The sequence below is a fragment of the Benincasa hispida genome, chromosome 8 (assembly GCF_009727055.1).
Source record: "Benincasa hispida cultivar B227 chromosome 8, ASM972705v1, whole genome shotgun sequence".
Lineage (NCBI taxonomy): Eukaryota > Viridiplantae > Streptophyta > Magnoliopsida > Cucurbitales > Cucurbitaceae > Benincasa > Benincasa hispida.
Window position 1 is genome coordinate 55,185,484 of NC_052356.1, and position 72,089 is coordinate 55,257,572.

Genomic DNA, 72,089 nt, shown 5'->3' on the forward strand with positions numbered 1-72,089 from the left:
TTACTATTATTTACATATTGTATTTTCTTACACTAGAATTATTATTAGTGAACCAATTTCAATTAAAATTAGTTTTAAGGGACTAAATATAAAATCCCAAAAATATTTATACTTCATAGTAAAAAATTCCAAAAGAGCTTTGTACTTTTGAAGCTTTTTTCTATAAAGTATAAATATTTTTAAATATTTTTTTTATATTTAAAAATATCTCTAAAATTTATTGAAAATATAAAGATTAAAATTAGACATTTCAAAGAAAAAAAAATATCAAAATAGTTTTTTTTTTTAACCTCAAATAAATGCGAAGTGCTATATATTAAACACTAAAATTAGTTTTTCTTTTAAGTGATGCATATATTGACCTCTTAAATTAGATGTTAAATATGATTATTCACAACTTCACACCAAACAAAAACTATACCATTTTGATAATTAATCCAAAATTTACTAATTCCCTAAAAGGATGGTCAACAAATGGAACACTTTTTTCCATTGCAGTTTCTTTCTAAAGATGGTTTCTTCTCCATACTTTTCTATTTTTCCTCTCTTTCCTTTTTTCCCCCCTCTTTTTCTCTTTTTGGAGAAAAAATTTCCTATCTTTCCTTTGATAATTGTTTCTTTCTCCACAATCTGAATAGTTAATTAGGATATGAATTTTGGATGTATGTATTTGAATTTTATGGTAGCGTATATCAAAGATATAATGTTTGCCTGTAATAGTTCTTTTTTATTTGAGTTCCAGCAGTATTAGAAATTCAAATTTATGATCTCTTGGTTGAGAGTGATTACATTATGTCAGTTAAACTATACTCATATTAATTATCTATAATAAATTAAAATCCTATTTTTATTAGCCTGTTGACCTGTCAAACATTTTGATTAAAACCCTAAGTTTAGTGAAGTTTTAGGATTTACTTTATTCTTCAATAAATTACTTGATAAAGATTTGACATAAGTATAACTACATCTCTATTTATTTAAATAACTATAAATGTCTACATCAACAAATGCTTAGGCTCATTTGTAGTATCAATTTCTAAATATATTTTAGATTTTATCTAAATATATTTAGAAATGGATACTAAAAGTGAGCCTAAAAAAAATAGATTTTATATGAGAAAAAGATAAATAAATAAATGATGAGGGAATGATTTCGTTTCAATAATAAAGTTCATAAATTAGAATAAAATATTTAAAAGATAAAGATAAAAAGTAACATAGAACAAAATTCAAAAGCCAAAAATATGATTTGAACATTCATAAATAATAATAATGATAATAAGGAAAAAAATACATTTTTAATCCTTTGATTTTGAGTTTGGTTTTCATTTGGTCCCTAGATTTCAAAATGTTATACTTTTAGTTTTAATTTTTGTTTAAATTTCATTAGTCCATAGGTTTCAAAATGTTACAACTTTATTATTGAGATTTAAGTTTTGTTTCAATTCGATCTCTAGATTTTAGGATTTTACACTTTTAATCTTGATTTTTTACTAAATGCTCACTTTTTCATTTTTAGTGTTTATGCCTAATAATTAATTTTCTTAAATAATTATAATTAATTAAATTTTACTATTTTTCATCACTATCAGTATAAATTTTAAAAGTTCAATTCATAATTATTTTTAATTAATTAATAGATATTAATATCAAATATTGAAGTGAGTATTTAGCGAGAAATTGAAGTTAAAAGCAAATCTTAAGACCTATGGACCAAACTAAAACAAAATTCAAATTTCAAGAATAAAATTATAACATTTTGAAACTTAAGAACTAAATTAAAACCAAACTCACAACTTAAAAACTACGGACCCATTTGGTAACCATTTCATTTTATTCTTTAATTTTTTAAAATTAAGTCTATTTCTTCTACATTTCTTACAATAATTTGCATATTTTCTAAAATACTTGAATTTTTAGCCAAATTCCAAGAACAAAAACTGGTTTTTAAAAACTACTCCTTTTAGTTTTCATGTTTTAACTTGATTTTCTAAACCATTAATAAAAACTAGATAAAAAATGAAGAAATTTAGAAGTGAAAGTAGTGCTATAGGCTGAATTTTTAAAAACATAAACAAAAAACAAAATAATTACCAAATGGGATCTAAAGGTGCAACATTTTTAACCTTAAGAACCAAATGAAAAACTTGACCCAAAACCTAAGGACTAAAAAGATATTTCTTCTTAATAATAATAATCAATTTGTTAACTTCGTAACAACAAAATTGTTACTTAATTGCTAGCTTTAAATTATTTGTGAAGCACAGGAAAGTCAAAACGAGCATAACTCAATTGACATACAGATGTTTAGCGACCTTGAGATACATGATTCAAATCTCCCCATTCATGCTAAAAGAAAACGCCCCCAAGAATACGAAAAATCATTGCATTTGTGCCACTAATAATGCTACAACCATAATGGTGGTTATTTTTAAACGTGAACATGTAAATGGAACTTTTACTTACACAGAAAGGCCTATCAGCAACATTAGATTCTATCAAATAGAAACAAACGGATTTCACTCTACTCATATATTTGCATTGAATGTCTCCACGCATTACATGTATAGTATGAATTGGCACATAATTACAAATTGTTGATCAGAGGATACAGACAATACCCGGAATATGAAGAATCAAAATGAGGAGGGCTTCCTATGCTCCGTCTAAAGACTCCGACATGCCGATTTCGCATTCGTCCTCTAAGGTTTTATGTCGATAACCCTTCTGATTCCCCTCCATGAATCTCAACATATCACTTTACAACTGACGAAACTGGAACTGGAAGCAAGCACCCACTCTAAACTGTGGGATGACTTGTGGCTTCAACTTGAAAAGGTGTTGCATCTCCCCATTCTTTCTATTAGGGGTGTCAGCCTACCTACTTATCTGTGGCATAGTGAACCAAACTTAACATTGTTGAAGTACTAGATTCAATTCCTGAGCACTTCTCGCTAGTGAACCACCTCTCCTGCAAGGAGAAAAAAATGAGACATTGGAGCCATAGTGTCCCATCCGGAGCTTGGGATTCAAGTTGAGATGTCAATTTGCAGGGTCTAAAAGAAAATGATTATACCTTACAAATGATGGAATGATTTTTTGAATCTTCTGCAGTTGGGTAAAGCATTGCTTGCAGCATTGTACCCTGTGTTCGAGTTCCAAAGCAAGCAGATTAGACCATATTTAGTTTATTTACATATATTCTAAAGGAAGTAAAAGCAAGATGAAAAGTCACCTCTGCTCTGCATGAAGGTCAACGCCAACTACTGGAGGTGCTGATACTGCTGAGCTTATAACATGACCAAAAACTGCTACAAGCTTCAATAGAATCTCCATTGACAAACTGGCATGCCTGGCATACCGCATAAAACATAAGCCACTATAAGAACTTACATCTTAGTAAAATGTCATAAACAGAAAGATAATTTTCAACTGTTGAAATTAGCAATATTTTCAACGTGCATCATGTCATTGATATTCTGGAATTTTCATTAAGACAAATGCGGAAGAAGTTAGAAGAAGACAAAGAGGCTCTGGTTACACCTGAGACAATTACCTTTCTATCTTGCTATCCAATAAACCCACAAGTACAGGGAGTAGGCACGAGAATAAATCCAGAGTCAAGACATCCATCTTCTCAATGAGAACGCTGATCACATCTGCTTGCACCTGTATCATGACCAGATTCTTGGAAAACCCCATTTGGGAACGGAGAAGACTAGTTGCTTATGAAATTAAAGGCACTTAACACGAATAAACTAATTCAAATGGTACATACCGAATGATCTGGAAGTTTTGTCATGGCATTAATGGCACCTTTCATGTCATTCCGCTCCCAAAAGTGTCGCACCACCTGCAGGACACTATTAATATTAACGCAACTTCCAAAAAAAGTTAATGGTCCAAAACAAAACCAAAAAATTATTTCAATTGGAGTTATTCCAATCATCAAGAGTAGACTGATAAAAGTCACAGAACAAAGTTGTTTTCTAACGAAGCACATTTATATGTGGCAATTTTTTGGGTGGAACGCGATATTTCTTTTCTTTTCTTTTCTCTTTTCCAAGGGGAAAACCCCGACATCTGAAGCAGAGTTTCATTCTGGCTCATTTACAAAGCTACTGCCGTAAAAAGGGGCATAGTTGTAGTTCACAGTTTAACTCACGTTAGTTCATTGTATTATCTGCATGCTAAAAGAAGATTACCTGCAATTTTGTCAAGCGGGATCGGAGGGTACTTAAGAATACATCATGAGATTGCATTATGTCTTCAATGACATCCCTGTCATTTGCAGAGGTAGAATCTCTTCCAGAAATTTGAGGCTCTCCTTTCTGTCAATAGGCAAAAAAACAAAGAATGACTAGGTTTGAACAAACCTAACAATGTAATTATGTGTCTTCATATGACTTCCATTTGCCAACATTCTGACATTGGCCATTCTCTGCCTACTGCTTAGAAATAATTTTCCAGCAAAAGCACAAAAATTTCTCAATTGGATTGCATTTTAAACTTCAAATGTAACCTAACATTCTAATAAGAGTGATGAGATTCATTAAGTTGTGGCTATTTAAAGTTTCACGGTAACCATACCTGTAAATTGTCACTTCGATCTGTTTCAGGGACAAGAGAAGGTCTAATAGTTGATTTTGCTTCATAGTTATTTCTTGTTTTTACTTCATAGTTATTTCTTGGTTTTGCTTCACAGTTAGAAGCCATCCTCTTAGTTTCAGGGGTACGAGGACTAACCATTACTCGTACTTCATAGTTGTTAGTTTGTTCTCTTGCCTTTTCAGTTTCAGAGACGTGGGAAGGAATAGCCACTGCCTGTACTTCATATTTATTAGTTCGTTCACGTGTCTTCTCAGTTTCAGAGACATGAGAAGGTATAGTAACCGCCTGCATTCTATAGTCATTAGTTTGTTTACGTGTCTTCTCAGTTTCAAGGATCTGAGGTGTGGCCACCTGTATTTCAAAGCTATTAGTTTGTTCTTTTGTCTTCTCTGGTTCAAGGACGTAAGATGGTGAAATTGTTGTCGGTACATCATTAGTTTTTTCTCTCTTTTCAAACCTCTCTGGTTCAAGGACATACGATGGTGAAATTGTTGTCGGTACATCATTAGTTTTTTCTCTCTTTTCAAACCTCTCTGGTTCAAGGACATACGATGGTGAAATTGTTGTCTGTACATCATTAGTTTTTTCTCTCTTTTCAAACCTCTCTGGTTCAAGGACATAAGATGGTGAAACTGTTGTCTGTACATCATGAGTTTTCTCTCTCCTTTCAAACCTCTCAACGAGAGTCCGCGTCCTTCCAGGAACAACTGCAACTGCAAAAATAGGATACAAGACCATAAAATTCCCACACATTTACTTTACTCCTGTCAGTGGAAAATAGCTAAATGGACAAGGAGGACAAACCTCCATTTACAAATTTAACAGAGTTTGCCCCTTTGGTATTCTCAACTGATTTGTTGCCTGCAGATTTGTGGACATTACTATTAACATAATAGAAACTATATAAACGATTTTAATATAACATGTATATAATAACAATAGTGCATCGACAAAAGGTGAGGACAACATCTTACAGCAATCTTGTTCTGAAGTTGTCTCAGCGGACGTAGGGGGAATTTTTTCGAACTTCTCGATACTAATGATATCAGAATTTGTTCTATGAGAATCTATATGTATTTCTTCAGATACAGCACTTGTTTTCAAGTTTGGTTCTGGAGCATTATTCAAATCATTGGTGATATGACAGATGTTTGCAGAATCTACAACTGGTAGTCTCTCAAGATCAGTTTTTCTACTTGAATCAACTGACACTGACAATTTTTCAAAGTCCATTTTACTATTGGATGGCTTTCTTATATGAGCTGGCCTGAGCAACATTCCACGCCTTGTCTTGGAAAATGTGATAGATTCCCTTACAGAGCTGGGTGAGTCCTTAACCTCAGGACTATCACAAGGTACAACTGGGGGTTTGTCTTTCGATACTTCATTAGATTTCATTTCTACTCTCGATGCAGGACTTTGCTTTTTGCTTGCATCATAGCTAATCTCCTTTGAATCCAATGAAAACAGAATTTTTGGGGAGCTTAAAGATTCTGCCTTCTGTGGTGCAACAGGCTTTCCACCAGTTGCTTTACAAAAACAAAAAAGAGAAGAGAAAATAGATTTAAAACAATGTTTGAAGGCAGGCAAGCGTGCATAAAATGAGCTATATGTAACGTGAAATCATTAATTTATGCTCATTAGTGTTTTAAATACCAGAGGGCCCTTTGGAATTATCCGACTGATCAATCAGAAATCCACATCAGTTGTATAAAATTTAAGAACACATAGGCTAATTCAGTTCCTGGGTATCAACAAATGATAGAAACCTAAAGCAGTTGGGTGTCAATTCATTGACTGTTGAGGAAAATCATGCCGAGAGTCGCATATATCAAAAATTGAGACATATCTATTGAACAAAATGAGCCACGGATCTCTACTATCTAAGGGTTGCATAACACCTCTAAGTATTGGTCTTTTAATACGGTTTTCCTGTTTATTTGTATTAAACTGGGAAACCAACATCATTAAACACATTGGGTCAGTTTCCACTTTCCAGTATGTTTTAAGATGAAATTTCTTATGTTGGGCAATTATTCTAAATAAACAAAAAGGAGGGGGAGCAGAGATGCAGCCTGAGAACTTCTGAAGTGTGAATAATAAGTTTAGTATAGTTATAACATGTCTGCAGTGCATGAAGAGAGAACCAGCTTCATCGCTTGGGTGACATTGTTAGGAATCCATCCGTAGGAGATAAAATGGAATTGTTACCTGGGTATTTTTTTTTCTTAGAAAACTTATTATTCCCATGATTTTCTCTGTTTTCTAGCTTAGAAACCTATCGCAAACTCATGGTTGCAGTTAGAAATTTATTGTAAACAACGTTTGCATGCCTAACACTTAAAATAGGGTAGCAGTTGGGAACCTATCGTAAAAAAGTTAATACAACCCCTCTTTACAGAGCAGAAGTGGAGGACTTACTGTCTATGTATATATTCTTTATCTCCTTTGTTTCGTAATCAGGAGACAGAGATTGTAGGTTTGAAGTCATCAAACCACCTCCAGTGCTTTTTGAAGCTAGACTGTTCTTGAAGGCAGAATTGGAATCTTTTGGCTCCTTTTGCCCAGATACTGAACTAGCTCCATAAGGCTCAATAAGCTGGAAGTACAAAATGAGAGCATTTTTTTTAATTTACTTGAAAAATAACGTGCATCATGGCAACACGAAACAGAACGTAAGTGTATATATACACACACACAGATATATATATAAACAAATTTCTGAAAAGATACAACGTATACCGCTACATCAGCTACCCAAACTCCAACAGAATTTCGATAAGATGAGCAACTCAAAAGTTTCCCCTCATGAATGCAAAGATCACCAAGTGTTGACCATCCCATGTCAACAGAATCATGACAAATGACAGGCTCCCATGAATATACCTACAATATCAAAGAAAAGAGATATGACATGAATGTGCCAACAGATTGGAGGTAATAACCCTTTATTCTACATAGTTATGAAATAGTGACACTCCTTACCTTCAAACTTTCATCCAGACCAGAAAACAGGGTCCTCCCATCTGGATGGAAGGTGATTGCACGTACTCCAGCAGCCTGTATAAAAGATATGATGATGAAATAAACACAAATCCCCCCAACATAAAGGAAGCACAAGAAACTGAACATCTATTACAATGCTAAGGCAACATGTCTTTTCTAACAGAATGGATATACCTCAGGTCTTGTAGATCCAATCAGTTCAAAGGTTTCCAAATCCCAGAATTTTACAGTTTTGTCCGCCGACCCTGGAAATATTTATCATACAGTACGCTTTTTACTCAGAGATAGAGAGAGAGAGATAAACTGCGGGTAATATTAGAATGTATAAAAGAAATATGCCAGTATCCTATTTTATCAATACAAACAGTGCACCAAGAGGCAGATCATTGTGACTCTGCAATATTAGTTTTTGTTTTGGGATGACAGTTCTGTTATTGATGGCTCTCTTTCCTCACAGCTAGGCTAATTGAAGTTTGGTCTTTATCATATTTGATGTGCATCTTCCTCAAGAATCTTAGTGCTACTTTTGTTTTTGGGTCCAGACTACTTTATTTTTTTCTATCATTTATTGGATTGACTTGTACATTTTTTTCTCTCCTTTCCTTGATTACCTTTGGATGTTATCTTTCTGTTTTGGGTTCTGCTTTTGTATGTATTTGGGTGATCTTCCTATTGAGTATAACCCTTCTATGCTCTTTGGGTATTTCATTCATCGATGAAATATTTCTTATCCGGAAAAACAGTGCACCAAGAGGCATTGTTGTTTGAGATTTGCATATTTCCCTATATTTGATGCTTTCATGTGGGGGAAGGGAAAGACAAGCAGGAGAGATGCAATTTAACTACTTTGAGACGCAGGATGAGAAACTAATTGCTATCTTTGTATCCAAGAAACTTGCCATTTAAGCATCAATTGTTTAGTCTTTCTTTCACTCACCTGTCGCGAGGAGAAACTCAAGTGGATGAAAATCAATGGATCGAATAGGTCCTTCATGGAACTTGAAATCATGCATCAGCTTTCCAGCAGTTAAATCCCATACCTATTCAATAGAAACTTTAAAATATGGCTTTTATATAATGACGATAGAAAGTTACACCATCTACAGAGTGACTCAGTATTACCTTCACAGCACTATCAAATCCACCAGAGACTACCCAGCGACCATCTGGTGTGAACTTGATAGTACTAATGCCTTGAGTGTGCCCCTTGTATGTGTGAATGCAACCTTTCTTTCTGATATCCCAGATTTTTAGATTAGTGTCTCTAGAACCTGATGCAAAGAACTCGCCAAATGGATGAAACTCAACTGCCGTGCAGTTTGATCTGTGACCAGAAAGAGTGCGAACCACTACACTTCAAGAACATAGCAAAAGATCAGAGGTTATTGACAAAGGAATGCAATTTTACGCTTTCATATACAATTGAAGGTAGAAATCTGAAGGTATTATAAATGAACAATGAAAAGCCATCATGAACACCATGTTTTCTAAGTAGGTACTCATGTACACGACCATGTGCCAAAACCACATTACTTCTCTTACGGTTATTTGTCAAGCATAGTTTATATGATTGATAATTTAACTAGTAATAAATAGCAAATAAGTAGACATATCAGTCAAAGTAAGAAATTAGTTGAGTGAACTTACTTTTAGCCTCTTCAAGATCCCACAACTTTATTGCACCAGATGAGGCTCCAGCAAGCACCAAAATTTCGGCTGAATCAAAAGCTACTGATTCAACTGGATTAGTATGACCACAAAGACTCTGCACAAGACCAAAAAAAACTCCATATTTATCACTAAAGTAATTACAACCACGAACCACATGTGCCCAAAAATAGTCCAGAAAGAATATCAGCCAACAGATCTCAAAGGTTCCTATTATTTTTCTCCAATGCCATTCCGTAAATTCACAATTTAAGTGCTAATGTGCAAGCAAATTTTCATCAACAATAAGGTGAAGAATAAAAAAAAATTAAAAAGAAAAAAAAAAGTTGTCTGAAGATTGGCAATTAGAATGGCACCCATCAAATATACAATTCTTTTATTCAACCATCAAAATTCAAAAGATAGGAAATTTACGAATTTATGACATGTAATGATGTAAATTTAAGTATCTGATTGAGTACAAAAAGATGGAAGAGGAGGCATTCAACCAACCATCAAAGAATTAGGTTTTCCAATAGCCCAAAGGTTGACTTTATAATCATCTCCACCAGTTATAAACAGTCGGCAAGCTTTCTTCCCAATACTTAGACAGTTGACATTCCCTGAGTGTGCCGCAAATTCCTCTAGTTTCAAATAGGTCAAGGAAATACTTGCCATAGTTTTAGTTTCTCTCATGACATTGCATATTGTAACCAGTAGAAGCTGAATTGAACTCCTTAGAAGAAAAAGCTATATTCTTAAACTTTATATCACATACAACATAAGCGCCCAACCATCTCCCAGAAATTAAAGAAAATAAAAGAAAAATTTAAAATTAATACATCATCCTGAAGCAAAGGCATCAACTACCTTAACACATACCAAATTAATGAAAACAGCATGAATTTTTCGCACACCCAAAACATGAGAATCGTAAATTATAAGTGTAGCCCTCCTCCCTCCTCCCTCCTCCCTCCTCATCCAAAATGACCATCCAAATCCCTAATGCTATCAATTCTGTCCTAAAATCAGTTTATGCTTAGATTCAAGCAGCTTTTGAGCTCACAAGAAATCTAAGCCCAAATTTTCCGCGGAAAGGAAGAAGAAAGACTAAAATGGTTGAAAAATACCAAAGTAAAGATAATCTTAGCTGAACGTCCAAGCAAAGGAAAATAGAAATACATCATAGTACTACAGATTAGAAAGGATACGTAGTTTATATCCACGCTTCGCCATTGTCCACAAGAACTAAGAACCCAACTCGGAAGTAGAAATAAGATCGGAAAAACGAAATCCGGGCGGTGAGCGACTGAATTCAATTCACTTGGAACCGGAGATTGACTTGAAGATTGAAGAAGCCACAAAGTCCCCAACTGAAAATCACAGGAAGAAAGAAAAAAACCACCGTGAAAGATCAAACTTGAACTGCAATTCAGCTCAGATTTGCGATTACAGTGAAGAGAAAAAAGTTATGGGCTGAAATGGTAAAATGAAAATAAAAGGAAGAGAAAGAATGGTTGTTTGCTTTTAGAGATGGGAACCATATAATTCATCTAGACCGTGACTGAACCATTGCCGTATTGTTTTCTTTCTTTTTTCAATTTGACGATAATACCCTTCTTATGTTCTCTAACGGAAGCCATCCCTTCCTTCTCCTTTTGGGTTTTCTGGTCATAAACTATGCGGCGTGTCAACCAAAAATCACGCCCCTATATTTTCTCGTGGCTCATACATTTATTTATTTCCTCATAATTTAATTTTCTGGTTATTGTTTTTAAAAAATTTAATGTCCATTATTTGAATATACCGAAAACCTGTTTCTGTGGTTTCAAAAAAAAATAATAATAAATAAATAAGAAAGACTTATGTCAAAATCATATGGTTGGCTATTCATTTCAGTTTGAAACAGCCAAAGAGATTCCTTCCCTTATATTCTTTTTCTTTCTATTTTTATATTTTCAGGTCTGATCTCAATTTGATTATGATGTATAATTGAATCCATAGATTAATTAAAATCCCCTTTCTTGCCAATTAAAGGAGCTTAGCTTTTCTTGAATTATTTATTAAAGAAACAAATATACCCCTTCACGGATTTTTCTTTTCTTTTTCTACAACAATAAACTAAACAACAACAACAAAACGAAAAATCACGATAGATATTGAGAATAGAGGAGAGAAGACATCTACTCATCTAAAAGTCTTTTTCGCAAGAGAATGTGCTAAAAAATTGTGTTACTGACGGACGTGAATAAAAAAGACATCTCCAAGATCACGAACCCTAAGCAAAGTGTCCTCGACCAAATACGACACCTCTAATATGTCCCAACTCGTTCTATTCAGGAGATTAACTACCTCCAAAAAATCAAATTCCACAAAGATTTTTCCAAGATTAGATGATGAATGCCCCTCATTAATAGCCATGACTTACAAAATATTTAATCTCAGGGCATTGTGGGATAAACTGCATATCAACAATGTGAGTTCGACTAAGGTGATCACGGAGCATCCAACCCAACCCACTCATTTGATGATTAGGGCTTCATGCAACATTAGTGTTTATCTTTGAAGCATGATGGGGAGGAGGTTGTTAGAGATAACGACCAAACAACTATATCCACAATGGTATGATATTGTCCACTTTAGGCATAAACCCTAATGACTTTGCTTTTGGTTTCACCCAAAAAGACATCATATCAATTAAGATAGTTGTTTTCCTTTATAAACTCATGATATCCCCTTATTTGACCAATGTGAGATTTTGGTCGCATTTCCAATAAAAGTATCCATCCAGAAAGAGTAGTGAGCAGACTAGACCCACTCGGAACTTTAGAACCACCCAAAAGCATGGGAGCAGTTAATTCCAGAAGTCTAACAATATTAACACAAATCAGCTCGCCATTAGAAAATAGTATTGTTTCTAACCTCCCATCCATGGAATTATTCCTAGAAATTCAATGAGTTTTATAATTTGAAATATATAAATAAGGGCTTAATTCATATACAGGTATATCTATAAAAGGCTTGCAGGTTATGGTTGAAACGTTAAAATCAATGTAATGTAAGTTGTCTATTAAGAGGCTAATTAAATTGCCTAATTATCTGTTTACAATATGTGTGCTGCATGTTTAGGTTTCAACGCGGAGAAAGAAAGCACTAACGTGGACATTTTCCTCCATTTTCCAAAAACATTTGTTTTTTTTTTAAAAAAAAAATCTGGATATGTTAAATCTCAAAAATAGTTTTTAAAAACAAGTGTTACCAACCAAGTTATTCATTTGACAAATAAAAAAAACAGAACTTGTTTTAAGTAATTAGCTTTTAAAAATAATTAAAATCCGCGCATTTTCGAAATAATGGCGACAACGATGTAACAACTTTCAATATTGTATTTGAAATTCAATTTAGCAAGTAATAATTAAACATATTGATAAAAAAAAATATATGAAAATAATCGTATAGCTTAAGATATAGTTTTAGAATCTTAAGGGGGCATTTTTTCAAAAAGTTTTAATTTACTTAACATTTAATATTTGGTCTCCATTAGAGAGATTTTCAAAAATAAAAAAAATAAGGAAAACTATTTAAATAAATTAACAAAATTTTAATCTTCTTTATAGAGACAGATAGAGGTTGATAGGAGTGTATCTATTAGTAATAAAAATTTATAGAAGTCTACATTAATAGATATTAATAGAAGTATAGGTGTTTTTTCTTTCTTTTTTTTTTTGTTATTTCTATAAATATTTTGACATTTTTTCTATCCATAAAAATTTTCCTTTAAGTTACTAATTATTATAACTCATCTTAGCTATAGTGAAACTATTTGAAAATCCTTAATTGTCTTCCGTACTTACTGTTTTGTAATCGTCTTTTCTCTTCATTTGCAATCTTTATTAAAATAGTGTGTATCTCAAATATAAAGTATTATAAACTAGAGTAAAACAGTTAGCATATCAAACATAGATTATTATAACTCACATATTATAATAACCACCTATTATATAAATCGATTTAGTGCCCCAAATAAGTAAAAAGTCTTAATTTGGAAATAAATAATTACTGAGGAATGTATGTTTTGGTTGAATTTGGAATAGGTGAACCCTACAGCTAGAGGAACGTACAAACATTTATATTGTACTGTTTTATTTGAGAGGGGAAAAAAAATAAGTATGGTCTTTTTTTTTCTTTTTTTTTGGGTAGTCCTTGAGGTGAAGCATGGATGTAAGTAAATTTGGATTGTATTCAATTTGGGACTTGGAATGTTTGTCTTTTTACTGTTTATTAATGCTTACCCTAGAACATAATATTTACTTCATCATTTCATTCATACATAATGCTATGTTAAAAGACGATAGAACTTCTACCTATTTTTATAATTACAAAATATTTCAAATTTTGATATAAACTCTCGTGATTTTACCTTTCGAATCATTTAAAAAACTCTATACATACTCATGATCATTTCTTTCTCTAATCAATGTAAAATTTTATTTGCACTCCTAATAATGTTCATTCTATACCGTAGTAATTTTGGTGTAATAATCGAAAGAACAATAATCTATTCTTATACTGTAATAATGAATTGTTTCGAAGTTGTGTTTCGTAAGTTGTTGCAGTGTCTAAAGATTCAGCCACGGAGAAGAAACAAAGGAGTTGAAACAAAAAATCCTCAACAACCATAAAAAAATTAAAGAAGTTAGGTGTGAAAAATTGGTTGCTCTATACCATAAAAAATGTATATGGGCTTCTATAAATAAAAGAGTATAGTATATTATTTACTAAAACTCATTAAAAGCTTACGTCATATCCTCATGTATAAATGAGGAAATAAAGGGGAAATAACATAATACAAGTGAAGTAGTTGTAACTAACTATTTACATTTAATCAATCACAATTAGCATATGAATGTATTAGTAATCATGTTTATGGTTTTTAATTCTCTTACACCTAATTGTACTCACCAGAGAAAAAAATATTCACATTTAACGGTCGGTTAACAATTATTGTTTTGTCTAATATAATTTTTTATATTTAAGAAACAAAAGGACATTCATGAATGTTGTTGTCAACTGATAGTATAAATAATAGGATTGATCTTTTATATATATACACACATTACAACATCAAACTCTTGCAAATTAAATTAAGGTTACGTTTACCTTTTTCTAAATATAATCCATCAATGATAATCTAAAAAATGGACCGATTTGATTATATTTGTTATTGTTTTGCTCTGTAATCATAATTAAATATATGCCCCACTATAAAATACATAATCAATAAACATAATTGTATTATAGAGAAGAGGGTCATCAATCCAATTATGTTTGATTATTGCATGAGACCCATACTATGACGATTGCATCAATATGTGGTAAATGTGAAGTTTATTACAATTGATACATGAATGTAAATTCATTACGACTGCGACAATTTTGATTACGGATGAATAAATGTGACCTAATTATCAATCAAGCGAAGTAGATAAATTTGTGTCCTACGGTAAAAAAAATATGGATAATTTAAAGATAACACAAGCATCAAAGAGAAACTTTTCAAGAAAAAAAAAAAAAAAAGCAACAATTAAAAAAGGATTGAAATATTAGGTAGGAATTTGGATTTTTGAATTGAATTGTGTCGATGCAATAACTTTGGGCCTGGTGCACTGGACCAGCCTTCATATGGGCTCAACTGGATGCATCCAAGTTTTATGGATATTTGTAATAGATAGAATAACTTGGCAAAAAAAATCTAAAAACATTTATTATTTTCTTGTTGTATGTCTCCTTCTTCATTTTTTTTTAATTTTTCTTTCACTTTATCCAATTTTAAAAAAATAATTACGAGACTGAGTTTCAAATCCAAGACTTAAAAGTGCCTAATTTATAAATGACTTAATACCAACAAGTCAATCATCAAGTTTGATTATTATAACGAAACATTAAATATAACAAGCAAAAGAAAATGAATTTGGAAGAAACTACTTTTTTTAGTTCTCAAGTTTTGCACATTTTTAAAAACATTTATTAAAAGTTTGAAATAAAAAACGATAATAGTTATTAAAAAGTTCATTTCTCAAAAAATAAGAAATGAGAACGTTAACAAACATATCAATATTTTTTTTATAGGACTTTAAGTAGTATCATTGATAACATGTTATTGGTGATGCTATGATATCATGCTATTAATGAAAACTTATATGCACAATCAAACAATCTCGAGGAGTCATCTAATCTCAAATACTACATTGTATAATACATAAATACTATTAGTGATATCATTTCTATCACTGACTTAGCTATCAATGATATCCTTTATGACTATCAATGTAAAATGATACTATTTTATACCTATATGCATCAATAACGACACACAAACACACTACACGTATCAATAAATTAATCAAAAGACCCCAATTATTTACAAACAAGTATAACATGATATCAAGTTCAAACAATAAAAAACATCAAAACATTGCCATTAATAGAAACATATCAACAATAGCCATTATTTGGTTATCATTGATAGAAACATATTAGTGATAGCAACTAATATTTCTCAAATTGAAAGCTATAACTAATAGTAGCATCACTAATAACAATTATCAATGATAGCAACTAATAGCACATTTCTCTAATTGAAAGCTATCGCTGATAGTAGCTATCAGTTGTTATCACTAATAGTAATTATTAGTATATTCATCGATAGCAGCATTACTAATAGCAACTGATAGCACATTTCTTAAATTGAAAGTTATTACTAATTGCAGCTACCAGCGATAGCAACTAATAACACACTTCTCAAATTGAAAGCTATGGCCGACAGCAGCTATCAATGATAGCAACTGATAACACACTTCTCAAATCGAAAAGCTACCACTAATAGCAACTATTAGTGATAGTTACTAATAGCAGCTATCGGTGATAGCCAGTGATAGCATGTTTCTCAAATTGAAAGCTATCAGTGATAACTTTCAATTTGAGAAAACCGGAAAGTAGTGCGCAAAATGGTGGATGGTTTTTTGGACAATTATTTTATCCTTATACTATACTACATATTCTATTATTTTGAGTTTGAATTTCATTTATGCAACTAGCCCAAATATATGATAGATTCATCACGAAGGAAAATTATTTCAACCCACAAGAGAAATAGAAACATTTAACATTTTATTTGAAAAGATTGCAAAAAAGTTTCAAAATCAGAAAACTAGTTATTTTTTGGATTATTAATTACTAGTTATCAAATGACAAAACAACCTCGTTGACACAACAACTCAATTAATCATCAATTAAAGATTTAAAATCATAACAAAAAGATTACTTTGTATCAAAAAGCTTGAATCTATGTTTTTTCTTGAAATTACCAAATCAATTAGAAATCATTTGGTTTCTATAAAAGAGGTGTTCAAATCTTTCTAAAATGTAAAGTTGCAAACATAAATACCCTACCGTTAAACCTTCAAAAAGGTTAACCAAGAAACCTAATTAGATCGGATATAAATGATTAACGCACTACCCTATACATGTTGTAAACCAAAACAACCTACCATTCACAACAAATCATCCTTCACGTTCTTAATAAAATTAGCCAAAAAAAAAAAAAAAACGTAAAAGGAAAATTGACTTCAAAGGGGATGGTGTTATAGAGAAATCGAGCATATAAGAGAGGGTAGGTTTATTCTTAATATATATAGAGAGGAAGTTGTGTATAGTATTGTAAAATCATTAAAAAGCAACAAGGTAATTGTTTAAATGACAAAACTGTTGGAAATATTTTTAAATATAGTGAAATGTCACTATCACTAATAGACAGTGTTAGACACTAATAGACATCATATTAAGTTTTATGTTCTAAACCTAGTGGTTTGTAAACAATAAATTTATTTTGTTAATCAATATAAATACTATTAAAATTTTAATTCAATAAAGTTGTTATTGAATGTATGGATTGCTCATTTTGTTTTAGAAATAACCTATATCCAATAAACAAAGATTCATGTATGGCTATTACATAAGTACTTGGACTTTATGTGGAGACATAAGTGTGGATCAAATTCGGGTAAATGACCAAAATGGTCTATAGTATACGGATAAGACTGGATACCTTATTTTGGAGACACAATCGAATGCGGCCCACTTACAATTATTGTAAGTGCTACAAACGATGTGATCCTAATTCGTTCATGTGGAGACATGCGAGTGAGAGCGTCCTATGCAAAGAGTTTGTATAAGACTGGACCAAGAAATAAGTCACTCTTATTTTATAACGTTGTTTACTGTTTAAGACTGACTATTTCAAAGTGATGACTTAGGTAACTTGACCTTAATCCTAAGCTAACTATCAATCCCTATTTATTCGGGATTATCCTTAGATTTGTATGGGTGAAGGTTGGCTCAAAAGCACCAGCTCAATAAGCTTTCAATTTTAGGGGTAAGACGGGCAGATAGCTGGGGACATAGGGTGCAAGATAGAATTCGCTCCAACCCATTTTAGGAATAGTAGAGAGGTTGTTCCCTAAGTGTTGACTCCAGGTCTTGAACAAGGGCCCCACCCTCTCATTGGCCCATGAGGGACCCGATTTGGTGACTGGATCACAAGCCAATTGTTCAATAGAGGATCAGTGGGACTTAAGGATTAAGATGTAATCTTGGTGGTAAAAAAACTTTCGACCCAAGCGTTATTACGAACAACCTATGAATGGTTGACTTGCTAATTATGGTTATATGGAGTGAACATAAATATATCTACAATGAGGAGAGTGCAACTACTGGGCTTTAATGGGGTGACCTGGTAGTTAACGAATGTTGGTTAATTAGGTTAAAGAGTTTAGTTGGTTAATCTCGAATTATTGAAGCCCATTATCTATAGATCCATTAGGTTCCCCTACTAGCTCACAAATGGACTAAACCTCAGAATAGTGTGATGAGAGAATTTGAAACATTCAAATTCGAATTAAGGGAATAAGTAATTATATACGATATAATTACACGTTTAATTATCAAATTAAATGAAATTGGAGAATAAGATAATATTTAAATTTGATTTAAATATTAAGTACCTGAATAGAGATTCATAATTATGAAATTGGTGTTTTTCAATTTAATTAATTAATTAATTAAATTGTTTAACTAATTAATTCAAATTAGTTTTATCTAAAATCAATTATTAGAATTAATTTCGTTTAAAATTAATTTAGTTAAAATACTCATTATTGAATTAGTATTTATAAAATTTAATTTTCAAACCAATTTCAATTTTAAATGTAAAATTCAAATAAAATTGAAAAAAGAGAGGGAGTGGGTTTTTCCAACCTTTCCATTATTTTAAAGTGTTTTGGTGTCATTTTGGTATGCAATTTGATTGCATGACTCAGTTAATTAAAAACCAACAAACTTCAGCTGAGAAAAAGAGAAGTTGCATGGCTGAATTTCAAAATTTTGGATGAAGAAGAGTTCTTCAAACTTGACTACCAAAACAAGACTTTCTCTTCAATCCCCTCTCTAGATTCAAGTTCATTTTAGATCCCACAATCCAATCTAAGGTCCAAAGAAGAGTAAGAAAGATCAATTGATGGTCTACAAGGTTTTGGTGTGAAGATTCAAGCTTGAACTGAAGATTAAAAAGTTATTCAAAGGTATAACTTCAAAACCCTACTTTTAGTTTATGAACATGATTGCTTAGTTGCTAAAATTGACTAAGTTAGAGTACTTAATGATTCTGTTTGTTTCCGTTAATTACATTCTAACTCCAACACATCAATCAGTGTCGGTGATAGACACTAATAGATGAAGGATTGGAATTCCTATAATGAAAGTGTAAGAACGTCGAGTGTCTCGAATTTTGTTTTAGGAACTTAAGAAAAGATAGGAGACGGAAACCATGAATAAACATATCTAAATCTATTCTAAAGAATATTACAGAGAAAACAAAAAGGGAAACGATATACTAACCCTTGAAGAATCTTTCTTCACGTTTCCTCTCCGATGAGACTACGAACGAATCTCCTCCACATAATCACGAACACAACAACTTTTTTCAGATGTAGCAACTTCCTTTGGACACCACCAGAATGAAAACCTTGTTATTCTCAAGGTGAGTATCAAAGAGAGTGTGTGGGCTTCCTTGACTAACTTTGATGAAAGAGAAGATGAGAGGTCTTGTGTGAAAATGGCAGATGAATGAGATGAAGATTTTTTAGATAATTTGTTTGCCCAAAATTTTGTTCCAACATTGAAGTCATCCTCAACCTTCTGCCAATTACATTTCTTTAGAGAAAATGAGGGAATAATTCCTTCCATAACTTGAAAATAACTCCCTAGGAGTCAATTTTCAAAATTCAAATAATGATATTAACTAATTTAATATTATCAAATTGAATAATCTATTATCGCTTATATAATATATAACTTACAGTTTATATTATGTCACATATAATATAACCTACAGTTTACATTCTCTCATATAACATATAGTTTTAATATGAATCATATTCATATTAATTTTAACGTACAGTTTATATATAAATCACATTCATCATATAATTAATATTTGAATCATATTCAAATATTTATTTCTCTCACTAAATTTTATATTATAATGTATCACACACATTATATTAATTGTATCTCATACAATTAGTTTGAACAATTCAAACTAATCTAGAATTAATTTGATTCTCATTAATCCTTATTAAGCTAACAAGGGGACCTACAATGATATTTTGCTATATTTGTACATAAATTGACTCATTTTCCTATATATGAAAACATCCATATTTTCATTTATATCACATTATTAATTATTATTTAAAATATATAAAATAGTATTGAGATAATAAATATATAACTAAATTGAAAACACATTGATATAATATTATATTTATTTTAATCAAGAAGATCTAAATAAGAAAACAAAAATGAATACGAAAATAAAAGTAGATAAAATATAAGAAAGATATTGCCAAGAAAAAGATAAGAAAATCCAAGGAAATCATATAAAATGAAATTCAAAAAATAGGATTGTTATGGATCACTTTTGGACCAAGAATCACAAGTCTAGGAGGGTAGACTATTAAAGATAAAATCGAAATAATGACAATCACGTGAGAGCTTGAGGAGTATAAGAAACGGGCAAATGGACTAAGAGAAGAAGAGACTAAAGAAAGGAAAGGCATTAGGACGGGCAAATGGTAGGATTGGTATGGCAACCTAAACGGGGTGAATAGTGTTTATTTAACCTAATTAAAACTTTTCCCTAAAGTGTATACCCAATTAAATAAATTAACAAACTTTTTACTAACAAGTAATTTAAAAATAAATTCATCCCAAAATAGCCAAGTAAATAAAACTAACACTTTTAAGCACCCAATTTAATTTTAATAACAAGACTGATATTGGATATGAAATTCAAAAATAACCAATCAAAATAATCTAATATGAGCAATTAATTTCAAGAACAAAAATTGCAATTAATTTCAAGTAATAATATAAAATAAAAAATTAATTACAAAATTAAATAGGGGAAGGATAGAGAAATTGACACCGATAATTTTATAGTGGTTCAGCGCAACCGTCTACATCCACTTTTCAAGCTCCTCTTGGGTATGTCATTACAAACTTGACACTTTCCGTGACTTAGAGTCAAACCGTATAATGTTCTTTTTCCGGGTGCAAAAACAAACTCGATCCTTTCCACGATTGAGGATCAAACCATTACAACGACTCTTTTTCCAGAATCAAGAGCAACCCTTACAATAGTTTGAAAAAATAAATAACACACTCGACAAACTCTCAGAGTGGATTTACAAATTTAGCACTTAATGAATCAATCCTCACAATATAAAATATCTCTCTTAAGAAGAAGATGAAAAGAAGAAAATTGAAACTTGGATAGACGGCAGCAATGGTGGCTTAATGAGTTATGGAGCATTGAAAATAATAAAATTGTTGTCATGATTTGGAACAGAAGGTAGGTTTAAATGGAGAGGAAAAATTATTGAAAACTACATGTAATTTGGGTCATTGGTTCTTGGAAAAGAAAAATCAATGGTGGAGATTTTAAACTCAACTAGCCGTTAGANATTTAAAATCATTTTTTTAAAACCCAACAAAAAACAATGTTTACCATGTGTCCAAAACTAACCCCTAGACACCAATATAAAATAGTATTAAATTCATTTTCTTTAAAATTTACACCAAAAATCAAAAGCCCACAATGTGTCATTATTTCTATGTTTCAAATAACACATTTCAATTAATCCACTTTGATTAAAAAAAAATCTGCCATGTCACCAACTCAACATTAAATTTGTTTCAGCGATGAATTCTTTGTTTGAACTCCGATTCGAGTGATTCAAATTGCATTGAAATCGTTGTTCTAAGCTCTACATAATGAACACATCAAAACACTCAAATTGTTAATAAATAAATGCATGTTTGTTATCATCAAAATATTAGTTAATTAATTTGATATTAAAGTCCAAAAAGTAAAAAAAATTACTCTTTTTTATTATGACAAACAACTCAAGAAAAATGAATTTCAAAGAGATGTGTATATAAAATATGAACAAAAATCACAATCAACACACATAATTTCAATTAACTTGAAAACAATGAATATTTCAATAACAAGATACTTTCATTTTTCTTACTATCTCTCCCTCTTTTGGAATCAATAAAAAAAAGAGAATTAAGAAAAATAAACAAAGACATCAAAGCTTCCTCTAAAATCACAAGCACATACTTTGTATTTCTTCTCATATCGACCTGCCTTCTAAAAAAAATAAAACAAACAATATCTTAAATTCAAGAGGCTTAGAAAAGAATTAACCAAACTATTCTATTTAAGACCAAATTTCACAAAATTCTCCCCCTTTTGAAATCAATTGAACACTCCTATTAATAAGGGATAAAAGTGTGAAACCTGGATTTTAATTTTCCCTACTTGAACAAGAAAGTAAGGAAACTGACTAAGTATAAGAAAGACCCTATGTTAAAGAAGACTCTAAGTGTTTAAATAGATTTGTTTAGTGGCTTTGAGATAAGCCTTAATTAGTGAAATTTTGGTTAAGTATGAAACCAAACAAAACCATGTGTTTGGACTAAGTTTATAGAGGTTATAAGAGGAAAAGAATGGAAGCCAAGGACAACAATGCATTGAGCTTGTGAGGGTTGGACGCATGTTGGCCAAAGTATTGGCAAGAAGCGCTGCCCAAAGGGTGCTCATACGTGGGGGTGTTGAGATGCTGCGTGAGCGGGAGCAAGGGCGAGAGCAAGGAGCGTAAGGCGTTGGGACTGGGCATGCGTGCTGACTAGTATGCGCAAGGCGTTGAGCGTTGCGGGCGATCGCGTAGTTGCATGCGAAGCTACATGATAGACGATGGCACTACATGAATGACGGAAACACTAAACGATAACGCTAAGCGATGAGATCGAACGCACTAGACGATAAGTGTGGACGCCTAGGCGATGCAGGCACTGGGCGACAGATGCAAAAGCTACACGGCAAGCACTACACGATAGATGAAGCGCCAGAAGATGGGATGTTGCGCGATAAACGCAAGCGCTAAACGCTACGCGATAGAAGGACGCGCTAGCCGATGGGCGTAATGCATTGGGCGATAGGCGCAGACGCTATGCGATGAGCTATGCATGATGAGTGATAGCGGGAGATTACTAGACGATGAGCTGGTCGATGAGTAAGGGAACTACACGACAAACTAGACGATGAGCCAAGCCATGGTGGATGCATGGTGAAGTGCCTACGCATTACAAAGGCTTGTGGTACATAAGGCTTGCACGGTCGGATGGCGTTAGTCCGAAACAAGAGACTAAAGACCTTGACAAACAACAAGGATATGCTAATGTTAATCATGAAGTATGCGTTAGTAAGAGGCTAGGCGATGGAAAGACAAACCATGAGACGTTAAGCTGAGACTTCGTTTAACCCAAGGGTTGGTATGCATTGGTAATACGCTATGCACCAAGGACACCGAGGGCATATGAGCGCATAGGATGAGATTGGGGCAAGCGCTATGCGTGGAAAGATTTCAAGGGTAGAATGCATATGCCAAGAGTAAGCCAGACGAAGAAAGATCTACGGCCAAGAGAGAACTTGCGATATCTTGGGAGTTAGTACGATATAGATGGTGCGTTGATGAAAAACCTATGGGCTGATAAGATTAAAGTCGTACGGCCAAACAAGCATGCGACCAAGTTAAAGGGGTGATGCGTTGATGAGGTAGAATGTAGAGGACAAGTCGAAAGTACCAACTTTTTTGGACATGTGGCGAGCTAGGGAAATCGGAGATCTCATGCAAATGAAGTGGACGGCTGAGGATGCATGCAAGAAGGGACTTGTGTGTTGGCTAAGGGAAAAGGAGACACTTCATGGCAAGGGGCTGTGTTGGCAACAGGAGGAGAAGACGACTGGCCATCCAGCCAAGCAGGAGGTGTCGGGCTGGAGGAGATTTTGGATGCCTATAAATAGGGGGTTTGGGACAAGTAACTCTAACAACTTACTCGGGCCATTTGAGTGAAATCAGTGCAAGAATATTCGAAGAGGAGTGTAGTAAGGAATACCGAGCTGCTATTACGTTTGGGACGCTAGAGAAGAGGAAAACCTACATTGGAGGTAAAGTGGTCCAATGGCCGGCATAGGCTATCGACAGCAGCCTTGTCACGCGTTCCCACCAACCCAGCGCGTGCACTTTGTGGGACGCATCACCAGGCAGACGCATGCCGCATCACCCACTTGGTCAGCTGGACACACGCCCAGGCGCCCATGGTTGTCTGTGCAGGAACGACCGCCTAGTGTGTCCCTTTGCCCATCTGCACGCACCAATGCATCCCTCTGCCGCCCAACGCCTCCCAAAGTGCCGAAATATCCTCTAAAAAGCTATTTTGAAATAGCTCAGTCTATCTGTGGATTATTTTTAAGTGGGTAAGTTTGCTATTATGATTTTTAAGGTTATTTATGAATAAATTGAGATTATTGAAGAAATAATGGATTAATTTAAAATTCTTGGAAAAAGGAGAAATCCAAGGAGCTAGATAAGGAGCAGCCTGAAGGAAATCCTACAGGAGAAACAGTGAGTGGTTATCTCGTTGTTTGTACGATTGATTTCTATATACATATATATGAATGATATCTGTATATAGATGTATATAGGTTAAGTTTAAAATATTGGCATGATTAGGAGAGATAGTTGGTCTGGATTTGTTATTGTGATATTAGTATAATGCATGGGTGGTTGTATTGGGAACTGGATTGGTACCAGGATATTGTTAGCATGCTTTGTGGTCGCTTGGCTGGGATTGCCAAGGTGTCTGGCTGGGATTGTCAACGTACCCAAACATGTCTAGTAGGAAATGTCGACATCTGCACATTCGGCGGGTTATCGGGTACTGAGATTGCTTCCACATCGATCATTCCGGGTTATTCACAAAGAATACCAGGAGGTTAGGATTACACGATCTTGTCAAGAATATCCAGTTGATAGGCTGGGGAGGTTACATTTATTATTATGTGATCTGTATCCATTTCTAGAATTGTATTTCTCAATAAAGCGTTTCTGAAGTTAAACTTGATTTCTTACAAAGGCACCACTCACTGGGCTTATAGCTCACGTTTTCTATGTTTTGTTTTATTTCCCCTCCCCAGGTTGCGGACGTGGATCGGTTGGGAGAACCACCAGAGGTCTAAATTAATTCTATCTCATAGGGCGAGACTTGGATCATAGTAATTGGAAGTCAATAGTTAGAAACATATAAAACAACATGTCTAATTATTTACTTTTATTATTAAATTATAGAAATTTAGCTGTCAAGCTGACAGAAGTTGGATAGCTGATGCCATAAAAAGGTAGTGTTGGCTGTCTTCACATCCTCTTCCAGTTTGGGGGATAAGATTTGGGAGGGTGTGTGACAAAAAAACATTTAGCATATAATTCAACTTGAGGGTAGAAATATCAAACAAATTTTTAAATAAAAAATTTTATTCCAAAGACAATTACTCTCCCTAAAAGGATAGGTAATATGCATAAGATGATCACACTACAATAAAGGGATGAAATCGATATCATCAAACATGAAATTCATATATAAAAGTGTAAATCAAACATTTCCTTCCAATAAGAAATATGTCAATAAAAACTAATGAGATAGAACAATCCAAGTAAATTCAAGCAATTAAGATATCAAAATATCAAATGTTATAAAATAGATATTAATTGTTGAAAAACATATAATAATACCAAGTATTAGCAAATAATTATAAGCATGGTATAGCATAACAATTATATTTATATCATTTTTAAACAAAAACTTTAAATGATTTTCATAATACAAAACAATTCCATAAACACCCCCTATGGAAAAGAATTTAACAACTCTTGACAACAACATGCTCAAAGATCAATTATGCTCAACATAAGACATATAACATGCTCACAATGATTATAATTCGACAATGTCAAAGAATGTGCATAATTTCATGCTTAAGAGGCATTTAATAAAACTCTAATCAATTTCAATAAACAAAATAAACAAAATATCCTAATCATAAAAACAATGACAATCTCTTGCACGACTTAATATCCTTTTATTTAAATATTTTTCAAAAATAACACAAGGATAGATCAAGCAACTAATTGACTTAAATGCCAAAATATAAGTAATAAAGACAAATATCAAATAGATGGATATACAATAATTTCTCATGACATTAAATTAATAATCAAACTATTTTACAAGATCTCAAATTTTAACAATTCAAAACCATTCAAGAAATATAATTTGCATAAAGATACCAAAAACATAATTATCTCAAAAAAAAAATAAATGTTACTAAATAAGCTATTTTCCTTTGTCAAATTCAAGCAAGCTTTTTAGTTACTCCAATCTAAATTAATTTCCAATTTGAAGCTCAAACGACCAATTGCTTCTTAAAATCATACCTACAAAGAAAGTTCAACCAAAAGATTTTGGTGCCCATTTCTTGGGTACTTTATTGTTAACGAGCAAAGATTTTGAAACTCATTTTAAGTTAGTTCCAATATTATTAGAATAACAAGTATAATATTTATGACCAAGTTTTCCACAAGCATAATATACAGCATTTAACAAGACTTTCTTTTTAACTAATTGATTTTGTACCTTATTTTTATTCAAGAAAATTTTTCCATGAGTATTTTTCAATTTAAAACAATTTGGTCTAATATGACCTTTAACTTCACAAAAATGGCATGTAGACACAAATTTCGATTTTTACTGCACATTTCTAATATTTCCATGTTTTGGCACACATTTACCACTATGCATATAATTAGTCTTGAACTCTTTGAACTTTTCCATGTTCTATCAAATAGCCCTAGAACTCCGAATCCAAAAACTCTCACCTTGATCTGATCGAAGTGTTTTAATCCGTCTATCAAATGCATTTTCAACTTCAGCCTTGAACTCTTTGAACTTTTCAAAGGATTCAGACTTCTGTTGCATCAGATAAACATACCCATACCTAGAGTAATCATCAATGAAACTGATAAAATACTCATAACCACCTTAGACTCGCACATTCATAGGACTACAGAGGTCAGAATGTAATAACTCAAGAGGCTCTTTGGCTCGATAACCTTTTCTAGTAAAAGGTCTTTTAGTCAGCTTACTCTCAAGGCAAGGTTCGCACACCGGTAAAGAATTTTTTTCTAACTAACTTAGAAGGCCATTCTTCACCAATCTCTCAATCTTATTGAGATTGATGTGTCCTAATTGAACGTGCCAAAGTTGGACATTTTCTTTTGGAGAAATTCGTTGACGTTTAGATTCAGTTACGACAAATTTAAACAACTCTATGTTATGGAGGGAACTTAAGCTAATGGTCTTACCACATGCAAATTACTTTTCAGATTAGCTGCATAAATTTCAACACCATCTTTATGAATAAATACTTTATCCACATTAAAAGAAAGCGTATATTTACATTGTAACAGACACTTTACGGAAATAAGGTTCCTTTTAAGTTTAGGAACAACATAAACATCTTTTAAAACTAACTTATTCTGTAAAGATAACTGGATGCCTCATGTTGCCACAACTGAGACGACGTGCCCGGTGCCTACTCGCATCGTCATCTCACTAGCCTCCAGCTGTCGCCAGGATCTAATCCCCTGAAAAGAAGAATAAACGTGATTAGTGGTGCCCGAATCAATTATCCAGGTGAATCATCATTCTCTACTAAACATGTTTCTAGCACAAGTAAATCATATTTACCTTTGTCAGCCTTCGCGGCCTTCCTTTCCTTCAGCCAGCGAGGACAATTCCTCTTCCAGTGTCCGTCTTGGTTAGAGTGAAAATATTTTCCCTTTTCAACCGGCGGCGAACGCCTCCTTGGTGCGACAAGTTGCGGGTTAGCAGGTGCTTTCCCTTTCTCCTTACCACCCTGAGTTAGAAGTAGAAGGTACAGACTTCGTTCCTGAGGTCGAACCTCGATAGAACGTCCTAGAAGATGAAGCAATGTTTGCCTCACCCCTTTTCCTTTCCTTACTTTTCAGTAAAGATTGGTATATCTGCAACTCGTTGAGAAGAGTTGTAAGGGTATATTCCACTTTGTTAATAATCGCATTGCTAACAAAGTAGAGGAAGCTCTCCAACAAAGAATGCAGGATGATGTTAACCTGACTGCCTTTATCGATTCTAGATCCATTTATCTCTACCACGTTAAAGTGGACCATCATATTAAGCACATGTTCACGAACAAAGGCGCCTTCCTCCATTTTGGAGTTGAAGATGTATTTCAGAGCCTCGTGCTTAAGCTGTCCAAACGGCTGTCCAAACATCCCCTGCAGAGACTCCATGATCTCATGCACTGAGATCATGAGCTCATGCTTCTTGGCTAACACGTCACTAAGACTGACCAAGATATAGGCTTGGGCCTTCTCGTTTGTCTGTTTCCATCACTCGTACACCTCTCGAACATTTCGAGTGGCGTTTGGAGTTGGAATAGGAGGGCAGACCTCTGTAAAGGCAAACATTAGATATTTGATGATGAATATCGTCGCGATCATATGTTTCCAACTGGAATAGTTGTTGCCAGTAAGTTTTTTGGCGCTAAGTAAAGTGATTGTGGCTGTAGCCATTTTAAAACCGTTGCTGAAAAATGAACAAACTTTTATAAGACTTTGCTAAACCACATTTTAACCAATTAGTTTTAGCAAAACAGTTTCCAAGTACCCTAAGTGAAAGACTTCTATTTTGCAATGATGCCCCAGCGAGGCAAGATAAACATCACCGATATGGTGATCAGATGCCCATTCACTGGGATGAGTCCTTCTCAACCATTAGGCAGAACCAACTCTTGGAACTGAACCTAACAGCCACCATTTGTTCGATCCAGAACTGTTAACCCTTAACAATTCTACGTAAGCGTAACCCCTTATTTTAGGCCCTAGAGTCTCGCCCTAATGCACCCACCGTAGGGAATAAGCAAATTAGGACAAGAGACTAAGTAACCTTATCCTCTTACAGGAGATCAAATAAAGAAACACGCAAAACTGCCATCCTATAGGGGGACACTCCCAGGGTGCCTTGAGGCAATGCGTAGAAACTTTATTCAATCCAACGAGGGAGACCGAGGGATATGCTGTCGCACTTTCCACTCCCACTTACTATGAACACTCTCTCCATCCACCTTGATATTGACCTACCTAAACACCATCTTTTAGGGGGACACTCCCAGGGTGCCACGAGGCCGAGGATAGATCTCATGGAGTGGACTATAAGGGAGAAACATGAAAGGTTTAAATGAAGCATCATATGCCCCAAGTACCTCCCACTGAATGTTCTACCTAGGGGTTCATTAAATGTCTAGGTTCATTAACCTAGACATTTATTAAGTCCACTCATAAACAACTTTTGTCTATGAAATAGAACAAGTTCAAGTAGTCACATTTAAATACTTTAATGAACTGTCATTAACTTGCATGCATGCATCATATCTATCTAATTCACCTTTCCAGGTAAGTTCCCAGATAGAGGTGTTATGTTTGTGTCAACTTAAATACCCCAGCCTAGACAAAACCCGCCTTAGACAAAAGGTCCCTTATAGATAGATTTGCTACATTTTAACCTTTTATTAGTCAATTTAATCCTATTAAACTGATGAAAGATTAAAGCCTAAGGTTTGCTAATCATATTAGAACCATGATCTTAGGTTTATGTCATACAAGTTTTAAACATTTTAAAACCATGAATTAAACCTATGAGCATGCATGTCTTTCTTATACCTTTAGTTCTAATTTCTCTTTAATCTTTAAAAAGAAACAACTAAACACATACATTGCTAAACAACAAGATATTTATAGCGTTTATAAAGTAACCTATGTGTCATGCTTCATGCAATATCCGGTCATTACTATACATAACTTTTATATACAATTAATAACCAAGCAAACATGTTTTCCATATACCCTTATACTATAATAATGATAATATAAAGATGATGTATGTTAATGCTTTTATGCATGCATAAATATTACTCTTATATTATATGATGCATGAGCATGCTCTTACATCATTTAAATCATGCTTCTCTAAATCATAACAATTATAATAAAGAGATGATGCATACCATATGACATAAAATAAACCATACATCGCATGTATAAAACCACAAATTAATGGACCGGGATGAACCAACACAAAACCAGAATGAAAAATTATATCTATTACATTTTTCCACCGAGCAAACCGGTTCATAGGTGAATTGGGTCTTGAACCGCCCGGTGAAGCTCCCATAAACGCCTCCATGTAAACGATCATGCAACGTACAGTAGATGATAACACAAATGCTAAACGATCACTTAGACGACAACGAGGCTACGAAGCCTGATCATCTAGACGATCGCTTAACGCGCGATAGGTAAACGATTTACCACTTCTTTTACTCTGCGATTGTATAGTCAGTAACTCAGCGATGAGGCTTGTTGAGCTATATAATCGTCTAGTGCACGTGCGTTAAACGACAACCGAATATCTGATACTGTACACGACCCGACCAACGCTTGATCATCTTCTTTCTCGTAGAACATCAACCCTTGCTACAAAGCTTCTTCAAGAACGACTCAAAACTCAAACTAACTTTGAAATTACAGACTCGATAGCAATTAGCCCAAAAACGTAGGGGCCTTTACAATTAACTAAAAATATAAAGGAATTTAACAAACCAAGGTTTCATCTTAGAAAACTCCATTAATCCACACATCTACAAATGAATTAACAATTAAAACAGAGAGTAGACATGTTTCGCCCACTGAAAATGTAAATACAATTCTTTGCAACAATAAATTTGGAATATCAGAAACTTGGCTCTAATACCAATTGGAGGAACTCTTATACAAGAAGACCTCTGAGCGGAAGCGGATCTTTCCAATTCATTGTAACAGAATTTCCACATATACATTCACAAAATGTGTATGCATTAACAACACTAAATTACTGGCATGCTTAAAGGATGAATTAACAAGAGACCAAGAGAACATACCAGTTGAAGACTTTCTTCACTTGAAAACTCACTCTCTCCGCGAACGAACTCCTCTCGGTAGAACATCAGGCAATCGTTCAGCAACTCTTTCATCTACCATGAATGGCTTCGTACGAACACTAGGAAACGGGGACGACACCACCACTCGGAGCCCTCAGTATTCTCAAAGTGAGAATCCAAAGGGTGGGCTTTGATCGGATTTGATAGAGGTGCGGAGGAAAGGAAATCGTGTACTAAAGATCAAACAAGTGGGATAAGTGAACGACTATCGTATAGTCAGGGTGCTTGATTGTTTAGGCGAGGTACACGATTGTTTAAGAAAAGCTAGGCGATCGTCTATACGATCGTTTAAATCAACTCAAATGCAAAGCGATCGTCTAGGAAATGATAAACGATCGTTTAGAGAATGCACGTGTGGATGTGCGATTATTTACTAAACGCGATATGCTATCATATAGGCTAGGGTGGTCATTCAAACTGCAAAAATCGAACCGTTTCTAAAAACCGAATCGAAAACTCGGTGAAATTGAAAAATGAGGTTCGATCCGGTTTGAAGAAATTTTGAAACCGAATTAATTCGGTTTGGTTCGATTTCTCTTTCAAAAATCGAATTTGAAACCAAATCAAACTGTTTTTAACTAATATATGTGTATATATATATATATATATATATATATATTTAAAAAAAAAGAGTAAAACCAAATTTAAAACCGAACCGCTTTTAATTTAAAGAACAAAATTGAATTTAAAACCAAACTGAACCGAACTCTTTTTTAATTAAAAAGGAATATAACATGGATTTTTTAAAAATACTAAAACCAAATTTAAAATTGAACTGAACCGCATATATGCGGTAGATTCGGTTCGGTTTGGTTCGGTTTCGTATTTTAAATAATTCGGTTCAGTTCGATTTGATTACCGAGCCGAACCGTTTTCACCCCTAGTATAGGCTCTCAAATACTATGCCTTTTTGTAGGATACCCCAAAGAAACAAAAGGAGGATTGTTTTATGATCCCCAAGAAGACAAAGTATTTGTATCGACAAACGCTACATTCTTTGATGAAGATCATATAAAAAACCATGTACCTCGCAGTAAACTAATATTGCAAGAAATGACCAAAGATGCTACAGAAACATCAACAAGAGGTGTTGATCAAGCTGGTCCATCAATAACTGTTGTTGTCCCGTCACGTCTATCCCAAGAGTTGAGGATGCCTTGACGTAGTGGGACGGTTATTCAACAACCTGAACGCTATATGAGTTTTACATAAACTCAAAGCATCATACAGGATGATGGTTTAGAGGATCCATTAACCTTTAAAAAGGCAATGGAAGATTTTGATAGGGAACAACGGATAAAAGCCATGGACGTTGAAATAGAGTCTATGTACTACAACTCTGTCTGGGAACTTGTAGATCAACCACATGGGGTTGCACCTATAGGTTGTAAATGGATCTACAAGAGCAAACGAGACCAAATTGGCAAGGTGCAAACCTATAAAGCCAGACTCGTGGAAAAAGGTTTTACCCAAAGAGAATGAGTTGATTATAAATAAAATTTTTCTCCTGTAGCCATGATAAAGTCAATAAAAATACTTCTTTCCATTGCCACATATTATGACTATGAAATATGGCAAATGGATGTCAAGACAGCTTTTCTAAACGACTATCTTGATGAAAGTATTTTTATGTCTCAACCATAAGGGTTCATTGAAAAAGGACAAGAACAGAAAGTCTATAAGCTCAAACGATCCATTTATGGAGTGAAACAAGCATCAAGATCCTGGAATAATGATTTTCTAAAGTTGCCATAAAACTTTAACAATTAAGCTTTCAAATAATTTTTCAAAATATCAATAAGATATTTCTAGTACCAAAATAATATTTGAAAACTAATTTACGTACAAGAGCTACCCGCTCTAATACAAATTGTACGAGTGAGAAACTCAAACAATAGGTATCAATCTAAAATGATTTATGAAATTTTTTACTAACAAGAAAGCAACCGACTCTGATACCAATTGTAGGATCGGTATGACAATCCTAGAGATGGTGAATAAGGTTTATTTAACTTAATTAAAACTTTTTCTTAAAGTGTAAGTCAAATTAAACAAAATAACAAACTTTTTGCTGAAAAGTAATTTAAACAATAAATTCATGCAAATAAATCCAACCTTTTTAAACACCCAATTTAATTTTAATAACAAGATTGATAATAGATATAGAAATTCAAGAATAACTGATCAAAATAATCTAATATGAGCAATTAATTTCAAGAACAAAAAATTCAATTAATTGCAAGCAATAAAATATAATAACAAATTAATTACAAAATTAAATATGAGAGGAATAGAAAAATTGACATCGAGAATTTTATAGTGGTTCGGCACAACTGGCCTACATCCACTTTCCAAGCTCCTCTTGGGTATGTCACTAGGAACTTGACTATTTCCTCGGCTTAGAGTCGAACCATAGAACATTCTTTTTCCAGGAGCAACAACAAATCCGATCCTTTTCATGGTTGAGGATCAAACCGCTTCAACGACTCTTTTATGGGATCAATAGCAACCCTTATAATAGTTTTAAAAAAAAAATAGCATACTCGACAAACTCTCAAAAAGAGTGGTTACAAATTTAGTATTCAATGAATCAATCCTCACAACATAAAATATCTCTCAAAAAGAAGATGAAAAGAAGAAAATTGAAGCTTGGAGAGACAGCAACAATGGTGGCTTAATGAGTTATAGGATTGAAAATAATAAAAATTGTTGTCATGATTTGGAAAAAGAATATAGTTTAAATAGAGAGGAAAATTTGTTGAAAACCATATGTAATTTGTGCCATTGGATCTTGAAAAAGAAAAATCAATGGTGGAGATTTTAAACTCAATTAGCTTTTAGACACAAATAAAAAAATGATATAATAATATATATATTTAAAATCATTTCTTTTAAAACTCAACAAAAAACAATGTCCACCATGTGTCTAAAACTAACTGTTAGACACAAACATAAAATAATATTAACTTCACTTTCTTTTTAAATTCACTCCAAAAATCAAAAGCCATCATGTGCCATTCCTTTTATGCTCCAAGTGGTACCTTTCAACTGATTCACTTTGATTACGAAAAATTTGCTATGTCACCGGCTCGAGATTTTTCTATTAAGCTTGTTTCGATCATATCTTCTTCATTTGAACTCCAATTTGAGTGATTCAAATTACGTTGGAGTCGTTGCTTCAAGCTCTACACAATGAATACTTCAAAACACTCACATTGTTAATAAATAAAAGTAGTTTTGTAATCATTAAAATTAATTAATTTAAAATTAAGATCCAAAAAGCCAACACAAATGACGAAGAGACTAGAGAAAGGAAAGGTGTAAGCCAAAATGTCCCAACTTTCCCACCTCGCCCTTGAGGCAAGTGGCTTTGTGGGGCCAAATGGCTCAACTTTCCCTCATTGACCTTGGAGGCTGAGGCCAAACTAGGTTAGCCTCTTTCCATCCCTTGTGGGCCATGATCCAAGCTCCCTTGGCCGGCTTGAATTTGTATTTCATAATCCCTCTTAAATTTGGAACCCTAATGTTAGGAATGTCCTAGAACTCGCAGTTCGTGTTAAACATTCTATTTATCAATAAAATATTATTGAGTAACTTATTCAATAAAATTGTTGATTTTGCATTCTATTATGAAAATCCAATAAACATATCCATGACTATAGTGTGAATACTTTAACTTTATGTGGTGATATAAACAGTATCAAGTTAATAGTATACCGCTTAAATGGTCTAATAAGTATATGGATGAAATTGAGTATCTCATCCTGGTAACATTATTGGATACGACCCATTTTGTAGGTAGTACAAATGATGTGATCCACAGATCATTCATGTAGAGACATGTGAGTTGGGGCATCCTATGCAATGAGTTTGCATATAGACTAGACCACGAAAATAGTCACTTTTCTTTATAACGACTTTTTACTGTTAAAACTGTCTATTTAATTATTAAGTAACCTAGGTTAACTTGATCTTAATCCTGAACTAGCTATGAACTCCTGTTTATTTGGGATTATCCTTTGATCTGCATGAGTGAGAGTAGTCCAACAACACTGCTCAATAAGCCTTCCATTTTGGGGATAAGATCAGATGAATAGCTGGGGACATAACCCTGCAAGATGAAATTCATTCTTACTCGATTTAAGGTTAGCAGATAGGTTGTTCTCTTAAGTACTGATTTCAGGTCTTGAACAATCGGGGCCCGCCTTCTTTTGATGGAGAAAGGACTTGATTCATAGGTATTATGAATCAAAATTGTTCATTAGAGGGTCAGTAGGAACTTAAGGAACGAGATGTATTCATAGGGGTAAAACGGTGATCTTGACCCAACTGTAATTACGAACGACCTATAAAGAATCGACTTACTGATCATAGTTATATCAAGTGGACATAATATATCTACGACGAGGGGAGTTCAACTATGAGTTTTAGTGGATTAACCCATTAGTTAAAGAATGAGGGTTAATTCGATATAATGAGTTTAGACAATTAATCTTGGATTGTTAGAGCCCATGATCTCTAGGTCCGTGAGGTCCCCCTATTAGCTCGTAAATGGATTAGCTTTAGAGTAGCACGATAAGTTAATTTGAAATGTTCAAATTAGAATTAAACGGGATAGGAGAATTTATATTTAAATATGATTTAAATATATGAAGGTGGATTTGTGTAAAAATAATTTAATATTTGATATTAAATTAATTAGAATTAATTGAATTATTTAAATAATTATTTATTAATAAAATTAATTTATGAAATTAATTTTACAAAATTAATATATTTTCAATTTTGAAATCATTTGACTTTTTGGAAAGTTGAAAAATTTACACACAATGGAAATTTGGATTTCCTCATTACCATCTTCAACTAGCTTACTCAAAACCCATTTTACATTGGCTTTAATAATTTCAAGCATGAGCTGCATCTCATGCAGCCATCTTCTTTGCATGATAACCTACAATAAATAAACAAGATTGGAGTAGAATTGAGACATGCATTCAAAGAGTTTTTTTAAAAAAAATCGAGCTGAAGAAATGTTCTTCAAAGTGGGTTATAGCAGTAAGCTACTCTCCTAATTTCTTTTCGTTTAATCTGTTCTTGAGTCCCACAACTCATAAGCTCCAAGAGGATACTGGGGAAGATCTTAAGGTGGTTCACGACAAGTTTCAGAGAAGACAACAACTGAGAATCAAGATCTTGAAGAGTTCTACAAAGGTATGACTTCAAACCCTCTTATGTTAGATGAGCATGCTTTAGTTTCTGTCAAAATTAATGAATTAGAGTGCTTATTGATCCTTGTTGTTTCTACTGCATGCTGGTATACTCTTACACCTAGGTCGTCCATCCTACTATAAGTAAGGGGTCACAAGCATCATCCAATGTAAGTTTTTCTCTTTATTTCTAACTTGCTATGATCCTTTGCTACATATTGACTTAAATATCGGAAGTTTTGTGGTAGACACTACATGTGTTTTCTTCTTCTTTGTCTTGCAGGTCGTATTTCGTTCCCAAATTATAAATTCACTATTGTAGGCAAGTAAATCTTTCCATCCATATTTTGCCATCAACAAGGATAAAGTGAATTGAAAGATGATGGGCCAAAAATTTAACCAATATATGTTTTTGGAATTAAAATGTGAGAAGTTGAGATATAATTACACTGAAAATACGTCTGAGAGCATTTTACGGTTAAAAGCAAAATGGGAACATGTGTGTGAAAGTGTATTTGCTATATGACCCTTTTTTCTTTTTTCTTTTTTATTCTTTCAATTTGAACCTTAAACATTACTATACAGTACAATTTGGATTGTACCAAAAAGAGATAAGAAAATCCAAAGAAATCAGATAAAATTGGAATTCTGAAAAATAGGATAAAGTGAATTAAAAAAACTGGTGTGGATATAAAATTAGCAAAGATACATTTTTTAGATTGAAATCTAATCAAATTTCCCTTTTAACAATAATATCATATGGACTCTACCTAAACGATGTCTTATGAGTACGATATTGTCCCAACTCATATACTAACAATTTTTTATATAATATTGTGTTCACATCAATAAATCAAACCAATACTCTTGTTGATTTAATTATTTATTGTTACTTTTCAATTATTTTGAAGTATACTCACATGAGTTTGAGTTTAATTTAAATAATCAAGGGCATTGTAATCTTTGTCGTGGGTAAAAAAATATGACTAAAGTATTTAGAAATTACCCAATAGATCATTACAAGGGAAGGGCTTTATTTGGTAAGTAGGGTGGCCAACCCATAAACTCAACTATTAACGGATATTTGTTGCGCAGGTTTAAAATCAAATCTAGAAATGTTGAGTCCGGGAGTTAGACTCAGAGGTTTAGATTGGCCTGAAAATGAGGTGCATATTTATAAATATCGAGTTTGTGAAGTGTTTAATCAATTGTTAGATTTTAATTTAGTTTAAACAGGCCATCTTAATTATTTTAATATAATTAAGTTTAAAATAAACTAACAAATTTAGAAGAATATTTGTTTTGTTATTTATTATTATTTTTTTGAAATAAAGATGTGACTAATTTTTTTATATAATTTTATTTAATTTATTGTTTCACTAATTTGGTAGTTGAATTAATTAGGTTTTGAGATAAAACTTCATTGCCTTTTGTCTATTTAACTAATTTGAAAATGAGCGATTTTTTTACCGTAACATGCTGATTTCAAATTGAAATAAACTAGTCTTAAATTTAATTATTGAAAATTTATAATTTTTTTAATCAAATTACATTTGAGGAAAAAAAATCATAAAGTTTGAGTTTATATTTTTATTTGGCTCTAAGTTGTTATCAACATTTTAATCCTTTATGCTTAAAAAATAGTCCTATCTCCGAGCTAATTAAATTGGCCAATGGAAAAAAATGATTGAATTAAATTAGGTTTTTTTATACATATAGCCTAAATAAATATACCTAATTATATACTTGCAGTCTAATGAACTATTATTTTACTAAAAAAAAAAATATGGCACAATTTACTTTTTTAGCTCTTAGCAAGTAAGTGAAGTTTCTTGTGGTTCTGAGCTTTTCAAAACGGTTTTCTTTCCAAACCTATGCAAATAAGGAAAATATCTCCAAAAATCCGAAAATTGTTGCCCTCATAAATGAAAACAAGAATCAACGAAAAGCTTTGAAGGAGAAAACAAATTATATTTGATATATAACACTATATATCAGAATTTTCTATAAATAAATCAATGTATATTTGATAATTGCATGAATAATATAAATTGTATATATATTGTCTTATATACCGAACAATATATTTGAGGTATATTTACATTTTTTTTATTATATTTGTAAACACGCCAAAAAATAAAGAATGATATATGTGATGTATATTTACATTTTTCACTATATTACTAGTATATTCAACATATACTTGAAATCTCAATAAATGGGTGATCGATTTTAACTAGTAAAAATAGAAAATAAATGATATCTCCTAAAATAAAGGAAAAATTAATTTTAAACAAAAAAAGGGAAAGAGAGAGAATTAAAAAAGATAATATTATAATAATAATAATTAAAAAACTCCAAAAGAAAAAATGATTAGAAGAAAGAGAAAGTGTATTTAAAAATGTATTAATGTAAAGATATCTGTAATAGATAGCAGAATAACAGAAAAATCTAAAAATATATTATTTACAAATATGGATGAGTTGACTAGTCAATCTTTGATTTTTTTTTAATTTTCAATTTCGTTCTCCATTGTCTTGTTTTGTTGCACACTTTTTTTTAATCTTTTTATTTTCTATCTTTCCTTCTATTTTTGCTTCTTCCCTCCATTTTCCCATTTTTTCCATTTTTTATTTCCTTTTTTTTCTTTTTTTTTTTCTTTCCTTTCTTTGATTTTCTTTTCTTTCTCTGATTTTCTGCTTTTTCTCTATCTTCTTCTTTTTTTTTTTTTAATTTTTCTTTCATTTCTCTGGTTTTTGCTTCTTTTTTTTCTATTTAATCTTCAATCCTTTCTTCAATTTTCACTTATTCTCTTTCTCTTATTTTAAAAATTTTTCTTTCCTTTATTTGAATTTTTTCTTCTTTTTTTTTCACAAGAATTATGAGGTTGAGTTTCGTACCCAAGACTTGAAAATACTTAATTCATGAAGTGACTTAACACCAATAAGTCAATCGTCAAGTTTGATTATTGTAACAAATAATAAATATAAACAGCAATTGAAAGTCTATCAGTGATAACCACTAATATTTTCTATCACTGATAGCTTAATCTTTGATTATATTTTCATAGTTAATAGCCACTTATAGAAATCTATCATTGATAGCCAACTTAGTGAATTTAATTAATAAAGTTGACTCTCGAAATAAAATATAAGTGGAATGCCTAGAAAATATCATTAATAGCATGTTTATCAGTGATAGAAGCTATCATCGAAAAGAAAAAGGGACTTGTAAAAGTTTGGGAAGGACAAGAAGGGGCAAAAAGGTGTTCAGTGCCTATGATTGATAGAAACTACTACCGATGACATGTTAATAGTGATAGAAGCTAATACTAATAGCATGTTATCGATGATAGCAGCTACCTGATAGCACGTTATCGATGATAGAAGTTTACCCGATAACACGTTACCGGTGATAGAAGTTACCACTAATAACATGTTATCGGTGATAAAGAACTATCGTTGATAGCATGATATCAGTGAGATCATTAATAGCATTTTATCAATGATGTTACAATGAAAGAAGCTATCATTAATAACCACAATATGAGTGATGTTAATGATATCGATGATAGAACTTAGGTGATATCTATATATCGAGTTTCTTTCAAAGATGATAACCAGTTATAGAAGTCTATTATTGATAACCCTAAGTGTTAATATTTCAAGGTTGATTTTAATTGACGAAAGTCTATCAGTGAAGCGACAAATAACTGCTACTAGTGATAGTCATGATAAAAGATTATTAGTGTTAGCTACTATGGTAATCAAAGTTGTTGATCTTCTTTCAAAGTTGATCATTATTTATAAATCTATTATTGATAGCCACTGATAGCCTTAAGTATTGATATTTCAAAGTTGGTTCAAATTGATGAAAGTGAATCAATTATAGCTACTGATAATTGATAGCAAATTTAAAGCTAATGTTTCAAGATTGTATTAATTTTTCTCAAATCGAAAGTTATCGCTGATAGCAACTATCATCGATAGCAATTTGATAGAAGCTATCTGCGATAGCAGCTGATAGCAACAATCAGTGGCTATCAATGATAGCTTTTAATTTGAGAAAACGGGGAAGAAGCAAGTAAAATGGTGGCTAGGCATGAGTTTTTTAGTCGTTTACCATTTTTTGATCTATATATGCAATTATTTTATCATTGTACTACATATTGTATTATTTTGGGTTTGAATTCTATTTATGTAACAGCACTTAATGTAATTAAACTAACTGTCTTTTTGGAATGACTTAAAAGAATGTTCGCCGGAAGTGGTGGTCGGGGGCGGTCGCCGAAGTTGGTAACTAAAGATTGACTAGAGGTGGTAGTCGTAGTTGGCCAACGATGGTCACTGGAGATGGTGTTCGGAAGTTGACCTACGAACTTCCTAAATTAAATTAAAAAAGAAAAAAATGGTAACCCATGAGTTTGAATAGTAAACACTATTCAAATCCATGGAAAATGATGTATGAAACCAAGACTTTCTAGATCCTTACCTCAAACAAGAGTTGAGCTTAGGATGCCTAACCTATCCAATCCCAACCTTTGGAACAAACACCCCCTAAAGTTAAAGAGATCAATTCCTGTCAAAAGACCAACCAAAACCATCTAACCCTTAGGGTCGGTTATGAGAGAAAACAATGTCTAAATATGAAGGCCAACCAAGGGTCGACCATGGATCTTAAGAAGGTTGACCCATGGAGCTTAAAGGACACCGAACCATAGGGTCGACCATGGTAGACAAATTTAAGACCAAGTGTTCATCTATTAAGTCAACTATGTGTGTTTGGATCCATTCCTAACAACTAAATTAAGTTAGTAACAGTCAAATTAATTAATTAGCCAAGTGTCTGTTATGAAACTATTTTTCTATATAATCAAAAGGGCTCGAGACATTTGAGGTATACTAGAAACATTACGTATTCTCTATCCTATAAGTCTCTCTACACGTTTATTAACTTAACCGTGGGAGTGTTGGTGGTCAAGTACAATGCCAGCGTGAGGTTCTTTTTATTATACAAGACAATTATTCAATTCCTTTAGAACAGTACAAATTCACAGTTGATATCAAATTTCAGTATATCAACAATCTTGATAAATATATATNATTAAATGTTTGAATTTCTATTAGTAATTAAGTTTCCAATTTTATTTTAAAATAACTTTTTCTTCCCATCTTATTCACCTACACAGATGGAACAGGCAAAAAAAAAAAAAAAAAAACATAGGACAAATTGAGCTTGAAGTAATAATAGCAATAATAACTTTAGTTGTAGTCCAATTGAATATGAACTATCACCATCACAATCACTTTATTTTGGTATTATTGTATATCCTAAACTATAATTGAATTTACAATAATTAGGATTATTTAGACCATATCTAAATGTTTAAATTGGCATTTTACACATTGATGTTCAATTAATAAATAGTTAACATTTTAAGGTCTGTTTGAGACAAGGATTATCCTCAAACTATAATAACCATTTTTTGCTACAGTGAATACTATTTTGTATTCTCTAATTAACTACAGTCAACGCTATTTTAAAACCCCAATTTGCTACCGTATTTACTTTTTGTTATAATTTTTACTATTTTACATTATTATTTTTTATTCTTTATTACAGTGTTTTCTATTTTTTTCTTAAACTAAAATAGTTTATACATCAAATACATATTATTAGAACCCAAATTAAAATAATCTACCATTCAAATACAAACTATTATAATCTAAAACTATAATAATCAATTTCTTATCCAAAACGTGTTAGAGAATGTTTCATGTGAACAACAAATTTTCGCTTAAATCTATAAACACACAAGAGGCTCAACTATTAATAAAATTGCAATCAATCTAAACTCTTTTATATCTTCAAGAAAAAAAAAAAAAAAAAACATTTGTCCACTTCGAAAAAAATAATGAAACAATTGATGTCGGGAAGGCAGGCAACATCTCATCCCATGGGGTGTCATGGCTTCTCACAAATCCAAGAAATTCTGTCCCAAAACACTTTGTCTTCCTTCACACTCACTCCTTTTTCCTTTTATTCCCCTTTCATTTTCTGTCTCCTTAACTTCTACTTCAGTCTTCAATAAATGAATGCTTCTCTTTTCCATATAGCTTACCAGTTTATTAATGCCTCTTTTGAGCTCTTAATTTATGTTCTTGTCCATAAAACAATGTCTTAATGTTGGTTACAATAAAAGATGATAATGTTTCTTTTTTTTTTTTTTTACAAAATTAAGACATGAAGACTTATCATCTTTGCGTGCCCCTCAATGATAAATTGGAAAAGAAAGATAACCTGCAAGGCAAAGAAGAAGAAATACTACCTATCACAGAATCTCTGACATTTAAGTCCGTATTTAAAAAAGAGATAGAAGAAGGTAAAAGTAGGAAGAAAAGAATTGCCTTTTGTGGAGGTATGATCTTTTAATTTATTTATGAGAGGTGAACCCTCCAAGGTCGAGGCAGGCATTTTGGGCCATTTAGGCCCATTTTTCTCCCTTGGCTTATTGTTTTCACTCCTTTAGTTGTTATTATGATTTTATCATTAATATTTTGCTCTTCCGAACTTGTGACCCTTCGATTCAAAATGACTCTAAAATTATTTCTCATTTCGAGTAAGAGGACAAAACTGAATAAAATAATTTAACACAAAGAGATGTTTTGGGGTTCTTTTTTTTAATTAATGTAATATACATGTAAAATGTTTTGACTTTGTTGAAGGAATAATAATGTTAATAATGTTATGGAAAGAAAACAGGATGAATCCATAATGAGGCACATGGAGATGACCCAAACTGCCTCTTCCCATGCACATGCCAACACTCAGTAGGCCACTAATAAGGACTGGCTAGGAGCATCTTTATATGTAGTCTTCTTTCCTAAATTATGTATGTAATAAATACTTAATTATTATCCTATTTTTTTCCTTAATTGAGTTTTATTTTATTTATATTTTATTCTCTGAAATTGAAGTTTGAAAAAGTAGAAAAATAAAAAAGAAAGAAATAGCTCTACGAATACACCCATCGGTAAATATTTTATAAACCCATTTGCTCATATGCCTATCGATTTACCGAGTTCGATGATAGAGTTGATAACGATAAAAATATCGTTGGATTTATCTTTTTATGTTAGTTTGGTCGGTAACGGTAGTTGCTGTTTGAATAGTTTTTTAACCCCCATTCGTTCTTATGCTTATTGATTTATCGTTTATGATAGTCCGTCAATAACTACAACATTAATCGACACATCTTTATGATCTGAGTACTGTCACATTTATCGATTAACTAGTACGTTGATTCGGTACGTGTTTTATAAATTTTACATATTACAACTTTTCATATGTTTACCGACCTACCATGCCTATCAGTCTATATCAATAAATTAAAGTTGACACAAACTTATTTTGAGTCACCCTGTTCGTTGCATGCATGTGTTATTATTATTAGTTCCTTATATCTTCAATCATTTTATTGTAGATTCTAAAGGCAACCCATGAATCAAACAAAAATTGACAAAAAAAAAAATAATAATAATAAACGAAAGTCGAAATTTCATTTTATAAAAAAGTTAGAAATATGTAATATGATTTTAAATTAAAGAAAATAATGTGATTGGGTTTCATTCACCAAACAAAAAACAAAAACTGCACAAACCCCAAACACCCTAACACTAGAAGAAGAACACATCCTATTCAGAACTCCTTGATATGAGCACAAGTGTACGTTTGCGGTTTTATGAGGGTCATTTAGTCTTTTTATTTTTACATTTCAATTAATGATGTGAAATAAACTCTCTCAATTACAACATTCCTTTTGAAAAAATTGATCAATAAACATTAACAAACACAACAAAATCATTTTACTTTTCAGACCCATTCCAATTGATGGTCCAATTGGAATCAACCCAGACTACACCATTTTTCATCGAGCAGACGTAAACGTGGCCTTAGTATAATTGACGTGCACTCATTTACTTAAGGTTTGAGGTTTGATTTTATCCATCATTGTAATAGTTATGCTAAAAAGTATATTTGGTTTTCTGTTTTTATGTCTTAAGTCAACACAATTTTTCTTTAAAAAAAAAACCTAATAAGACTCCCTAAATTTACAAATCAAGAGTAGAAAACTTTTGGTGAGTTTGTTGTTGTTATTGTTTTGCTAAGTCATTCAAGCCAATAAGTTTTATTTCTCATAGAAGAAAATTTAAGTAAATCTTCCAAATCAGGCCTTGAAATGAAAAAGAAGATAATTACTTTTTGTCAATTACTTTCTTTTAGTATTTGATTATGTAGGGCCATGAATATTTTAACAAAAATATACAATTTTTAACTATATTTTATCTTTCACAAACATTTATATTTTAAGATAAAAATCTGAACTCTCAGCAACTTTTATTAATAAATAAAATAATCTTAAAATTATTATTATCTTTTGGACTATTTTCAAATTAAAAAAAAAAAAAATCAGTCAACTTATTAACAAATATAGCTAAATTTCACTAGGACAATGGTAGACTGCGACAAAAATCTATCAATGTCAGTAATAAAAGTCTATCGTGATTTATTGCGGATAGATAATGACATTTTGTTATATTTGAAAATATTTTAAGTAGTTTTATTACTTAAAACAATTACTTTTATCTTTTATAGTTTTCAAAGCATGATTTGTCATTTGTGTCTTGAAAACACTCTTAAAGAGTAAGTAACAAAACAATGAAGTTAATGAAATTTTTGTACGAATATCCCAAATTTTGTTGCGTTAATATATAATAACTCGATTTTGAAAACTAGCTTTTTATTTATGTCAAAAAGCACTTAGATCACAGTTGTTGGCTACTTTTATCGTTCTCGCTCACACTCCTCCCTCAATCCCTAGCTTTTGTTTATTTTCCTCCTCATCAAACACTGGAAGTACATCAAATCTCTGCATTCCTATCTCAAATCCTCACTTGTGATAAACGGTCAAGCAAGAGCGAGAAGAGGGAGGGAAGAAGTTGAGTATGGGGGGGGGGGGGGGGGGGGGAAAGAGAGAAGTAGCAAGTTCGATCTAAATGGTATAAGTTCGATCTAAATGGTATATGACATACGTAGGTAAAAAGTTAGTGTTTGTTGTTTTGAGATTCATATCATTTGACATTAATGCAACACAAACTAGTAGGCGAAAGTAGTCCTTGTCAGCTTAATTTTAAAAAATTAAAAAACTAAGACCTTGTTCAATACACATGGTTTGAGAATTTAAGCTTCCAAACACTACCTTTCTATATATATAGAATAGGAGATAATTTTCCACAAAAAAAATGATCCCATGAGTAATATTGAGAGGGTGACGAGTGAAATGGAGTTCGAAGACGAAAAGCCATTCTCCGCAAGAAAATGATATGAATAGCCTAAAATGGGAGGCTCAAATGAAATTTGACTTAGTTTTTGGAAATAAATCCCTTTTTGGTCTTTTGCTTACATCATCCCAATGTGAAATTACAAAAATCATCTAGACTCCTTCTTTTGTTTCTCAATTCAAATCATCCTTTCGATCTACACTTCTTTTTTTAAAAATCTCTTGGTTTGCAACTTCGTCAATCTTCTGCAACTTGTTCTTTTTCTTCCATCGTCTTTTTTTCCTTGTTCCTCTCTCTAAAATCAAAGATGGAAGCTAGTGCATTAAGACTAAAGAATGAGGCGGAAAAATTCGAAGGGAGTGTGAAGCAGATTTGATAAGGAAAAAATCGAAGCAAAATGAAGGAACAAATAGCGAGAGGAAGAAACAAGATGCATGTTCGCTATTCGATTAATCGAGCATGTTGGTAAGGTAAATAGGTAATTCTACTACACAATAGAATGACCAAATTTCATTTGATTCCAAAGAGTGGGCCAAGTTAACCGCATTTACATTTGCAATGCAATAAAAATTAATTTATGATTGTAAGACTTAGAGATCCCTCTCTCTCTCTCTCTCCCCTCCTTTTCCTGTGTGTGTGTGTGTGAACTGTAAACGTGATTACCAGAATCAGAGCAGAGCGGCACTAAATGCAATTCACTCTCTTCCAACCAATCACTCTGCCTTTTTCTTTTTACTTGTCTTCCCTCTTTCTTTCTCCTATCTCCCACTTTCCAATCCTCTTCTTCCTCTAAACCCTGCAATGTTTCTGAGCCTTCTCTGTCCCTGAATCCCCCCATCTCTGCTCTCTCCAAACCCATCTTCTTCGAAATGGGTTGCTGTGTCAGTACTACTAGAGCTTCTAATTCTTCCTCTTCACCCCACCACTCTAGATCTACCTATTCCCATCCCAAACTCAATCGCGTTGGAAACAGAGCACCCCCTCCACTCGAAGAAGAGTCTGTCAAAGAGGTTCTCTCTGAAACTCCCAAACCCAGACCTACGCCGATTGGGGAGAGGAATCCCGACGAATCTGCCTCCGGGAAGGTCAATGGGAGGATCCACATTCATCCCACAGAAGAAATTTCTGAGGTTTCTGATGTTTGCAGCTTTAGCGAAACCCTATCTACTACGACTGTAACAGAGAAGTTGGATGATTTCGAAGAGATACGTCAGAGGATTTGCAGATCTCCGGCCAAATTGGCTAAAAACCGGTCACCCTCAGATGATTGGGTTCCTAGGAGGGATAGAATGGTGGGTAAATCGCCAACGCGAAAATCCGATCAGTCGCCCAGCCGGTTAAACGGCGGCGCTGGAACTGTGAAGTTGGTGCAAAGCAGAGATATGGGGCAGGGACTCACAAGGCGAAGTCCGAGGCCAGAGCCACACCTGCAGAATAGAACTGAGAATGCGTATCGGAGGTCAAGATCCCCTGCTTATACCCGAACCGACAGCGGAGCCTCCAGAACAGCCGCTGGCCGAAGCCCATCTGTCCGGAGGTCCGGAATGTCGCCGGGAAGGGAAGCAACCGCCGGAAGAGACTATTACCGGAAAGAAGCAGGGCAATCTCAGGCTATAGAGAACGCGACGATAGAGGGAAAATGGCGGACAACAAATGAGTCCCTCGATAACCCACTTGTTTCATTGGAATGCTTCATCTTCCTCTGAAAGATGAGAGAATATTCCGGGCGCATATTACGTCCCAGTTCGCCGGACCGACGAGTGGCATTCAAATTTCTTGTACTCTGTTTTACGTCTTCATTTACGGTGTGATTCCTATTCTTGGTCTGGAAATTGTAGTAAGTTGTAAATAATGAATGTCTGATAGGTCAATTTAGGAAACAGACCGTATTTGGCACAGCTGGGTAGGCGAAGTCTCTCTGTTTTCTCTGAAAGTAAATCTTTTGCCATACTGGTACAAAGATTGCATTTTCTTTACTCTCTCTCTCTTATTCAGTATCGTATTTTTGGTGTACTCACTAATCTTCGAAAATGGAAATTAAAGATATGGTTAGTACTAATTCTACACTAAAATGATTAGAGACGTCATCCCAATTGAATGAGCTCTGTTTTTTATGGTACAAACAGTCAGGTTCTTCAGAGTTCAGACCCAGACTCTTACACCTGCTTAGACAAAAAGGATGGAAGAAAGAAAGAAAAAATGAAAATAAATTATGAGACAGTCCACCAGATGATTTCTGAAACGAAGACTGATTTAGATCAGAGGAAGAGTGGAGACGAAGGATCGATCACCATCACCAACTTTCTTTCTTCAGCATTGGTAATAACAACTCTCTTACAATTGCTTCCAACTTTTGCTTTCTGTGTATTAACTGACAAAAAGAACAGAACGAGTCCAAAGCTTGGGAATTTAGAGAAGCTCCATGACAACAAATGAAGACTATTGCAGCTGAAAGTTGAACTAAAATGAGAAGTTAAACCGTTGGGGGCAATCTATGTTGCTCCATATTCATGCAATATTGAATCAATGTATATTATATTATGGATATATGCTGTCTTTTTCTTGCTGACGGAGTATCAATTATTGTGGAGTGTTGTGAATTCTTGACCTTTTTAGCAGGGGCAGAATTTCCTTGAGTTTGGAACTTTGGAGTCAAAAACCATAAAAAAATAGATCTATGTGCCATTTCCCAACACTCTTGGATGAACTTCTTGTAACTTTGCCTAAAACCAACTTCAACAGCATATTATTTTGATATTATCATTGTGTGGAATGGAAGAACGAAGTTTTCGACTGATTTCAGTAGAAACAGGTTTGATAAACATTGTAAACAGAAGAAACAAAATATGCATTTCATATATATCTAGACAGTTAAAGTTCGCCTACACGTGGGTACCATTTACCATTGCACAATTCCTCACAAACAGAAATTTCTATATGATTGCTGAGGCTTCAAGCCAAATCTGAAGAGCCAAAAGAGAGAGAAAAGCTTAACCTTGTGGAAGGCATAAAAATGTAAAACTTGCTATCTTGAAGAAGGCAATGTAGTCGGATGAGGTAAAGCAAGGTGGGCCGTGAGGTGAGCGTATGTACAGAATAAGAACCTCTGGAAATGGGGGAAAAAACAGCCTCAACTACGGTACCTTTCTGACTACTGGGTTTTGGAGATTAGTTTTGCTTGAATCAATCGTAACGCAGATTTGTTACGGAACAGACCTCTTTTCCATCTTTGGTTTTCTTTGATTTCATCAGGAACCTGAGTTTTCAGTGAAATGGGAACTTGTGGTGGCATTGGATATGTCATTGTGTTGATGTTGTGGCCATGGGATGCGTTCGGGGGGACATGGGACGGGTGCCGGGCGGGCAATGTATGTAGGAATATGATCTCCAGGCATTAGCACTGAAACTCCACAGGAATACACAGTCATCTGTATATAAACGAAACAAAAATGTTGGATGGCTGAAGAGTGTAAAAAGCATCCACAATTGTCGAAGAACAAAATTGATATGGCAATAGAATTAACCAGTAATCAACTCTACTAGCAGATGATACAAAAAGCCAAGGACTTAACAAGTTCAAGAGGATAGGACAAGGCCAAGATATCATAAGCCAGCCAGCAGTATAAACAAACACAATATATTAGACAATCAGAACGGTAAAATGAAAAAATAAGCTTGGAAAACATAAAATTAGATCCTCTAATTGTTTCTGAATAAATCAATTAATAATTATTTCGAACTGGCATACATAATACTTGTACTACAGGAGCTTGGTCGGTTAGGTCATGACATACAGCAAAAATAGAAGTGTTTAAGATGCCAAAACGAGCATCCTTCCATTGCAAATTTTTCACAGTATAAGACAGTAAAACCTAGTGTTCTCAATTATAAAAATAAGGGTCACTGCACAGAAGTGCAATAACTTTCATGAGCTATTGCTGCTTTTCCTCTGCAAAACAAATGGACAACTCTTCTCACACTGTAAACGGGCAGGCACTGACTTTGTCACTTAGAATCAGCTGTTGAGTGAAACCAGCATGTCTTGAGATCTTCCGATATTACAGTGAATGTATCATAGAAATAACACAACCGCTTAACAGTTAAAGAAGCAATCTATGCTGAAATTTCTGCAGGATGTTACCATTTCATTGCTGCATTTCTTTGCAAGGACAGGCAGATTATGGATAGTAGATAGGTATGTGAGAGTACTAGTTAGGGGCGTGTAGGTAAGATTAGTGGGATATTAGTAAGGGGTATTATGGGCAATCAACTAGTGGTGTCTTGGTTATAAATAAGAGGAGTTGGACACCTTAGGGGGTGGGGGATCATTTTGGTAGGAATTTCTATTGTTAGAATTAGGGAAAAAGATAGCTATCTCAAAAGGGCATGAAATTATAATTTCTTCAAAGAATAGCAATATGGTTATCTTTAGTGTTTACTTGTATTTTCGGTGTTAAGATACCTAACAAGGTAGTGGAAAACCTTGTTATACTAAATGATCTCAAGTTTGCACCTACAAGGGTGCAGAGAACCAGAACTTTTGGCTTTTGATAGGAACTACGAATTGAAATTGAAATTAACTGAAAATGGCAGTGATACAAGAAAGGAAAATGAAAAGACACTAAGCACTTAAAGAGGCCTGGATTCTCCCAAAATCAAAATTGCTATCCAAATTCTAACTACCTCCCAAATTCCCAAACTCACTCTATTTATAGCCACTCAACTCTTACAACTTGTATATAATTATACATATGCCCTTGTTAATATCCCTACCATGTACCACTAGTATTCCCAACAACTTTGCACATACAAGTATCAGTCAATTAGACAGGACAACTAGGCAGGCCTGATATGTTTTTTTGTAGAATGCAAGGTGCAGCCAAAGATTAAAGATGTGCCACATGATAATAAATATGAAATATATCTTATCAGCAAGGTCTGGACATAAATTCTTGACATTGTTTCAACCAGCAATTCTCCACTGCTAAATTTGGTTGTATTTTCCGTCTCATATAGACTATTCTTCGTCTGATAAATTTGATCGTATAAGAATACCAGTGACTCAAGGGGGGAAAGTGATTACATGGTCATGACAGACGCAAGGGGCACGTGGGATATAAGGCATTGAGATTGACTTGATGAGTAAGTTGGTGGGGCAAACCATCAGACGCACTTGGCCGAAAGTAGCAAAACAAGAAGTGACAATTAAACGAACAACTACCAGGTCCATGCCTAGAATCCATAATTAGAGGATAAAACCGTCCTGTGATAATGAGATTGCTTATTTTGAAATAGAAGAGAATTCTAAAGAGTAAATAACAAATTATATCGCCACTGGCCTGTCCCCACCACCCCCTTATGGAGTTGAAGAAAGATAAGGCTGATAAAACTCAGTGCACATAAGCAATACTACAGAACTCAGGGAGAAGGCAAGAAGAACTACCAGCTAATCTTGAAGTTTCCAAACGAATTTGAAGCATATGAAACAAATAGGATAAAACTGCAAGGTACCCTTTGGATTTTAATTAGGGGAAAAAGGTAATAGATAGAAACAGAACAAGTTGTTCTAATACCAAGTCCCAGAACATGGGTTGTCCCACTTAACCATTACAGGAATAGAAATTTTCATTTAGACTTGAAGACTTCATGAACTTTGATCAACAACAGAGAGAGAGAGAGGAATGTCAAAGAAAGGCCCTCGGTTTAAAATTATGCGAAACAGAGACAGCAACAAATGAACAAATTCCAAGTATCTAAACACAGACAGCTCAAAATCTAACGTACAGAAATTCGGCATCAGTGAGCAAGAAGCAACACAAAATTAGGTGAGACAGAAACAGATATCTAAACTAAACCCAAAACAAAACAGCAAAAACCAACAGTCCAGGCAAGAGAACTCAAAACAAAACAGCAAAAACCAAAAATCCCAGAGGAAATAGAAAGTAGTAAAGAACAAATTGGGCGAACTCACTTTGGGTGATGGGTGAGCAGGCTTTCCAGCAAACCCCATCTGAGCCTCGGGGTCAAGTTGGGTCGGACCGCCGGCGTGAGAGAAAGCTGAGGGAGCGGGTCGCAGAAACCTTTCAAAGATGGCCATGAGCAAGAACATTGAGACGAGAATGGCAGTAGCAACAAACCCAAAAGAGACTGCATCAACGGAGTTGTCGAAATGCCTCCAGTGGTCCTCTCTCTGGACTTCTAGAGGAGCCCCAATTGGGGACCATCCATAGCCTTCTTCACCCATATTATAACCGTACAGTTTCAGAGGAATTTTCCCATTTGGGTATAGCTAGTTTTGTAGCTCATGGCAGTTTAATTAGGAAGAAGACGAAGTGGAAGGAAGAGTTCTGGGAGTGGTTAGTTAAAGCTTTTCGCTGCTATCAAAAACTTGAGCAGGTACCGAACTTGTAATATAGGCCCCAAACAGAGAGAGAGAGAGAGAGAGAGATTGAAGATGTGGGCTACCATTAGCATCCACAACAAAAATTGCAGAGGGTTTACTGGAAGGTGAAAAGGGGGCTTTGGAATTTGGATTGCTTTGTTTGGGAATTTCGAATTGCATTGTCGCTTTTGGAAAATGGTTGTTTTCTTTTTAGTTTTGCCCTGAAAATTTCGCAAGTTTCAGATTCCATTTGACTTTTCCACCATTTTACAGTTTCACCATTTCCAAAAACCAAAGCTACAGAGTCGTATTGTAAACTGTAAAGTATCCAACTCTTTGCCATTGCACGTACGGAGAAGATGATTGATGGATCAAAATGGAAAAAATAAGGCTACCTTTCCAAAACCACCAAATTTGTTTTTGGCGTCATCTTCACTTTTTATGATTCTTGTGCGTTGATTATGACTTCTTTCACCTCCTCTTTGTACAAAACGTTAAACAAATTTAGTACGGTGAAAGAGATTATGACTTAACTAATATCTTATGCGTTAGCTATTCAAATTCTTCAAACTTAAAACTCAAAGAAAGAAAGAAAAAGACAAACTCAAAATTCAATTTTGAGATTACAATTGTAATTTAACTATAGTAAATATCTTGGTTGTGATTCTTTTTTTTTTTTTTTTTTTATAAATATATTTCAAGACATAAAAATATCTCGAAGACAAATAATTTACTATAGTTAAATTATTAGCGGTAAAATTGGCCTTGACCACGGAGTTAGAGGTCAAGTATACCAAATTGAGAAATAAACTTTCTTTACTTTTTTCGGGTATAGAAAATCCTTTGAATTTTGAATCGATAGTAACTATAAACTTTCAAAAGTTCCATTTTGAGACAGTTTTTAAACAAAAAACGACGATAAAATTGTTCATATAATTTTTGTTACATTGTATATCAAAAGATAAAGTTCATGTCAATTATGTTGAACATAGCTATTTTGATGGATATGGTCATACTTACAATTACATTTATGGATTGTCACTCATCTAACTCCCATGGAGAATTGAACATGAAATATTCTACAAATTTTCTCGAGTGTTTTTTTTATTGTATTTGTTGATTTTGTTCAACTATAATATTTATTATAATTCCTAATAGTAAACATATTTTGAGTGCTTTTGAAAAGTAATGGTGAATGGAATTTTTAAAAGTTGATGGTATAATTGAAATGAAGGCAACTATTATTTAAAATTTAACCCATGCTTAACATCCATTATTGAGATGGAGGAAATGTCAATAAATTATTAAATGAATGGTTCCTCCATAGGACAACATATTGGCTGTAAAATGGGCCAACATTTTGCCTTTTCTGGTCTCATTGTTGCATTTGCACCCACAGGGCCCAGCCCAACAACTTCACCCCCCCCCCCCCCCCCCACCCTCGGCCATCCAATTCCCATTGAACCCCTTTATTTCTCATCAAAATTACACAAACTGCCATTCCATTTCCAATTTTATATACTTCGTATCCCTACAAAATTAAAAATTAAAAAGCACTAGATCCGACCCACCTTGTTTGATGACCGAATCCCATCAAACCGGACCCACTTACCCACATGCGCCGTGTCGGGTCATATGACCGGGCCGAAAGTCTCATTTTTCTAATGTTATCCAATTAAAACCCGCCACGTGGATGATGTAAATAAAAAAATTTAATAAAAAGAGAACAGTGGGCCCAGAAAAAGGACTGCACTGACCGGACATGTCAACTTCTGGTGTTGGGCTTTTCCGACCGAAGCCGAACATGTGGAGCATCCAATTCCTTCCTTGAGATTGTCGTGTAAAAACAATCAACGCTTCAGATCTCACCGTCTGGTTAAGAATACATCTTAGCCATTGAGACAGTCAAACTTCCATCATGGGTTAAATTTTCCGCGTGCGTGTGGAGTTAAGCATCGCACGTGTGATCACGTCTTGGAGTGCAAAAATAATAATATAATAATAATAATCAAAGCTGGTAATTTTAATTTTCTTCATTGGTCCATCCCTGTCCTTTAGGGGCCATGCAAATTTAAGGGGGAGTGAGTACTGAGTGAGACAATAATGTAATTTCCAGTTAAAAAATAAAAAACCTTTGGTCAATTATTGAATATGCCTTATATGTATTACATAAAAACTTTGTATTATAAAATTTATAATATCTCATCATTGCTTAAAGCCAAACACCCTCTTTTTATCTTGTTATCTTTTGATTTCCTTTTGGTGCAAAACACAAAATAGACAACTTTTAATCATAGATAAAGTATATCTAAGTTTGGTCCTTTTTCTTTTTAGTACCCAAAGGACGGGTTTCTATTTCTTTCGAGTTATTGATTTTAAATTCAATGTTTCTCGTACGTTCGAAATTTCGAAATTACTATTTGAGATGGAATAGCGATGGTGAATAAAGGTGGAGAAAGAAAGAAGAGGAAAATGAGGATAAATAATAATAATAATTGAGGGGGTGTATGGTTATGGTAGAACTTGTTTGCATTAATATTTGTTTGGGTGCAGGGAGAGTGAGGGACAGTTCGTTATTTATTTATTTATTTAAAATTTCCCTGCTTTTGATAGGATGGGCCCACGCCAGGCCTACCTGTTACGAAATTGGGCTCCCTACAAGGAGCAGCCCTATAACCTATGGGCTTACTCCATTTCACTTTGAGTGTACGAAAAGCCTTCCATGGGACCCATTCAATCCCCTGTCTATGGCCCACCCTAGATATGCTCCAATAATAATTTTAGAGGTCGTCTAACACGGTGAGTTGGATTCTAAAGTCTAAAGTTAATATTTTAGATTAGTAATTCTGTGTTTGGAATGTATAGTTGTTTAGTCTAGAATTAAGAAACATTAAAGGTGGGTAGAAAGAAAGAGAGGAAGATATAGTTTTTCTCGATAAATGTGCAAACTCCAATAGTAAACACGGTTAAAGTTGACACCTACTTCAACAGTGTTAACACCGACTTATAAAGTCGATGAACCGAATACTCCCTTAGTTATTAGGGAGGTTAGATTATAGTTCTTGTACTTTTAAGTTTGTTTAATTTTAGTCTTTGTATTTTCAAATGTTTTAGTCCATGTACTTTTAAAAAATCTTAAATTTGAACATTTGAAAGTATATAGACTAAAATTGAAAAACTTCTAGTATAGGAACCAAAATGATGTTTTAACCTATTAGGGAAAAAAATATATCATTTTGGTCTCTAAGTTCTGAATTTAGTTTTCATTTGGTCTCCAGGTTTCAAAATGTTATATTTTGTTCACGAGTTTTGATTTTAATTTTCATTTGGTACTTTTTGTTTCAAAATTTTACATTTTTATCCTTGATTTTTTTATTTTAATTTTCATTTAGGTTTCAATATTTTTCACTTTTACCTCTCAAATTTGTACTAAAGTTAAATATTCACTTTAGCATTTGCCGTTAACTTTTAGTTAACTAATTAAAAATAATTGTGGTGGGGAATTTTTCAATTGATTTAAAGGTTGATAAAAAATAAAGAAAAAGTATAATAAATTTAAATCTTTTAAATTAATCAATAGATACTAACACCAAGATCTGAGAGTGAGTATTTAATGAAACATGAAGGTAAAAAAAGGTAAATCTTGAAGCTCTAAGAATCAAATTGAGAAGGAACTCAAAACTCAAAAGTAGAAATATAATATTTTGAAACATGTTAGAGCAGAAAATGAAAATGAAAAAGGAAAAGGAAAGGTGAAAGAAGAGGAAGGTGAGTCACTACCATTCTATTGAGAATTGGTTTTGCTCTCCTCTAATCAAACAATGTCAAGTGTGATATTCTTATTCTTTTATATTATTATGTAACCATATTAGGAAAATGAGTGTATAAAAGAAATAGGGATGTAGCTATTATTACTCATTCAATACAAAAAAGTCGAAAAGAAGAAGTCCAAAGGACTCTCAAAAACAAAAAAAAACTCTTCATCTTCAACTTGGTATCAAAGTCCCATGGCCAACGCCACACTCACTGAAAATTCCTCCATCGCCGAACCAGTAAAGTTCACCACACCATCCTTCAATCAGCTCCTGAATCAGCTCACCACCACAAAGCTAGAACGCGGGAACTTCATGCTGTGGAAGACGCTCGTGTTGCCCATCCTCCGAAGCTACAAGTTCGAAGGACATCTTTCAGAACAAATACTCTGCCCACCAATGTTTATTCAGAAAACCTCTAAAGCAACGTCCAACTCTCAAATGATAAGTGATGATAGAGTCAGCTTATCTGTTGAACGGTCACTGAATCCTTAATATGAAGCATGGCTAGCCATCAACCAACTCCTGCTAGGATGGCTGTACAACTCCATGGCTCTAGACGTAGCAGTTCAGCTCATGGGATACGAGAATGCAAAATAAATATGGCAAGCTATTCAGAAGCTATTTGGTGTTCAATCTCGAGCTGAAGAAGACTACCTAAGGCAGTTGTTCCAACAGACAAGAAAAGGTAGTTAGAAAATGAGTGAGTACCTTAAGTTGATGAAGATGCACTTCGACAACCTTGCAGGCAGGCAACCCTGTGTCGAGAGCTCTAATCTCACAAGTTCTCCTTGGCCTTGATGAAAAATACAACCTTGTTGTCGTAGGCATCCAAGGTAAACCAGGTATTTCTTGATTAGATATGCAATCCAAACTTCTTTCTTATGAAAAACGATTGGAACACCAAAATTCTATCAAAATACATAGCTCCTTTACACAACAACCTTCTGTCAATGTTAACATTTAATAGGAATACAAATGGAGGGAAGCCACATTTCAATCCCTCATTCAATGGGAATAGGTAGCAAGAGAACAGCTCCAAAGGAAACAACTCTAGTCATAATCCATTCAATGGACAAGGGGGCGGCCGAGGTTGAGGAAGAGGTCGAAATAACAACTCAAACAGACCAACACGTCAAGTTTGTGGAAAGTACGATCACTCAAGCCTGGTATGCTATCATCAGTTTGACAAGGAATACTCTTAGAGTGTTGGACAAGCCAGAGGAAATCATGGGTCAGTTGGCCCCAACAACAATGTTGCCGCCATGTTCACGCACGATCGCCCAGACGACAAGCCAAAAGAAAGACAACACGATCCCTGAGGCATCATCGCTCATAATAATTGCGCAGGTCAAAGACACAACGATCGCAGAGAGTTCATCAACCAGACAAATCGGTGCAAGCTCATCGCACAGAACGATCACTACAATAAAGAACCCCAGATCGTTGACATTCCATCATCCAACACGATCGTCCAGGTGATAACCCCTCCCATAACTACTCCTATAACTGAGTTCTTAATCTCGAGCCTTCAACCCATACTTAATACCCTGCCTCAATCACAGTCCTTCCTCCAAGTAAATCCAACACCAACATTTACTCCCGACCATGCTCCAAACTCCACAAACCAGACAACCTCACCAGGATCTGTATCTGACCACAACCCAAATCTCTCCCCGACGGTGAGCCCAACCCATCTCTCACCGGTGCCCCTACCTCAAACCAATTCAGACCTACATAACAGTCTCATTATACCACATATATCACATCCTACTCATACTTCAACCTCTACCACCCTACCAAAGCCCACTATCTCCACCCGCCCCTCACCTGTTCCCACTCATCTGATGGTAACATGACCCAAAGTTGGCATATTTAAACCCAAAGTCTGGATAACAAGCAAAAGCACCGATTGATCCTAAACAGAGCCCACAAGAATCATAGCTGCACTTGCAACTCCTCAATGGAAAAAAGAGATGGACGAGGAATACATGACTCTCATGAAAAACAAGACCTAGACACTAGTTCCCCCTATCTCGGTCTCAAAATATAGTTGGGAACAAATGGTTATTTCGACTCAAGAGGAACATGGATGACACAATACAGAGATACAAGACCCGACTAATTGCAAAGGGCTTTCATCAACATCATGGAGTCGACTTCTTCGAGACATTTAGCCTGGTAATGAAGTCTTTCACAATCCGAGTAGTCATCAGTGCTGCTATGTCACACGGCTGGACTCTAAGGCAACTTGACTTTAACAATGTGTTCTTAAATGGAAAACTAACTGAGGATGTATATATGTGTCAACCACCAGGGTATGTCAGCTCTCAATACTCGAACCATGTCTGCAAATTAGAAAAAGCCATCTATGGCCTGAAACAAGCACCACGAGCCTGGAATACAACCCTCAGTTCTGTTCTTACAAAATGAGGATTCTATCAGTCTAGATTAAATACCTCATTATTCATCTACCGCACGAAAGGCTCTGTCATATTCTTACTTGTTTATGTCGACGACGTCATTATCACAGGTAACAACTCTCAATTAACAGAGCAACTTATAGAAACTCTTGATATACAGTTTGCATTGAAGAACTTGGGTCAACTTCGATATTTTCTGGGAATACAAGTTCATTATCTAGACTCTGGCCTACTGATCAACCAATCGAAATATGTGGATGAACTACTACATAAACTTCATATGATAGATGTGAAACCAATGCTTTCGCCAACTGTCCAAGGTAGGAAATTGTCAAAGACTGATGGACAGCCCCTCTCTGAACCTTATATATATCGAAGCACCATCAGTGCCCTTCAGTACTTAACTCATACACGACCGAACATCACCTAGGCTGTCAACCAACTGAGGTAATTTCTTCAAACTCCAATTAATGTCCATTGGCAGGCAGCTAAGAGAGTTCTTCGATACATCAACGACACAAAGCATTATGGACTCTACTTTCAACCAAGCCCAAATCTAAATATCTCTACCTATTCCAATTCTGATTGGGCATCCAATCTTGATGACAGGAAATTAGTGACTGCCTAATGTACTTTTGTAGGAAATAACATTGTATCATGGTCCTTGAGGAAGCAAGTGGTGGTTGCACGGTCGAGTATAGAGTCTGAATACAGGGCACTTGCTCATGCTATATCCGAAGTCCTCTGGCTTCAACAATTACTAGGTGAGATGGGGTTACAGTCAAACAACCGACACACCATATGGTGTGATAATCTAGGGGCAGGAGCCTTAGCTGCCAATCCGGTGTTTCACTCTAGAACTAAGCATGTAGAAATTAATCTTCACTTTATCAGGGATCATGTTCTAAAAGGTAACATCACTATTCGATACATACCTTCCGCAGACCAACTAGCTGATTGCCTCACCAAACCACTCAACACCTCACACTTCTATACATTACGATCCAAACTGGGAATACTTGAAGTACCTTCCAACTTGACGGGGGATGTTAGAGCAGAAAATGAAAATGAAAAAGAAAAGGAAAGGTGGAAGAAGAGGAAGGTGAGTTACCACCATTCTGTTGAGAATTGGTTTTGCTCTCCATCAATCAAACAATGTCATGTGTGATATTCTTATTCTTTTGTATTATTATGTAACCATATTAGGGTAATGAGTGTATAAAAGAAATAAGGATGTAGCTATTATTATTCATTCAATACAAAAAAGCCGAAAAGAAGAAGTCCAAAGGACTCTCAAAAACTCAAAAAAACTCTTCATCTTCAACTAAACCTAAAAACCAAATATAAATTAAAATCAAAACTCAGAGATAAAAAGTAAATTAAATGGGAACTAAATTTAAAATGTATAGATAAAAATTTATTTTTCCAATATACTATATATACCAAGACTAGCTAATTCTAAAATTTACAAATAAAAAGGTGTTTTTCCAATATATTATATGTACCAACACCATCTATCTTATTAACTTTTAATTTTAACTTGTAAATCCTTTTCCTTTTTTAAGAATAATTAAAAAGGAGCGGTGGAAAATTAGAATCGACACTTTGTTTTCTTTCTTTCTTTCTTTTATTATTATTTTTATATAAAGAATTGACACTTTGTTTAGCTCAATAATACAACTTTACAAATTAAACATTATTATAGACCATACCTATTAGTAACGTATAATGAGTTTTTAATACAAACAATTGTTTTTGGCTTTGGATAGAATTTAACAACAAAAAAGGGTACAAAATATTTGAAAGGTGTTTTTGATTGTTAATTTTGTAAGAGAATAGTTGAGAGGGAGGCAAGAAAGAAGCATATGATGATGATGAGTCAAATAGAAAAAAGTACCTAAAAAGAATAACCCATAAAATCCAAAAGAAAATGGGTTGGAAAATCCGTACGAACATATACATAGACAATGGCAAATTATGGAATCTAACTAAACATTCTCATTTTCTTTTCTCATACCCTAAACACGCCTCTACGTTATTACTTTATCGAGTTATGTTTATTGAGAAAGAAGAAGGAAAAAAAAATCTTATATTTATTTTAACAAATTGTAAAAATCATCGGTAGTAGTTATAATCACACCTTTTAACTTTTAACGATAAATTGAGTAATTGAACTTATACAAGTGTTAAAAATTAGACTCTCGTACTTATGATAATTGTAGAAATTAGATCCTTAAATGATAAAAACTTATTTGAAAATTTAATTTTCATCATGTTGGTTAAATAATAAGAATGAACAATCACTATATGAATATATTTTCACAAATTAAAAGTGTATTAATAAAGACTAATTTATTTTGAAAAAAGTCAACTACAAATTAATTGCGAAGATTAATTTTAAAATTTATTAAAATATGAATTAAAATTAGACATTCAAAATTATATAGACTAAACTAAAATGAAATTCAAATTACGATCTTTTTTTTTATCCTTATTTTGATTTCTCCTCGGATCCCATTATTATATGCTTTTCATTTAGTAAAAGTAGGAGGTTGAATTGCTTATGAATTGAACTATTCAATTTGGTCTTAAATTTTTTACATCACTCACATCTAAATCTCTATATACATCCATATTAAAAGATAATTGTTTGCTTTTCTCTCTTTTTAGAATTAAAAAGAAACAAAAAACTACGAAGTTTTGTAACATTTTCTTTCAATGTTTTTTCTATCTATAAAGCATACGAAATTTTCAATCAACAAACGAACTTTTCTTACTCAATAATATCATCAAATAATAGAAAGATGTCTTGACTTCCTACATTACGATCCTAAACAATCTCATCCCAATCAATTAATAACTCATTCGACTCACAAAATGTATATATATATGTGAAACTTAAAATTGAAAAAACAAAAAGTATGAAAAAAAAGGGGCTATATGAATGTGGATGAAGAAGGCATAATATTTAAAGGAAAGCTGTGACTTTAGAGGGAACAAAGAGCAGCCAACCCACGTGAAAGCACACAAAAACTCTCAAAATTTTCAAAGCTTGGAAGCTCTTTCTTTGGTTGGTTGCATCACAAAGTGAGTACCAAATGGATATTAAGTAATTTTAGAAAGGGCCCTCTCTTTTTTTCTATTATTAATTCCAAGCATTTCAAATCATTTGTTTTTGGCTCTTATCAACTTTAATTGATTGCCACTTTATGAATTGAATAATATATGCTACAATATGTAGTGGGTGTTCCGCAGTATGTTATGTTACTATAATTTCAAATACTCTAGCCTAAGATCATGTTCATTCCCACATTTTCTTTATAATGCTTTCATCTTTATAAAACAAACACTTCAATTTTTAGTGAAATTAAAGAAAATATATTGTTTTTGAAAAATACTTTTTGTTAATTTTAAAACATTTGTTTTTGTTGCTTGAATTTGACTAAAAATTTAAACATTTCTTAAGAGAGATAAAAATTATACTAAAGAAGTAGTAAGTAAATAAGCTTAAAATTTAACCTGGGGAATTAAAAATGAATGTGCGTTTAATAACCATTTAATTTTTTGTCTTTGCCTTTTTAAATCTAAGCTTATATAAATACTACTTCCATTTATAAGTTTTTTGGTTAGTTATTAATTTTTTTACCAATGTTTTAAAAACTATGTCAAGTTTTGAAAACTATAAAAGAAAGTTTTAATTTTTTTTTTTTTTTTTAAATTGTACTAAAAATGTAAGACAGGTGAGAACTATACCCAAAAAATTGGTTCCTAATGAAGCTGAATTTGATGCATTAGAAGAAGTCAACCTTTTCAATAGGAAATAGGTTTCTTTAGTTGAGATTGACATTCTCATTGAAGATATTTTTTCGTTGGGAACATTGTCAATATTATACATTTTTGTCACATCCCTCGATGGGTGAACAATCTGTTGGGTTTATTTCACTTCAATTAATGAAATGCCCACAATTAAGGCCCACTATAGCCATATTAGGTTTTGTTTAGCAGCCGTTTGGTGGAAAATGCATGCATATCGAGGAAAGCGTGAACGCAGTAGAAAAAATTAGAAAAGAACTCCAATTTGACCAACAACATTTTTCAGTCATTTGGGGATCAATTCGTGATTCGGTCGAGCTGAAATTTTGACCGAGGGTCTTCAATCTGGATAGTAGAGATTTCATTTGGAGCTACTTACAGTCAGATACAGTAGGTAGTTGGTTGTCACTTCAAGTGAGACGTTTCTAATTTTTTTCTTCTCTATTTGTTGTCGAGATTGTTAATCTTGAGATATATTTTGCGCATGCCTCTTTGTGCCTAGGGAGAACTCGTTATAACCCATTATTGATTATAGTGGTATTTTGACTTTGGTCCAGGGTTTTTTTACTCCTCACATTAAGGGGAGTTTCCACGTTAAAATTCCTCAAGCCCTTACTTGATTATTATTGTTGTTTCTAGTTGATTAGTATTCTATTAGATTCACACAAGAGTGGGATAATTAATCCAAAAGATATAATGTTTACCGCACCTAATCTTGCTCATTCTATTGTAGATTTGACTTCCTCTCAAGAATATTCTTTGATAAGGAAAGCTGTTTTTTTTTTTTTCCAAATGTTTTCTTCCCCTCATTGTTTGATTTGAAGTTTTAGGAGGTTCGGTTGTTTGGTGTGTTTGCCTTTTGTCTTCAAAGAAAAAAAAAAACCTAAAAATGAAGCGTTATCAAGTGGGACCAAAATCGTTATCAATGATGCCTCTTATATATATGTGTGTGTGGTTTTCGGCTATTTATTTAATTTTTATAATAAATTATCATTCTTGTAAGATTACTTAAACTCATGACATGATCTAACATTGGATTGGTCGACTTTTTAATAGATATAGCATAGTCTCTTCTATTAGACAACCTACAAATGGTCCAATTGGTCCAAAATCATTCTAAAACCTGTGAATGGTCCATATGATGTCCTTTATCCAGTAGAAATAAATGGGCCTTCGAATTGGGCCACTCGTTATTGACATAAGACCCATGATCCAATAAGTCTCAAGTGTTTGTTTTTTATTTTAATTTACTAAATACACAATGAATGAAAAGTTGATCTCTATTCCAGAAGAGCTCTGTGATTGATCTCAAGCAAATTTTAACCAAGGAGATAAGAAATTGAATGTATATACGTATATACATATATACATATATATACATAATCCGATAAAGCTTAAGTACAAATCTCTTCATGACTAAATCATTGAAGCTCACCACATATTGTTCAACACAGATTTTTTAACTGACACATTTAAGTTTAGGGCATGCTTTGATACTAATGTTAGGACAAAAAAAATATCTACATATGTTTACAATGGATATTGTCCACACTTCAACTTGGCAACTATGAACACAAGTTTTGATGATTTTGCTTTTGGGTCCCCTAGAAAGCCTTTCTCATACTAACGAAATTGTCCCTCATTTGTATTTTCCATGATCTTCTACTTAGCTAAAGTGGAAGTTTGGTTGCATTATCCTCATCAGCTGCCAAGCAAAAGATAGAGCTTGATAATGAAGCACAGAAAAAGGAAAGAGCGAAGTGATGAGTTAGAAAGGTGAAGAAGACGAGAAGAAAAGAAGGAGAAAAGGGTATGACAGAAAAGCCCCCACAAAGCTATCTAATCGAATTCCAGTGGTTCCTATTGCCTTTAGTTAGAGACAAAATAGTAAGGACTGAAAGAGGAAAAGAAAAAACAAAGAAATTGTTTTGAAACTGATAGATGAATGAGGAGTCACCCTTGCTCATTTATTGCTGCTAGCTCTTGTCTGTAGGGACAGTAAAATCTAACCCCTCAGCCTTATTCAATTCTATATGAACTACCACTCCCACTTCGGGATGCCAAAATAGAAATTAAGATTGGGAATGTTGCCACCCACTATTAATACCTCATTTCAACTGTTTCTCATTCTCCCTAATAAATGCACACATGGTAGCAAATTTATAAGAAAAAAGAAGGTACGATTCTGTTTAGTTTGTTATATAATCAGAAGTCTTCAATAATCTTTTCAGATATAAAAAGGAATCTAACTAAATATCAGGAGAGGAGTTTATTAATCATTTAAGAAGATGATAGATTCTTCTTCAACTTGATCAAGAGATCAGAACTATAGGAACTTGAGATCTACTCCTTTTAATTTTATAAACAAAGCTTATATTTACTACTTAATTTTAAATCTCTCCACCTATATTTATTTGAGTTATATTTGTTAAGTTGACAATCAAAGAAAATGTAAATAAACAGTTTATTAGTATAGGAGAAAATAAGATAAAACAGATCTAAACCGTGCTTGGAGCAGTTTATTATAGTAACCAATAGAGGAACAAGATTTATATATGGTACCTCTCTAAATTTGTGATTGATCATTTGGAACATCAGATAACAGATTCAAGGTACTCTAATACGTATATGCGAGTCTCAAATAATTTAAGAGTTAGATAGAAAAGAAAAGATGTATAATGATTATTTTTTCGTACCTAAAACAGTGCCGGACAATAATGTAAGAGGGGAAAAGAAGTTTTTTGGTTATAAGATGAATATTAGAAATCTAAATTAGTGTAGTTTAGTTTGAATGGCTAAGTATGTAATTGGCAAAAATGAGTGTATTATAAGAAACGGTAATTCCTAGGAGATTTTTAGTTAAATGTACATTTTCTTTATTTTTGGAGGGGAAAAAACCTAAAAAAAAAAAAGTCTTGAATTGAAGTCTAAGGAATCGGTGTAGATAGTTAGGATTCTGAAATGGCAATTAAAAAGAAAAATATGGTTTCCTATTATAATGGCTTAGAAATTACCGTTTCAAAGAGGTGCTTTATAGCAGCAGCAGCAGCCAGCAACAAATTCTGATAGTGATACGACATTTGAGAGGCTCTCTGCCCACTGCCCCCCTGCGCCAACCATGCCCTCTTTTTTCCCACCTCTCCCTTCTTGATGATAGATAGAATTTGAGGCTTCCAATGTGCAGCACTCTTTCAACCTAAATTCTCCATCCTTCCCCTCAACCCCACATACAAGCTTGCACTCTACTCTTGCCACTCTCTTCAAAACTGCAACCCATTTTTACTCAAAACACGTACATATAAATGCAGCAGCATCCTCTCCTCGGATCCAAGCAGCATAAGGGAGTGTTTCTTCTTATTTATGACACCCTTTAATTTCCTATGTTGGTCTAGCTAATTAGCAGTCGAGAAAATTTGCGAGCATTTCTTTGGGGATTTTATCAAATAGGTTGTGGGCAGGTGCGATGAAACTGGAAGGCAGTAGAAGCTTGGAGAGAATGAATGCGTATGGTAAAAAACAATGCAGGAGCTTGTTCTGGAAGGTGAAGGCGGCTTTAAAGAAGGCTATCAAGAATGGAAGCAAGCGACAACTCAAGTTTCAGTACGATCCAAGTAGCTATGCTCTTAACTTTGATGATGGTCACAGCAAAATCAGGGAGGATAATATTGATGCATTCAAATATGAACTTCAGAACTCTGCCAATGTTTACAATTCCTCCATGTGGGTTTATGTTCTTTGGGTGAAATCTGAGTGATTGGCTGATTGCTTGTACATATTTATTTCCTTCTCTTTTTTTTTTATTGTTTTTTTCCCTACTTCTCATTATGTTCTATGATTCTATCTAATAGGATAGAGTTTTAGAAAGTCGCCAGAATTTGCCCTTGCTCGCAAAACGGCGACTTGGTTTTCATTTCACTGCCTAATTGGAAAGGATTTTGGGTGTAATTCTACCCTTTCATCTTACTTTTGCTTTTGATTAAAAAAACCAATGTTCGTTTAGTAATCCTTTCGTTTTTGTATGAGGCTTAAACAATTCAACTAAAGTGACTCACAATATTACATTTTTAATAGGGAGGAGAAATTCCTTACCATATTGATGCACATGAACAACACCTTGAATCAAGTATGAATAAGTCACAATATATTGGATCAAGTATGAATAAGTCAACATATATTTTATAAATTAGGCCAACATTTTTAAGGTTAATTTGAAAATTACTCAGGTAATTTGAAGAAAGTTAGAATATTAATTTCTATAACTCATAATTAAAATTTAGTGTTTATAGTTTGATAAAATTATCTTGATAAAATTTTCATAAATAATCTCTACTGTAAAGACTATTTTTATCAAACAATAGGGATTATTTATGAAGTTTTAATTCCCACATAAAAATACTCATTTATCCTAATTAAGGCGAGAAAGCTGGGAGGGAAAGAATATATCAAACTAAAAGTATGCAAATATCTCACACAATTCAAACATTTGGAAGAGTAAAAAAGTTTGACAATCTCTTGTATACAACCGCCATTCCATTTCACAGCCAGTAAAGTAACCAAGGAAACTACAAATGATCATTTCTAGGCAGAACCTACACTTTTTTTTTTTGCCTTCCACGAGGCATCAATCAAATACGCGGAGCCATTTTTTGTACGATCGACACATCTCAAACAGGAGGATCTTCAAGCATAGCCGTGGATAAATCATTTATTCGAGGATAAGCGGCTTTCTCATCAAGTTGGTCCTGTGCCCACATTAACATCTTCAACAAGCTTGGCAGTTTTGGATCTGTAAAACGACGCAAAATGATAAATGTTATTAAATGACACAAAATCATAATTCGTTAACCATTACTATACTAAATCAGGTTGCAGGTCAGAAATATATGGTTAAAATTGAATAACTGTTCTTGACTTCTTTTAATCTACCTTGATGCACCTGCTTACTCCAAAATATTGTCTTGTTTCTCCTAGGAGTGAGATCAAAACCACTAGATTTCCCTAAAGAATTATGCACTCTGTTCTAGATAAAATATTAACCAACAGTCCAACTTTCATTGCCATGGTGTCTTTGGACGTGGCAGACATATAACAGCATTTCTCGAGGAAAGAGACTACTTCAATGCAAAAGGTGGCAAAGATCTTAACCTTTTTCATGACTCTGACTTGTTAAGATGGCTGCATTAACTTCACTTGCTGTCTTCAAGCGCTGAGAGATGTCCAGAAGGTCTCGCACGGGACAGTTGGAAACATCTTCAAAAGCAAGTAAAGCAACTGTTCTCTCCAACTCTTCCAAGAAGCTTTCCTGATAGGAGTACAAGGGTTAGTTTGGAGAGCAGGTGAAGGGGAAGGGGAATTCATAGTTTAAGGGTTCATATGACATTTCAACGTCAACAAGTAGAACTACTTAGAATCATAATCAATTTAATGATCTACCATAAGCTAACAATATGATGATAGACAGGCGGAAAGAGAGAGCCACGTAAAGTACATTTTCTTCTCCCCTTGGTGCAAGCTCCTCCTGAGCAAATTCAAGAGCTTCTTCTACTTTTCCATTACGAATTAGTTCTATCAACCTTTGCTGTTGAAGATGGAAAAACAATTGGGGATTTGTATCCAATATCTGCAAGAGAGAGTACGTTTTAAATGCTTAGATAACATAACTACAACTGGAGAGAGAACATCAAACAAATTCCAACTATTTTCCAGTTACTATATGAAACTTAATCAGAAAGCTGGCATGATTGCAATGAATGACATTTATTCAGTTGTGTCATGTATACTATATTTTCTCTTCTATAAAAGATAAACAATTCTTCAGTAAGATGATTGGGAATCCAACTTCCCATTCTATACATATTTATAAGAGTCAATAGATCACTTAAGCTCAAATCAAAACTGGAGTGGAATCAGATCCTCCGAAAGGAGGGAAAAGAAAAAGCTCCATTGACCATTCCCAAATGGACCAATCAAATTTGTGCACTCATCAAGCAAAATACCATGTGTTGCTAAAGGAAATGGCTAACTGTCTAAGATCTCAAGTACACACCATATTTTAGTTCAATGAATATGAAAATTCCAAAGGCACGCAAGGTAGTAATTATGTGAAGAACTTTGATTGGTAGCTGGTCTATAACATAACCTCTTAAAAGGATCTAAGTTGGTCTATAACATGTCGTCAGCACTCAAAATTCCAAGTGTATAATCTTCTTACAATTCAAGAAGATATTGATCATGGAAAGCCAACAGCAGTTTAATGAATAAACATTTGGTTTCACATTTTCATGATCACAGCAAGTGCTCGAAGAGAACATAATAATTAAAGGTTCAAAATATAACTTTCCAACACAATTATTTCTTAAGATCTTGAAACTCATATAATCCAAGTACCAGATGAAGTTTTTAATTCAAGAATCAAACCTCAGGATTTAAATCATTCACTTTCTCAATTGCATCCTCAACATTGCCGCATTGTACTGCCTTCTTAACGGCCATTCTATCTGTTATGGTTGCAAGATCTATTTCTGCTATATATCCATAAGGAGAAGCAAATAATGGAAAAATATATAGAACACCACATAAACGAAAATAGGGGGTGTGGAATTAAAACCTTAAGAACTAAATTAACTAATGGATACGCTCAGCTCCAGATTCCATCCGGAATTTCTCAGCTGCATCAACATAACCTTCAGTGACGAGGAAATTCATTACCAACTTATTCATGTCTTCTTTCCTAATCTTTACGTCATTAAGCTTCTTCTCCCACTCTTCCCTTGTAATGACTTTCTTTGATGTGGCCTGCGTAAGTAGAAGCATATTATAGGAAACTATAGACCAATTTTGCAGAAAGAATCTTGACGGAAAAACCTCTTAACTCTAATACTCAAAGCTATTTTCAGTGGTGAACTTAAAATTCTCTTTCTTAAAAGAACACTAATGACTAAACTAGAATCAGTAAGGCTGTTGTTTGATTATGCAATCAAGAACGCAATCAAGAATGTGAACTATATGAATTTGAAGTCATATACCATCGCTTCGTTCTCTGCAAATTGACGAATCACAATCCAGAACAATGACATCAGTACACCGCCTTCAAACCCATCGACTATACACTAACAAATCCGCAAACTCACCTAGAAGAAATCTGAGATTAAAAAACAAAAGAAAAGTGTGATCATAATCCGATAATATCATAAACAGAAGATAAAGAGAAAATTTAAAGGTTACTTTAAATACTACATCTGAAGCTCCCAATTTCGGACTAACAACAAAAGTAGAAAGACAGAGAACAAATCTGGTTAATGAATTAGAGACTAATTCTACTAAATTTAGAGAGCCGAAAGATAAAGACCAGTGGGAAACTTACAACAAATCGGACAAACTCATATTTTCCAGAAAAATCACCGAGAAATTATACCTTCGAAGGATAAGGTATCCTATGAATCAAGATTCTTTGCTGCTCGGAGTGGATTGCAATTCTTTGTATCGAAGTAATAAATGGCGTTCCGGCGATCCCTCATCGCTGGCAGTCGGGAGTTGAAATGAAATTCTTCGAGTTAATGGATCCGGGTTTTGGGCTTAACGAGTCTTATTCGGGTCCTTTTCTAAGTTTGAAGTCTCTGGGCCGCTCAACTCAACCAGGCCCAATTGATTTTAGTTTCCTTATTTTATTATTATTTTTTAAATACAACATAAGGATAGAAAACTAGACAAATTAAGGACACATCAAATCAGAATAGTGAGAGGTCTAAACAAACATAACTCAATTGACACATGAGAGTAAATTAATAACTACGAGGACTGTGGTTCAAATCTCCCTACCCCCAATTGCATTAAAAAAACCTTATTCGCGTATCTAGATTTCTTTTTTGTTATTTTATTTTAGGAAAAATTACTTTTTGATACTAAGTTTTGGTCTACTTTCCATTTAATACCTAGGTTTCACAGTTGTACACTCTTACTCCTTGAATATTGAGTTCAATTTCCATTTGATTCCTAAGTTTCAAGATTTTACATTTCTACTCTTGAGTTTTGAAGTTGTCTCCATTTGTCCTTAAATTTCAAGATTTACATTTCTAACATTTACTTTTACTAAATACTAGTTTAGGTCCTTAGTCATAATGTTCATTGATTAATTAAACTACCGTAATTAACTAGGGGCATTTGGGGCACTGAGTTGGTTATTATAGTTAGTGAATTATAAAATTCAATTGGTTATAATATTTAGTATTTAGGGTGCAGACTATTTTAGTATGGGTTATGATAGTGCTCAATATGTGCTATCATATTCCACTTAACTCGAGATTGATCCTAGATTTTATGTGTTTGTTTGATTGTTTTATAAATTTTGAGCACTTAAAAGGTAGAACCAGGTGTTAGTGATGAAATGGAACTAAAATGGGCCAAAATGAAGCTTAATTGCATCAACCAGGAAAGAGAAGACCCATTACACTTTTGTCCCTGGAGTAAGCACAACGACGCCCAGCACTGCGCTATGCTCGGGGAAAGTTGAGAGCCTTGTTCCTATGTAAGACGCATAGAAAGTGCCACGACTGTTCGAGCCTCTTACAGTGTCGTTTAATTCTCGAAAAGGACTATGAAACAAAAGAAAATTTATAGTATTGAACTACTCCTACCACTACAAAGACGTAACAATAGTGGTAAATTCGAGTCGATTCGCAGAGAAACGCGATTTGTTTCATTAAGTTGATTTCCTAACTAGAGCGGTGAATGTGGGGTTTTTGTGTGGAAGAGATAAATGAGTGAAATTGAAATAAAAGGGGTAAATATAATCTAGAATAGGAATCTATCTAATTTCTAGAGCAAGAGAGAGTTTCCTATACAATTTCTATCATGGAATTTGATAATTAAATGAACGTTCGATTCTAAGCATGCGCGACTACTAAATCGATTCGACGGAAAGATCATGCCCTAATTAAACTATATGCTCTCAATTCTATTGGGTTCTTAGTGATCATATAGAATTAGAAAAACATATGCATAAGAATAAGGATTCAATCGCGTTGACTAAAAGTAAAGAAAAGCCATATTCAATTAACCAATTTATTCTTCGAGTCTGGATTAAACATGCAATACCAAAATTTAAGGACAACCTATAAATCTTAAGCACACACATTCTGTTGGAGATGATGCCCTAAATTCTCGTGTCCTGTAGTTTGTAAACAGTCTATACGAACGCTTGTGATGTATAATATATGATATTTACTTCACTTCTTGACTTTGCACATTTGGATGTTTTATTTGCTTTACCACAAACCAATAAACTAAAATCCTTGGTTGTCTTTATGTAACTTAAGCATGTATGTAGTGACATACAAGTAGATCATGTCTTAAGTGATAACCAAAATGGTGTCTAGTATATGGATATAGAAGGAAAACCTTATCCTGGTAATGCTATGGATGTGACCCACTTTGTGGAATAGTTACAAGTGTTGTGACTTGTCACAGATGGTCTGATCCTGATCATAAGTGTTAACGTCTCGTTATATAACACCGTTCATGACAGAGACTTCACTTCACTAGGATGACCATAGGTAACATGACCTCAATCCTGAGTGAGTTGGGAACTTTTGCCATTGAGGGTGGTCCTTTGATTTGCATGGGTGCGAGTGGCCAGGCCACCGAATCAAACCTACCACTTTGGGGATTCGTTTGATTTGGGAGCTAGGAACTCAACTACACAAGATGGAATTCACTTCTTCCCTAAAGTAGCGGTAAGTAGATAGATAGCTCCCTTAAAGGTTGATTCTGGGGCTTGAATAATGTGGCGCTGATAATGGGCAAGAATGCACGTTAGTACGACGCAAATAAGTAAAACAATGAGGGAATGCGACGGTAAAAATATACAAAATCATGTCCAAAAGCGGTAAACTGAAAATATTGCGATCGCGTGCACCCATCACATAAAAGCAGCTAACTTACTTATTTTATGTAGGAAAAATGTGTTGGCGCACGTAACATTGTGATACAAGGAATTCGGCGTCCGCGCACATTGAAAGATTACGACCGCAAAGTCATGTGTCGTATGCGCTCGCGAGAAGTTGCTCAAGAAGGTGGCTGCATAAAGGTGGCGCATCAAGGTGAAAGCTTAATAAATCATGATGGGACGGAAAGCTGATGACGATCGAATTTGAATTTAGTTGACAAGTCGTTAACGACACATTGTAGCAAGTACATTCAACTTTTCGGTGACCATTAATCGGCGCATCAGACAGAAGATTTAATGACCTCC

The 72,089-nt window shown here is 33.7% G+C and overlaps 4 protein-coding genes across 7 annotated transcripts; 1 reads left to right on the forward strand and 3 right to left on the reverse strand.

Annotated features, from left to right (window-relative positions):
- Window positions 1–2,389: 2,389 nt before the first annotated feature.
- Window positions 2,390–10,816, reverse strand: LOC120083124 (katanin p80 WD40 repeat-containing subunit B1 homolog KTN80.1). 2 transcript variants are annotated; one of them, XM_039038683.1, is made up of 18 exons: window positions 10,476–10,816; window positions 9,778–9,908; window positions 9,265–9,382; window positions 8,740–8,966; window positions 8,555–8,657; window positions 7,792–7,862; window positions 7,597–7,671; window positions 7,354–7,497; window positions 7,033–7,210; window positions 5,586–6,140; window positions 5,416–5,472; window positions 4,591–5,324; window positions 4,206–4,331; window positions 3,779–3,853; window positions 3,557–3,669; window positions 3,236–3,352; window positions 3,077–3,145; window positions 2,390–2,971 (listed from the first exon to the last, which is right to left on the reverse strand). In XM_039038683.1, the coding sequence occupies exons 1-18, from the start codon at window positions 10,498–10,500 to the stop codon at window positions 2,911–2,913; spliced, it is 2,979 nt and encodes a 992-aa protein (XP_038894611.1). In that variant the 5' UTR covers window positions 10,501–10,816; the 3' UTR covers window positions 2,390–2,910. The 2 variants fall into 2 exon arrangements, with proteins under 2 accessions (XP_038894611.1, XP_038894612.1); XM_039038684.1 differs by lacking the exon at window positions 10,476–10,816 and having other exon boundaries at window positions 8,740–8,971; window positions 9,778–9,801.
- Window positions 10,817–45,564: 34,748 nt separating this feature from the next.
- LOC120083387 lies at window positions 45,565–48,105 on the forward strand. 2 transcript variants are annotated; one of them, XM_039039130.1, is made up of 2 exons: window positions 45,565–47,729; window positions 47,798–48,105. In XM_039039130.1, exon 1 carries the CDS (start codon window positions 46,280–46,282, stop codon window positions 47,114–47,116), a length of 837 nt encoding a protein of 278 aa, XP_038895058.1. In that variant the 5' UTR covers window positions 45,565–46,279; the 3' UTR covers window positions 47,117–47,729; window positions 47,798–48,105. The 2 variants fall into 2 exon arrangements, with proteins under 2 accessions (XP_038895058.1, XP_038895057.1); XM_039039129.1 differs by having other exon boundaries at window positions 45,565–47,215; window positions 47,537–48,105.
- A 182-nt stretch (window positions 48,106–48,287) lies between these two features.
- Window positions 48,288–52,024, reverse strand: LOC120083388. Its single transcript, XM_039039131.1, has 2 exons — window positions 51,382–52,024; window positions 48,288–48,838 (listed from the first exon to the last, which is right to left on the reverse strand). The coding sequence occupies exons 1-2, from the start codon at window positions 51,652–51,654 to the stop codon at window positions 48,659–48,661; spliced, it is 453 nt and encodes a 150-aa protein (XP_038895059.1). The 5' UTR covers window positions 51,655–52,024; the 3' UTR covers window positions 48,288–48,658.
- A 14,246-nt stretch (window positions 52,025–66,270) lies between these two features.
- On the reverse strand, window positions 66,271–69,401 carry LOC120082544 (protein GID8 homolog). Of its 2 annotated transcripts, none has more exons than XM_039037755.1 (7): window positions 69,255–69,401; window positions 68,866–68,981; window positions 68,476–68,635; window positions 68,258–68,364; window positions 67,329–67,460; window positions 66,986–67,142; window positions 66,271–66,626 (listed from the first exon to the last, which is right to left on the reverse strand). In XM_039037755.1, exons 2-7 carry the CDS (start codon window positions 68,914–68,916, stop codon window positions 66,505–66,507), a joined length of 729 nt encoding a protein of 242 aa, XP_038893683.1. In that variant the 5' UTR covers window positions 68,917–68,981; window positions 69,255–69,401; the 3' UTR covers window positions 66,271–66,504. The 2 variants fall into 2 exon arrangements, with proteins under 2 accessions (XP_038893683.1, XP_038893684.1); XM_039037756.1 differs by having other exon boundaries at window positions 69,204–69,352.
- Between the last annotated feature and the right edge of the window lie 2,688 nt (window positions 69,402–72,089).

Bases quoted from the DNA above. Each gene is read 5' to 3' on its own strand.
- LOC120083124 (XM_039038683.1), bottom strand. From the start codon at position 10,500: ATGGCGAAGCGTGGATATAAACTAC. The intron at 9,383-9,777 runs GTTGGTTGAATG...GGTCTTGTGCAG, and splicing joins GAAAACCTAATTCTTTGATG to AGTCTTTGTGGTCATACTAA. The intron at 3,353-3,556 runs GTAATTGTCTCA...GCGGTATGCCAG, and splicing joins TTGGATAGCAAGATAGAAAG to GCATGCCAGTTTGTCAATGG.
- LOC120083387 (XM_039039130.1), top strand. From the start codon at position 46,280: ATGGGTTGCTGTGTCAGTACTACTAGAGCTTCTAATTCTTCCTCTTCA.
- LOC120082544 (XM_039037755.1), bottom strand. From the start codon at position 68,916: ATGTCATTGTTCTGGATTGTGATTCGTCAATTTGCAGAGAACGAAGCG. The intron at 68,636-68,865 runs GTATATGACTTC...CTACTTACGCAG, and splicing joins TTGCAGAGAACGAAGCGATG to GCCACATCAAAGAAAGTCAT. The intron at 66,627-66,985 runs GTTAAGATCTTT...GTCGTTTTACAG, and splicing joins AAGTCAGAGTCATGAAAAAG to ATCCAAAACTGCCAAGCTTG.
- LOC120083388 (XM_039039131.1), bottom strand. From the start codon at position 51,654: ATGGGTGAAGAAGGCTATGGATGGTCCCCAATTGGGGCTCCTCTAGAA. The intron at 48,839-51,381 runs GTGAGTTCGCCC...GTTTATATACAG, and splicing joins CTGCTCACCCATCACCCAAA to ATGACTGTGTATTCCTGTGG.